Genomic DNA, 72,089 nt, shown 5'->3' with positions numbered 1-72,089 from the left:
AAACTTGTATTATTATTATTATTAGATAATTAAGCTTACTACTACAAGAGGTCGATTTATTATTAGATGACCACCAGTTCATCAACAAGTTTTGACAAACACACTCACTCTGATCTCAGAACATAAACCCTAATTAAATAGATTTCTCCTCAAAGTAATCGAACACATCAGCTGAGCAGAATTTTTTGTAAGATCGATTTTCCTACAATGGGAACAAATAAAAATCCCACTAAATACGTAAGAGCATGCTCAGCGGTGGGTATACTCTTTTCAGAATCTTAACAATAAAATATTAATAGTTTTAATATTATTTGTTTACATATTTAAATTTAAACTCTTAAAACAAAATTAGCTATTTAGACAATGGCAAGTGTCTTAGAAAATTTCACTTGCCTAAAGCTAAGTGCATGTTTATTGCATGTCTCTTAGGTTGAGTCTTTTAACGTAATATAAGATACAGTCTATTAGCTTTTAACTAAAAAAACTAAGATACGTCTCTCTTATATCTCTTATTTAAGAGACGTCTCTTAGCTTTTTTAGTTAAAAGCTAAGAGACCGTATTTTATATTAGTTTAAGAGATCCAACCTAAGAGACCTAGCATAATCATGCACTAAGAGCATCAACAACCCTAGATTCTTAGGGAGTTTTTTAACAAAATGGATCCCACAAAAATTTTAAAAACCGCTACCAACGAACACCAAATAAGGATCGGTAATTAGGGGGTTTTGGGACTGTTTGCGGGCCCCACCGACACGTGGCGGCTCGCAATTGGCCCATTTTTAATTTTTTTTTTTTTACGAAAAAAAAAAAAAAAAACCCTAAGGATCGCTTATGCGATAATCATGGTCTAATGTTTCTAAAGGTTTGCCTCTTTCCTACTTTTTGCATTTTTTATCATTTTATTTATTTAGAACCTTTGTTCTCGTACTAACGTTGGAGTTGGCCTCAGAGCATGATTCATGGGAGAGATCCATTTGGGCTTCTTAAAGACGTCTCTTATAAGACAGGTGTTCCCCTTCCGCAACTTCTCTCCTTCTTCAGCGATGGCGATGTTGCTCTCTTGGGTTTGAAGGCGGAGCTTGGCTCTCTCGATTGGGGCCACGATCGTGTGGACGACGCCTCCCATCACCGCTCCGGCGAGTAGGTCTCTGTGGAAATGTTTGAGGGTCTGTGGAAGAGATGATTGGTTCCTTCTGTTTCTTCGATCTTCTTCGTCGCCGCCATTGGCGAGCATAAAGATTGAAACTTTGGTGGAATTTCGAAGTGGGTCGGTTTCTATTTTGATCTTTGTGTCTCATGTTTTCTTCTTACTCTTCTTCTTCTTCAAATCTCGCGTGTCTGTCTCGTCTCAATCACAAATCATCCTCGAGACTACAGACCAAGCTTCTCCGTTCCGACCAAAACCATGAACACTTGTAAAGCCAAACCATGGAAGAATCTCGGTCTTGTCATCAACTCTAGAAGGTACGTCTTTCAATCTTGTATCAGATGGGTTCCACTTGAATTCAATTATACAGGTCCTGCTATAGATAATGTGACTTAAAGTTCTCTGCTTTGCCTGAAAAAACTAAAGAAAATTATTGTTTAGGACCAGTTTGATGTTTTTTCGGATATGTCTTGTTCCATGACTTGATTATATGTTAATGATTGATAGGCAAGAACAATGTGTGTTTATGTATCCATATAGTGGAAAGTTGGAGATTTGGTCATTCTCATTAACGTATGGGATGCTTTTGAAGCATATGAGTTTTGATTATGTCAAGCTTCGGGTTGTGTGTGTTGCGATTGATACATAGCTTTTCTTTGGGAGCAGCATTCAGTTCTCCGACGTTTCCCATGATCAGTTCTCCGATGTCTCCGACATAACCATGTCATTGCCAAGTTAGCTACTGATCAGAGTGGATTACAACGTTGTAAGGTCTCCATCTTCTTTAATCAATTTGCAGCAAAAGAAACACAGACAAACGAAATGACTTAAAGCAAATCATGGTTTTGGGGTTTGTTGCAGATATCTCTAGTTGATGCCATGGGAACAAGATTTACAAAGGATGTGAAAATTGTGGGTCTTGATCCAGACAATGATCTTGCTGTTCTGAAGGTAATCTTACAGCAATATGATGTTCAACATATTTTCAGACCATTTGTGTCATATACTTGTATGTATTGAACATTAACTAGTTTTATACTGTTATCCTCCAGTGATCTATGCGTAGGCCAGAGTTGCTTAACTTGCTTGTTGAGCTTGAAGCTCTGGAGAATCATCTCAAGGCTCATGACGGTCACTACAAAAGTTGGTCTGTCCTCGAGAGCTTGCCTCATGTTCATGGCTACATGAACGCTTTGTTCTGTCTTGACTCCTTTGAGAAAACAAAGACCGAGGAGAGGTATGTGATCGCAGGATGGGCTCACAAGGTTAACCCCTATAACTACTACTAGTTCCATCTGTTGTGTGTGATGATGATGTGGTTCAATGTCTATCTTCTCTATCAGTAGAATAATGTTGCTGGACCTGTTATGTTTGTTATTGTATCTGCCCCAAGTGAAAAGAAAGACTTTTAGTCATACGTTTGTTTGCCTGATTACTATGAGATATTAAAAAACTGTTTGTATGGTAAAACTGATCACCTTGAATGCTTTTGAGAAGTTCTTCCTCCGAAACATAAATCTTCTCCAAAGTCTTACCGATCTTTCTCTCCCACGAACTAATCTTTGTTTTTATTTTTTATGTTTTTATTTTAAAATCAATGTTTATAATATTATCTTGAATCAATGTTTATAATATTATCTTGTACTATGTTTTAAGAAAAAAAAATTAAATTCAATAAGAAAAATAAAAAATATAGTGTTTAATTAAATTTTTTTTTTTTTTAAGAACCCTTGAATAAGAGACTTGCAATGAAACATGTAAATTTTCGGGTCTCTTAATCCAGTATTTTAATTCACTTTTACAATTAAAAAGTATTAAAAAAAAATAAGAGACTCATTTAGGGTCTCTAGGATAATTGTGCTCTTAATGCGGGTCTCTTAAGATAGAATTATTAGCATAATATAAAATACGTCTCTTAGCTTTTAACTAAGAAAAATAAGAAATATTTTTTAAATAAGAGATATAAGAGACGTATTAGTTTTTCTTAGTTAAAAGTTAAGAGACGTATCTTATATTATGCTAAAAAACTGACTTTAAAAAACTCGCATTAATCATGCTTTAAATCTCTTATTTAGGAGACGTTTCTTAGTGTTTCTTAGTTACGAGACGTATCTTATATTACGCTAATAACCCATCTTTTGAAAATAAATTGATCATGGTGTAACAAACTCTCGTTACTATTTTCTTGATGATTCTACTTTCCATTGCTCTCTCTTTTATATACTGTCACGTGAATCCTTCTGTTGCTCCTTCTCTCAGCTGATGTGTCATGATGACATGACATTAGTGAGTGCATTTCCTGTATCATTCTCGCTAATTATTTTTCTCTCTTTATCATCTCTAACCCGATTCTCTTTTTTATCCTGTTAGATTGGTATTATACAATTGAACCACATGACTTACTTTCACAATTTTAGATGGTGCAACCATAACTAGATGTAGCAGTGAGAGAGAAAACAAACCAGTCAAGGTATGTAAGCATTTATGTCATTGAAACTGAAAATAAATTTTTCTAAAAAAAAAAAAACTAAAAACAAGTGTGTATGGGAGAGCCAGGTAGCTAAAATGATGTAGAACAGGACCATGATCAATAAAGAGGATTGGTAGAATCAAACAATTGGTTGCATACTCTCCTTTATCAGATGATGAATTTTATGCGGACTGAGATTAAGCTTAATCAACTTACTATGTAACTCTCTTTGATTAGGCGGGTAGATGAGATGAATAGTTAACCAAATGATGATTGTATAATAACACCATAAAACTTAATAGAAAAGGATTTGATAAGTTAAGAATTTTAAAAGCCTCGAAACATGCACAACTCTTAGAATTCAAATACATATGTTTAACATGGGATATTTATTGATCGAAAGGTATCTACAATGAGATGAACTAAACTTTTTTTTTAATGATAAGAGATTATATTAAACACTCACCAACGATAATACATATTTTGAACAACCATAGCCGTCGAGTTTTCAAAGAACCCCATAGCCAATAGCCAACGGACATTGATAGTCCTTGGAGCCAAAGCTAAAGACACACATTAACCCGAGACTAAACAAAGTAGCTTAACCGATAAAGCATACAGTCTAAAAATCATACCAAAGAGAGTTACGCAACCAATTATTTGATTCTTGAGAATATAAGGATTAAACATTATATAAAAAATAATAATGAGTTATAAAATTGTTATTAAACATTTATAAAATTTTATAAGATGTTTAAGAATATAAAGATTAAACCTTTTATTTGAATCAACCATCACCTCTACCCTGGCTTAACATATTCCACGTCCTCTTCTTTCAATGCTGGTGCTCGTACGTGTTCCCTCTCGTTACAACATTCAAAAGTTTCATGATATCCATAATGGTACATCAATTATTATTTTATTTGCATCATGTCTCGTTGATCTTGATTGCTCAAATACATTTTATTTATCCTTCTTTCTGAAATAAGATCATTTTGTCTTTGTTTGCATGGTTATTCTCGTTTGATGTGTTTTGATTAAGTTATTGGTTGTTATATGGGCAACTGATTCAACGATCACATATTATTTATCCTTTTTTCTTGAACACAGAATATTTAAATGTATAGAGTTTAGTGCTTTGGAGCTTTGTTTAAAGATTTAAAGTTTATGTATGGCCTACTTGGGGCCAGGCCTAGTGATAAATCCGTTTTTTTTTAATTTAAATCAACCGATGAAGCTCATAATCTTGACAAAATATTCCTTTTTGATTAAATCAACTGATGATGATCATAAATATATATGTTTCCTCTTTCCTTTTTTTTTATTGAATAAGTTACCAATAACCTAATCATGATACTTTTTCATATTTGATCAGTTTAACCAATGGATTTAAGATGTTAGTGCCTAGTGTTTATTTCATGTTTTTCATTTATTGATAGATCGCTGAATGCTTAATGGTTTATACAAATTCTCAAAGACATGTCTTTCCATATCAATTCTTTTGTAAGTATTAGAGCGACTATCTTATGTGTACATTGCTTGTACATACCATGATGGCTATGCACAATTTTATATGTTATATATATGTTGTAGAATGCAACATAATTTATATGTTTTTAATAGCCTATATCAAAATCTTGGCTTAGTCGGTTTGATTTTGAGATCACATCTGAGACATGATGATCTAATTCTCTCCATAAGTTAATCGACTGGTTTCTCTTGTTATACTTGTACTAGTTTAAATTTTTTTTTTCTTGTTATAATCGTCACAGATAATTATTGGATGGTTTATCCATTAATATATTTTCGTTTGTATCTAAAAAAAATTGTTAATACAAATAGTTTACAGTTCTTTTTTGAATATTAATACCAAGTCTATTTTGTGAACAAAGCAACATCCCGATGGTGAACAACTGAACAACATAAATCGTTTCTTTAAAGGAGATTATCAGTGATTCAGTTAATCACATCGAGTTAATTATTAAAGTATTTAATTGTAATGACTTATTGTCCATTGTACTCTCGAGATTTTTGGATGCTTCTTTCTTTGTGGCATGCATAATTGATATGTGTATAGTAATTCAGTCATAACTTTTAGAATACATCTCCAAATGATTTGACACCACTTCTAATGGAAAGCTATTTATCTCATTTTTATGTTATGATGAAACTTAATTCCCAAATTCTAAATGGTTAATATGTATAGATGATTTTGTTTTTAAATTGATTAAAACTATGTATTTGCTTAGTTTATAATTTATAATTGTATCAGACTTGTGAATTTCAAGATATTAAAAATTATAATTTTGAGAAATATTCCTTATACAACTAGTATAAAAAGGCTTTGTATACTGAGATTGGTGTATGTTTTTTTTCTAAATATTTGTACGTTTATAGTTATCAAATGCATGGCTGGATTTGGATAATGATGATGAAAACGCATGTAGTCGACTCTCGACTGTATTCACAAACGTACGAGTCATACTCATAACCCTACCCATTCACATGCAATGGAAGTGAAGCTCCCGACTTTGCAAGCAACCGTCTATAATAAAAGAAGCAAAACTCTGGACAATTCATATTAAATTTGGAAAGTGGTATTACAAATTTTATAATATAAGGCCAAGAGAGTAGGAATATTTATAATTCACGTAAAAACAAAAGAGGACACGCTCATATATTATATATACGTGTGCGTATGTATTAACAGCATATGCTGCAGAATTTTGTAACGCTACTTGAGTAGCATAGTCCTTGTGCTATGGACAAGTCAGAAGTGAATTCATGAAGCATCACTTTCTCTGATGGATATTTGAAATCAGTTTTAACCAATACTTCATTACTGGTAAGTGGTGACCAGTGGATTTATAACAGAATAAATGTGAAAAAATCGACATATATATCCAGAGTTTTTGGTATTATTATTTGTGCTGACATCGGACATCCAATGAAAATTTTATTTTATATATAATTATTTAACTAACAAAAGCAGTTGGACCGAAAACATTGACAAACTGAATTCCAAACAATTAATTGTAAATAATTGTATATGAATCTGTTATTCTAAAAAAAATGATACACTTTTCGTACACATAATAGTTAGGCGACTCTCCGTTGTTTAATGTTAGTTAGCTATACCCCTTCTTCCGACGATAGGCGTTACGCGTGCGACACACCCATGCCTAGCAATTTATTAGAAAAGCAGGAAAACTCGCAAAATACGTGTAATATCTTATTTATATGTATAATACGTGTTTATATATAAAATATCCTTGATATTAAAATTATAAATTTATAAATAAAAGAAACATAGAAACAAATCGGTTAAAAATCCACTTCGAACCCACGTCTTGGCGGATAAGTAGAAGTTTTTTATCAGCCAAGACGTGGGTTCGAAGTCTGTCAAACTCAAAATTTAAATTTTGTGATATTTACAAAACTTTGTCGTTTTAACGAGCTATCCAGTCACCCAAATAAACGGTTGACTAATCACTGTTATAGTCAATGTATATATATGCACGTTTGTGAAAGTTTGTATCACTACAAGAAAACAGGGGGATTCTGATAGCCGAAATCGTCAAAATTCGTCGTAATAGACCGATTCCGACGAATTTCTGACGAACCTATCCATCGGTATCGTTTTGTCGGAAAAAAAAAATTCGTCGGAATTTCGTCAGAACTTCCGACGACTTTCTGACGAATACCAAGAAACGTCATTCTGACAAACTTCCGACGATATTACGATGCGGACACACGAGACCAGAGTTCATCGGAAAAACTATATACCGACGGAGAACGTTCCTAGGACAATTCCGTCGGTATATTCCGACGTCCAGAATTCGTCGAAATATACCAATTTTAAAAACGAATTAATTTTGCATTTTTATATATATTTTTATATTAAAAATTAATTAATAAATTAAAAAAAATTGAAATTTAAAACTAATAATATTATAGAATTTAAATTCATACAAACCGAAATAGAAAAAAAAACATTCAGAAAGTTTAAAATTCATCATACAAACCGAAATAGAAAAAAAAACATTCAGAAAGTTTAAAAAAGCCGAAAAACTAAGAAGAACTCGAAGACATCAAATGATCTAGCTTCTGCATTATCTCGGTGTTGAACTTCTTCTGGGATGCCAACTCAGCAAGGATAGTGGCATTCTCCGAACGGATAGTGGCATTCTCAGAAATGATAGTGGTGTTCTGCTCCTCCAATGCCCCAATCCGTTCATCTTTGTCATGTAGCTCCTCGAGAATCATGGGATCGGCATACGGAGCTTGCGAAGAAGATGCCGGATACGAAGAAGCACGGCGGGCCAACCCAACTAAACGGCCTCCTTTCCTTTTAGGAACCGCCTACAAAAATATTTAAAGTTAGTAAATAGGGACAAGTTAGTAATCGACATTATAAAAAAAATATATTAATAAAAAAAATTACCTTTTCAACCATCTCATTTATTTGCAATAGAGACAAGTTGGTTGAAGCTCCCGTAGAATCGCCGTCATCAGAGAGAGGCTGAGATTGAGATACTATTTCAGCTTCCACCAAATCAACGACACCTTTGATCACGGGGTCCTGAATTTGACCCGTCGTCTTGTTAGTGTGAGCCACCTTAATGAGTTGGAGACGATCAACGACATTACCGTCATTTGTTTCGATCTAAAAAAACCGCCATTATTAGCCAAAGAATATATAAAATATTTATTTAAAAAATATAAAGATAAATAATAATAAAAAACTTACAAGTTCATCCTCCTTAGTAGACATAGAGCAAGCGCCGAGGTTGTGCACATACATACCTTTCCCGCCACGATCACTCTTCCGGTTCTTGGAGTTCCTAGAAGACGTCTCTACAGTTTCTTCCTTCTCCCAATGAGCTATCAACTGCTCCCACACCGTCCCGTTGATGAACCGTGGCCTCTTGTTCTTCTACCAAACTGTCTTCCACGCGTTTATCTGCTTCGTATAAGAGTCCATGGCCTTTTCATTGAATTTCTTACGGACTGTTTCCGTGAGATCGGATTGCCAGTTGAACTCTTGATACAAAACAAACATAATTTAATAAGTAAATATATTTAAAAAAATGTAAAAACTTTAAAAAAATGAAGAGTTACTATACCGCAAACTGACGGAACCACAACTCTCGTTCGTCGGAAGGGATCACACTCCACTTTGAATATCCAAAATGGAGCATGGAGTACATCATCATCTGGTTGATGCTCCTGCTAATGCCATTTTTCGACTTGGTGAACCTTTAAAAAAAATACAAGTTAGCAAGTTAATTAATGGAAAAAAACATAATGCTACAAATAAAAAAAAAATACTAACCAAGTACTATGTCCTCGTCGTGGGTTGGGTTGGAGAACCGGGAGATGCTCTCGACCTTGTTGTTGAACCAATAGTTCAACTGGCATGACCCCCGGATCCTGTTGAGCAGCAGCGCGAGGGGCAGTGGGAGCTGGAGCAGGAATATATGCGGGAACCGAGTTTTGTTCATGAGACGATCCCGATGCACGGGAACTGCTCACCGAACTACGTCGAAGACGGGCTGCGGGGCGGGGTTCATCTTCGGCCCTAAAAAAAATTAATACATCAAAAATCTTTTCAAATCATTTCTATTTTTAATGTTTTTATTTATATATTTACAAAAGGTTTTATAAACGTTTTAAAAAAAACTAAAAATTTTAAATTTTTTTATTATACATATTTTATTACTGGAAACTTATAAAAAATAATAAAACTTTTAAAATTTTTTATTATACATGATTTATATATATATATGTATACACAATTATAAAAAATTTATAAATGTAGAAAAATGTTGTTAAATATTTTAAAATTTTTTTAAAAATGTTTTATTATACATAGTTTATTACTGGAAACTTATAAAAAATTATAAAAAATTTTAAATTTTTTATTATACATGATATATATATATATATATATATATATATATATGTATACAAAATTATAAAAAATTAATAAATATAGAAAAATATTGTTAAATATTTTTTAAAAATTTTAAAAACGTTTTATTATACATATTTTATTATTGGAAACCTGAAAAATGTTTTTAAAAATCAAAAAACGTTTTTAAAAATCAAAAAACGTTTTAAAAACGTTTTATTAATTCCAAAAAAAACTAAAACAACAATCCAAATAACAATCCTAACTTATATATCCTAAACTATCCATTCAATCCTAAAATTTTCAACCAAACAACCTAAAATCCGAGATCTAACTTCCAAAACCCTAAACAATTGAGATAAAACAAGGTTTGGGATGATTCTTACATGATTTGGGGTTTGGGGAAGAGATATAAGGGTGAGAAGAGGATTCGCCGGTGAAGGGAGGTGGATAAGGGCCGGAGGGAGAAATCGCCGTGAGAGAGAGGATGTTTGAGAGAGAGAGGCGGAAATAACGAAGAAGGAAGAAGAAGGGTTATTATATCTAAAGTTTCCGACGGACACGGGTTCGTCAGTATTCCGTCGGTATAATTAAAAATATACCAATTGGCGATTCGCGAAAATTTTCACGCGGTTTGGTTCTCCCGAGCAAATTGGATTTCCGACGAAATGTGTCCGTCAGTATATTCCGACGGAATGTGTCCGTCAGTATATTCCGACGGAATTCCGACGACTTAGTGTTTAGGGTGTTGATTACAAGTTTCTAAATGCAAAATCCAAATCTTTGATAATATATATAGTATTTGCATAAAGATTTAACAATAAAAATATTTTTATAACACGATTTTACACAACAACATTTTTTGTATTGTAAGATTATATGAATATGATTGTATAAGTATATGAATGTTAAGATGAGATGTTATGAAAACAATGATATGCATACATAAATATTTTAATGAGTTGTTATATTTGAACGGTTGCGATCTAATACTATACTAAACACTTATTATGTGTTACTTTCATAGTTTTGGCATCTAAATTTATAGATTTTTATGATTGAATTTTTTTAGAAACACATGTCGTCGGTATATTCCGAGGGATTTCCGACGGACGAATATAAAAAAAAAAAAAACTAATCAGAATCTTCTGAATCTTCATCAAACTCCCCAACCTCGGCTTCTGGCTCCGAATGTACAACAACATCATGTCCAAACACAGTCAAATTCTCAAGGAGTTGAACATTTTTCAAATCTTCAACTGCCTAGGCGTTGCTGGTAGACTCTGGTTGCAATGGTTCATCATCATCAGAAGTTCCATCCACTCGTCCTCTTGGGTTGATTTGCGTTACAGTAACCCATGGATCGTCTCTATACGTCACCCGAGGGTAACTGATGTAGCACACCTATACATATCAATTATACAAGTATTAGTAAAATATATAACATTAATTAATTATATTGGTAAAAAATTATGAATAGATTGACATGCCTGATCAGCTTGCGAACCAAGAATGAAGGGATCATAATATTGAAGTTTCCGCCGCGAATGAACTGATGTAACACCAAACGCATCAATCTTCACTCCTCTATCTAGGGTGGTGTCATACCAATCACAATAGAATACTACACAACGCAGTCCAACCATTCCAGGAAATTGGATTTCCAATATTTCTTTTATGTTGCCGTAATAGACATCGTCACCGGAAGAAGATGAAACACCAGCATCATATGTTGTCTTAGAATGACCTTTCCTTGTGAATGCATATCCTCGCGTACAAAATTTAGGATATGATTTGACCACATAGTTTGGTTCCTGCACAAATTCGCGTATCCAATCATCGAACACAAGACCTCTGGCCAAACCATCATTCACCTATAAATTAAAAACATATATGATTGAAAAGTTAATTAGTTTATATTAAATTTAAACTAATCATTTGCATAGGGTAATATGATATATGACTCACATAACTACGAAGCCACGCAGCAAATCTGTTATCTCTAAGTTGCCGAAGCTCATCTTCTGTTGCATGCCTGTGAGTCATACGCAACTCCGCCATATATACACTATATACAAAAATATTATCAATATGAAATAAATTTATTGAATATTAATCTAACAATAAATGAATAAATATTTTTACCTCTCATATTGTAGAACATCTTCACAGTTGGTGAGCAAATATATTTGCAAATGAGCGTGCTCAGTGTCCGTAAGTCTCCGCTTCGTGAATTTTCCACTAAGTCATCCTATTTCCTTGAACATGCTTGGGACAGTAACATGATATGTTGCTCTCTCCCCTCTATCATCATGCCGAGCAGGTCTTCGGTGTTTTGTATGCACTTCTGGTGGAAAATAATTTTCAGCAAAGATTGCAGTTTCTTCATTGATCACCTGTGCCACTATAGATCCTTCCACCCTGCTTTGATTTTTGACCATCTTCTTCAGATGATGCATATAACGCTCAAAAATATACATCAATCTGTACTGCACAGGACCACCAAGTTCCAATTCTCTTGCGAGATGAATAGCAAGATGTTCCATTACATCAAAGAATGATGGAGGAAATATCTTCTCAAGGTTGCACATGCTGACTGGTGTGTTTGTCTTCAAATTATTAATACCCTCTTCAGTCACTACTCTGCTGCATAAGTCGCGGAAGAAAACACTAATCCCTACATAGATAAAAGACATAATTTTCGTAAGTATTAAATTTTTATAAGCATAATTGTTAAATATAAAAATAAATTAAATTGTAAAAATATAAGATACCTGCAATTGCTTCATGAACATTACGTGGCAATAATGCTGAAAAAGCAAACGGAAGGAGGCGCTGCATAATTACATGACAATCATGACTCTTCAAGCCAGTAAACTTTCCTTCGCTTCTATCAACGCAATTCCCCAAATTTGGTGCATATCCGTCAGGAAATTTCACTTTATCTGTAATCCAATCAAAGAACTCTTCTTTTCTAGCACCATCCAGCCGATAAATGGGAAAAGGGGCCGTACCGTTCTCATCAACGTGAAGTTCAAAATGATCACAGATATCGACTAAATCCAACCTTGACTTCAAATTATCCTTCGTTTTACCTTGGATGTTAAGGACTGTGTTCATCAGATTGTCGAAGAAGTTTTTCTCAATATGCATGACATCTAAATTATGCCGCAATAGATGACTCTCCCAATATGGCAGATCCCAGAAAATACTCTTTTTGTGCCAGTTATGTAGCTCTCCAACCGCACTGACTCGAATGTTTTCATGTCCACCTACATCTGGCGTCCTTTCTGCATCAAAATACCTAAACTGCTTCAACAAATCTTTCCCACTAACTTCCTCAGGTGAACCATCAAACACCTGCTTGTTCTTCGTAAACGAAGTCTTACTCCTGCGGTATGGATGATCAGGTGGTAGAAATCGTCTGTGACAGTCAAACCAATACGTTTTCCTTCCGTTCTTTAGTTGGAAAACATCTCTGTCATCTTGACAATATGGACATGATAGCCTCCCATGTGTTGTCCATCCAGATAACATACCATATGCTGGAAAGTCACTTATTGTCCACATAAGTACTGCCCGCATCTGAAAGTTTTCTTTGCACGAAACATCGTATGTCTCAAAACCATGAGCCCATAGTTGTTGCAACTCATATATCAGTGGTTGAAGAAACACATCTAGTGATCTTTTAGGATGATCTGGCCCGGGGACGAGAATTGAGAGAAACAAAAACTCTCATCGCATGCACAAGCTCGGCCGTAAGTTGTACGGTGTCACAATAACTGGCCATAGAGAATACTGTCTTCCATGCTTTCCAAATGGGCTGAAACGATCAGTAGATAATCCAAGATAAACATTTCTTCTCTCTTCCGTAAATTCTGGATATGTTGACTAGAAATGTTTCCAAGCCTTCGCATATGAAGGATGTCTAATCTCACCATTTGTGGAATGCTCTGCATGCCATCTCATTGCTTTTGCTGTGCGCTCACACTGATACAACCTCTTCAATCTTTCCGTCAAAGGCAGATACCACATTCTTTTGAATGGGATCGGAACTCTTCCCCTCGTCTCCTGATAACGAGGTTTCCCACAAAATTTGCATACATTCTGTGTCTCATCCGCTCTCCAGTAGATCATGCAGTTGTCAATACATACATCTATCACTTCATACGGTAGTTGAAGACCGGCAACAAGTTTCTGAACCTCGTAGTATGAACCCGGTGCAAGGTTATCCTCAGGTAGAATACCTTTGACAAAATCAGTAATCGCATCCATACATTCTTCAGCAAAATTATAGTCTGTCTTAATACCCATTAATCTAGTTGCAGATGATAAGACTGAATGACCATCTCTACAATTTTGATACAAATGTTGTTTTCCTGCATCCAACATGTCAAAAAATCTCCTAGATTCGGGATTTGGTTCTTCCCCTCTATAATGATCATGTACCATCTGCTCAGTACCTACACCATAATCTATATCCGTTCTAGATTCTTCTAACCTAATATCAAGCTGAAGTTCACTAACAGGCTGAGGTTCGCTAGTACTACCATATTCATAACCAGTTTCCCCATGAAGGTACCAAACTTTATAATTACGTGAAAACCCTTTCATATACAAATGAGTCCAAACATCAAATTCTTTTATAACCTTATTATTGCAAGTAGAGCAGGGACATCTTAACATACCACTTTTTGCATCCGGTTGCTGTTGAACAAGCCTCATGAATTCTCCAATCCCTTGAACGTATTCTTCCGTAAGCAAATTGGTGTTCGGATCCAAATGAGGTTTATCCATCCACGAACGATAATAAACTTCTGAAGACATTATTTTCACGGAATTGTTATGACTAAAGAGAATGAAGAGAGAATGAAGTGTGAATGAGTTGAATGAGGAGGGGTTGTATTTATAGGAAATTACTTACGGCCCTCCGACGACTTTCCGATGAAATTCCGACGGATGTAAAGCAGTCCGTCGGAATTCCGTCGGTATTTTCCAATCTCAAACGGCTATACAACGGTCATATATATTTGTCGGCAACGGTCACATGGTTCGTCGGAAATTCGTCGGAATATTCTGACGGAATACCGACGACTGTACTGTTAATCGGAATGTCGTCGGAAGTTCGTCGGTATATTCCGACGAATTTCCGACGACTACAACGGTTACATTTTTTATCGGAATGTCGTCGAAAAGTCGTCGTAAAATTCCGACGACCCCTGTTTCGTCGGAATTCCGTCGGAAATGGCCGACGGAATTCCGACGACTTCAAATTTTTGGTTTTCGTCGGAAATTGGTTGGTAATCCGTCACAAACGTCCGACGACATTGATGTCCGTCGGAACCTCCGTCGGAATTCGGCGTGTTTTCTTGTAGTGTATAGACTTTTTAAAATTTGTTGAGTTTCTGACAAACTATATATTATACTAAAGTTCATGATGGAATTGACACGACCCCGGAAAATTGAGTTTGAAATAAGTAATTTTCCTAATGACGCCTCCCAAATGAAAATCAATTTGAATATTTAATATCAAATTCTGAAACGGTTTAGATTAACACTATTTTCTTAATTAGGAACTTTGAATCGGTTTTGTTGGTCTGAAAACAACCTGCACTAATACCAAAAACTTTGTATACAATATTTCTTTCACCAAGATTCAAAATTAAGTACACAACTTGATCGACTAACCTACATCATTCGGTGACATTATTAGTAGCTTATGTTCTATGGTAATTACAGTATTATATATATTTTAATGACTATGAGGTTCTCGGTCCGTATATCTCCCTTGAGCGAAGCATACACCAGTTTAAATTTACTCTACTTCGAAGAAAAGTAGCAAATGGCTTTTAACGGAACTTAAACCTATAACCTTTTAGACGCATACTAGATAATTTAAGAGTTTTAACCATTAGACCAATTCTTCGTTGGTCATAATAACATTACTAGATTTTGATCCGCGCTTTTGAAGCGCGGGATCGATTTCATCAGTCCAAAATTATTTGTAAGCAATTTCTAATTTTGTATATAATTAATAGATTTTAAAATTTCATGTACGTCATTTTCTTAAGTTATATTTTAGGTGAGTAATATTGTGGACCGTGAGAAGAATTCTTAATATGCACCATGTTTTTTTTTTGGACAACAATATGCACCATGTTAAAGGAGGGCATTTGGATACATGTTTCGGTCTATTTGGAATTTGGGTTATTGATTTAGAGATTTAATTTTCATTCGGGTATTTATAAACTTTGATTCATATTTGATTTAGATATTCGTGTACAAATATCCGTTTAGATTAAGTAAACAAAATAAAAAATCTAAATATAATTTAAAATCCTTAAAATCCAAAATAAAAATAGTATATGACATAGAAATTAGAATATTTAAAATCCTTAACATGAAATTGGTTCACTTTGGATATTGGATGGGGAACCAATAGGTATTTAGTGTATTTTCTGTGTTTTAAATATTTTTACTATTTTAGATATTTATTTTCTACTGTTTTTGACATTTTCAAGTACTTTTAAAAAAATTTGAATATTTTTGAGTATTTTAGATATTTTGAATACTAAATAAAAATAATTCACTTGTGAAATCTGCATTTTCTATTGAGTCGGCCACTCTTCTGACCTGAACCGGTTATGAATCAAAGTTTGTTGTTTAAAATATATATATATATATATATATATATTTAAACATATAAATGTGATTTGAATATTTTTGAGCACTCGAAATATTTTGGTCTGAACCAAATTTGGTCCTAGCCCTTCATATACCAAAGTTTTGAACCCGTTTGAATATTTTACCAGCTTCGATTAAGAATTGGTATAACTTTTTATTCAGTTCAGTCTTTCGGGTTTGAATATTTTTCTCAGCCTAGACCATGTTGTTTTCTTAAATTAAATATTAGAAATTTAGATGAGAGAAAATATTAGGGATGTCATTTTTAATTTTATCACACCAGTAATTTTTAATATATTCTGGGAAGAAAAAATTACTTTTTTTGGGAATATATTACATTTGTTCATAATATTGTAAATATAATTTTTTTTACTTTTCATAAAGTAGTCACTTTAGGTTTAATATATTGTGTTGATTCATAATTTTTTTTTACGTAATAATATGTGTCCATATAAAATATTATATTTTTAATATTCTATATTTAAATTAATATTCATATAAAATAATCTATTATTAAGATACAAATTCTATTTTGAAATAATATCTGTAGTGTTATAAGTGAATATCGATACTATTATAAGAGAATAATTTTAAAAAATCTACTTACAAAATATGTCGATAAGCTGTTGGAAGTACTATGAGAACCATGCAACCAAGTAATGAGATATTTATAATGTAGCACTAAACATGATGGATACGAAGAGGTATTATCTTTTTGTTCAAATAAGTATTGGATGAGATCTATGAGATTCAAATATTAGTATTCATTGATATAAGATAGACCACATAAATGTTAATAATGCACTACGAATAATAAGTCAAGTGGCGTCAATCACATTCCAAAAATGTAAGAGAGTATACGTATTGAATAATGTAATTATAAACTTTGGTTGTATTAATAGGTTGGACTAAAAAAATGAAAAAGTCCAGATAACTTTTATAGGTAAATTTTTTAGGATTTCTTCTCTTTTAATAGTATTGATTATTACATGCTTATTTGATGCAAAACAGTAATGACCAAAACTGAAAGAGATATGTTTTGTTTCATGACTTGAGTTGAAATGAAAATTGTACAAAAGTTCAAACTGTTATTCAATTAATTCTAACTATATTTATAACTGGATGAGAAAAAAAAATAATCTTAGTGGATGTCAAGCTGATAGCCACTTAGCCAGATTCAGTATCAAAATTAGTAAGTATATAACACATTTCAGTTATCAAATGATTCCTATAAGTTCATACAACAAAAAATCGACCAATAAAGTCATCATGTACACTATTCATCTATTATTATTTTTCAGAAACCAACATGTATTATTATTACATGCGGATTTGAATATGGACATCAAAGACATTAGTGCAAATCATTAAATTATGTATATATCTACTTAGGTTAGTTTTAGATGTTGATCCACGTTCGATCTCTTTTATAATTTATAATCTACCCATATGTTTGTATAAATATGTTTTACATAATTAATCATGCGAAAGTTTTAAACGGAAGACATAAAAATGATTTTTATATACACATAAAGATAAGGATGCCGAATAAAAGATATATAAATGGTTTCTATATAAATAGTTTTTTCCATGTGAAAACTATTATTGCTCTCTCAACAAACCAAAAGAACAAACGAAAGCTCACAAGAGTCACTTCAAAAAAAAAAAAAAAAAAAAAAAGCTTCATTCATCATCAAATGCAAAAGAAGTTCACACAATGTCTCTTCTCTGTGATCTTCAAATCAATCTTAATCAAGACTTTACTTTCTTCGTCAACAAGGTAATAACTCTCTAATCTAAACCTAACTTCCACTATTTCTATTATCTGACTTAAATTTTGTCTCACTGGTATCTTTTTTGGTTAGGGTTTGATCTCAGAGTACTCAGGGTTCTTGAAGAAGATGATAAGACAGAACAACAACAAGAACAATATAATCATTCTCGAAGACTTTCCAGGTGGATCAAATGGGTTCGACTTGGTTTCAAGGTTCTGTTACACTAATGGCGGGGGGATCTCAATCAATGTCTCAAATGTCTCCATCTTGTATTGTTCTTCTGTGTTTCTTGAGATGACAGAGAATCTCTGTTCCTCGAATCTCTCCCTTCAAACAGTGAAGTTTCTTGAAGGAATGTTCTACTGGTCATGGAACGACATCGTTTCATGCCTCAAGAGCCGTGAGCACGTGTTCTTACACGCAGATTCGTACGGTCTTGTCGATAAGCTAGTTTTCGGGGTTTTAGCAAAAATCTCTCAGGGTTCGGACATGAGTCAAGTCTTTGCCTCATTATTAACATCTTCCTCTGCTTCAACCTCTTTAATGTCACCGGAGACGTCAAAGACTAGGTCAACTTCGAGATCTTTTTCTTGCAAACAAGCAACGAGTGGTGGTTCGACGATTTGTCAAGTCTCGGGCCAAAGATCGTCGAGAAGCTGGTAAAGAACCTTGGAGCTTACGATCAGAACAATGACAGTTTAGTCCTAACAAGATTTCTTCTCCATTACCTCAAGACAAAGGTTCATTACAAATCAAACAACAAGCTCGAGTATGCAGGTTTAGCTGATACAGCGGTTCAGGGAGTGATCTTTATTGCGAAAACCGCGTTTTGCTGCAGGAAACTCCTCTGGATTCTTCGGGTTTTATCGGGTTTTAGCATCAGCAAGGAATCAAGAAATGGTTTAGAGAGAGTCATAGGAGAAATGTTAGATCATGCAACACTTGATGATCTTCTGATACCGACAAGAGAGAAGAGAGAAAAAGGGGTTTATGATGTTGATTTAGTGATAAGGTTACTCAAAGTGTTCGTGAGTAGTTGCAACACAGAAGGAGATGAGGATTTGAAATTTAGAAGAATGGGAAAGTTGACTGATAAGTATCTGAGAGAGATATCTCCAGACCAGAATCTTGAAGTGTCAAAGTTTCTTGAAGTTGCTGAGAGTTTGCCAGGTTCAGCTAGAGATTGGTTTGATGGACTATTCAGAGCCATTGACATCTATCTGGAGGTCAGATTTTTATCCAGTATGATTTTTTTTTTCTTTGTCTTTTTTATCAAAATAATTGAATGTTCGTATGGGAAATTAGAAAAAAAAAATTTGCACAAAAATGAAAAAAAAAAACTAAGTAGAGTGAAATAGAAGGTGACAAAGAAGCAAATAACTTCCAATATATATATTTTTAATAACTTCTAATATAGTTTGGCTTTTTTACAGTTCTCAAGATATGAAAATGCCTTAAGTTTTCTTTCTGTCTTTCTTTTACATTTAAATTTATGTTACCTAGTTAAGATGTTAATTATTATGCCTATATTTTAAAATAACCAACTAATATTTTTTTTCTATATATCAAACATTAAGTTAAAAATTGTAAAAACTCAAACGATAATTTTGTTTCAATTTCTTTTCACGTTTAGATTTTTTTTAGAAATATTTGATAGAAACTTAAAACCTTATATGGTTTTGTCAAATAAAAAGAGTAATTGCAACAATCTAATATGTAAAAATAGGATCAATTGCAATGTGTAATAATTTAATATATTGTCCTTACTCCACATTCATGTCAGAATCTGACGATCTTAGCTGTCTTTTGTTTGACTAGTTACTATTACTTCACCAGTTTCTGAATAGTAAGAACAAGATTAGTAATATCACGTGAAAATTGTTTATTACTATATAATCTCTGTGATGAGTCAATATATATATTAACTATTTTTTTTGTGATACCATGATGTTGCAGTCTCATCCAAATCTATCATCCGAAGATAGAACAAAACTATGTCGATGTTTAAACTACAAGAAACTAACACTGGAGATATGCAAACAACTTGCAAAAAATCTCAAGATCCCTCCAAGTATTGCAGTTCAAGCACTCAAGTCACAACAACTATCGAACGAACTACCAGACTCAAGAGAAGACAAGATTAAACTAAACAAGACCAGGAATTCGCGCAAGTACTTACAAGAGAAACCGATACTGGTGCGTCTGAAAGGATTTGGGATATCAGAGAGATTAGTTGATGGGTTTGAAGATGATCTAAGGGTGGATTTAGAGAGGAGGCATTGGCATAAAGTGATGGATCATTCTGAAAAGATTTGTAAGGAAAAGAAGAGTGAAATAGTGTCAAGATTGGCGAGTCATGGACATTTTCGTTCGAGTTCTAATTTTCCAAGACTTTGTTAATCAACTACATTCCTAAATTTGTGTTGTTTCTCTTTATATATATTTAAATCGAGATCATCATATAATCATCACCCACATGCACTACCCAGGTATATTACAAGTAGTTTCATGCGTCAAAAAAATTGTAGTTTTGAGAATGCATGTAATTCTGATACTTTGGATGCAAATAAAAGGAGTAGCTGTAAAACTTATGAAAAGGCTAATGAAACAAACTATTAAATCAACATATATATTGGCCTTTGAAAAATCATGCGTTTAGAATTATGTATAAAACAATTCAAGGATCTTGCTAAAATGTACTTTTACAGAATCTTTGTTTTACGAAAATAAACGTTTTATCACGTAGACCCGAACTGCAGTAAAAGTTATGACAGATCTATTGTTTAGATGACATAAAAAATGGTTGGATTGATATTTCAATAATGTTGTGACTTGTGAAACACAAATCTCAAATTCACGCCACAAACAAATCTATTTGCCAAATCACAAGTTTATCAAAGAGAAAATTACTTTAGGAGACACATTCTAAGTTGTCAATTACCGTAAGAGACACATTGAACCTATAAAACACTTTCCCTTAATAAATTTACCAAGATAACCTCTAACTAAAGGATCTCTCTTCTTGTTAGACTATCTAACTAGACATCCATCCCTAACAAATATGATTAATGTAAAACAAATAAAATAAATTAAAAATCAAAGCGATAAGGTGTCCATCGCGTCGGTTCCTCTTTCAAACCAAATCCCTAATTTGAGAAAAGTATGCAACTAAACCTAACCCCTTTCTCCCGTGCGACATCTCATCCATCTAGATCTCAGTCGTTGTGTTTGATTCCATTCTACATCTTCTTGTTTGTCTCTCTAGACATCTTACCCATTTCCACCGTTCGATTTCAGTCTCTCTCTCGTTCCGCCACCCTGGTGTCTTGTTCGCTCTCGCTGAATCCATGTTTCTGTTTCTCTAATTTTGTTCCAGGCAATTTTTTTGTGTTCTCTTCCGCCGCTTGTTCTTCTCCGCCGATTTGTTTCACAGACAACTACCTACATGGAAGTTAGATTCTGATTTTAAAATCAACTACTTAAGTCTAGTTTATCTTCTCGTTCAAAATTAACCACCGACCTGGGGTGATACTGATATCTTGCATATTTCCATTGTTTTATCCATTCACCCATGTGCATTTTGATCATATAGACTAGGATTTAGCCATGTTTAGGTTGTATTTTGCATACATGAGTCTTTATCAGGTATTCACTACAAGAAAAACTTGAAATAGCTACAAATTTTTTCGTGGCTATTAACTTATTTTTGTAGCTATTTCACCCATTGCTACAGATAGCAACAAATAATTTTCGTTGACTATAGGCTTGTGGCTATCGATAAAATGTTGTTATTTGTGGCTGTCTCTCTACAACTTAGCCGCAAACGATATCTGTAGCTAAAATCCACAAACAGCTACAAACCATATTTGTAGTTATTTTAGCCACAAAAAGTCACATTATAAATTGTGGCTAATTCATACTTATTTCAAAAAATATAAATCACGAATTACAAAATACATATATATATATATAATTATTTTACAGGAAAAAAATGTTTTAGCAATAAAATTTTTGTTTTATAAACTAATTTGGTTTACAAATAGTCAAATATTGATTTATAATTGAATTTCATTTCAGATTAAATTTGATTACCAAACTACAATTTGGTTTACAAATTAAACTAGTTTATAAATCTGGTTTACAAAACCTAAACCTTAACAACTAAATCAAAATAATAACCAAAATCTAATGAAAAAACCCTAATTCTAAACCGGTTTGCTCTCTTGCGCCGTCAAGGGTCGTCTTGCTCCTGGTGCTTTGGCCATCACAAGCAAGAAGCTGAGAGCGACGTTTCTACAGCTTGAGCAGACACGACTTTACCGGAGGCAGAGACGACACGACTTGGAATGAAACTGAAGAGGCATTTTCTAGAGCTTGAGCAGAGAAGGAGATCTGGAGATGCTGGTGGAGCCGCAGAGCAGACTGACTTCCAACAAAACGGAAGGTGCAGAGTTGAAGAATGACGAAGACAGTGATTCTGATGAAACCGTAGCCCTTGAGTAAACCAAGATGGTGATTTCGAAGCCGCAGAGCCGTGTAGGAGATGGATTCGAGCAGATATTCTTGCTGCGTTGTTTACAGATCCCTAGGTGTAGGTTCGAAGTGAGAGGCTAGATGGATTGGAGTGTGATTGAAATCTGAAAGTGGATATTGGAGGAAGAGAATAGAGATGATACATAAGAGGAAGAAGGTGAAAAAAAAATGATTGAGATCTGAGACGTAAAAGAAGAAACACATATGAGAAGTGAAAATAAATGGAAAGGATGAAAAACATATGGACCATTGGATTAATATAGATCAATGGTATAAGATTGCAATCCATGTCTTTCTCTTTTAGCCAATGAAAAATTAGAAGAGATTAAATTCAATATTTTTTTTATTGCAATCCACGTCTTACTCTTTTAGCCAATGAAAAATTAGAAGATTAACTCAATTTTTTACTTTTTTATTAATTGGATGGCCCAATATGTTTTCCACCCTTTTCGTTTATTGTGTCCTCTTTTCATAGTGTTTTTTTTCTTTACGTTTCAGATCTCAAACATATATGGACCAATATTAAACACTATATTTTAGTTTATTGTTTATATTTTATAATCATCTTTTCTAATCAAAAATTATTATTTATAATTTAATTCAGTAACTACAAGTTTTTAAGTTTAATCGTTGGATTTATGGTCTAGTTAGAAATTATACTATTTGTAATTTTTTATTTAAAGTAGTATAACATTAGGTTTAAGTTTAGAATATGATTTAGGATTTTCGATTCATGATATGGTGTGGGTTAAATTTAGAGTTTGGATTTATTATTTAAACATTTTTATAAATTTATAATTTTTTATAAAAGTTAGATTTTAGTTTTTAGCTATATTATATATAGTAGTTTAATATATTGTACAAACACATGTGATTTAATTATTACGTGTGTTTTAATAACATACTCAACAAAAACAAAAAGTAAATTTTGTTGTTTATTTTATGAATATGATTTAAGATTTAAGGTTTACCATTAAAGATTAAAAGTTTAGGGTTTAGAATATATTTAGAGTTTGAGATCATTTGTTTAGAATTTAAAGTTTGAGAGGAATTTATTATAAGTGATTGATTTTATATGACACATTATAAGTTATTTTATTTGAAAAGTTTGTGATTTAAGATTTAGATTTTATGATCGGAGATTAAAAATTTAGGGTTTAGGGTAAGTTTAGGGATTAATTTTTCTTTTAATAGCCACAAACTACGTTGTGGCTATCTATTTCTACAACTGTTTTCGTGGCTAATCGTGGATTCCTATTTCTACAATCTATTTTGTGGTTTATCGTGACTATTTTTCCTCGAATAGCCACAAGATAAAATTTGCAGCTATTTAGCTACGAAAATCCACAAGATATCCACAAATTATAGGTTTTGTAAAATCGTGGCCGTTCCGTAAATAATTGTGGCAAAAAGACAGCCACAAAAACAAAAATTGTAGCTAATTTGTAGCTAAACAAAGTTTTTTTTGTAGTGATTGGAGTACCACATGGAGTTCTTGGAGACATTTGGGTGCATTTGGAGCTCAAAAGAGGTGATCTAGGTGATCATTGGACGAGCAGAGCATGGGAGCGACATCACGGAACGACGCCATGAGGTAGCTCCAAACTACCTCTCAGAGCGACCTCGCTGGAGCGACCCCGAGAAGTCGCTCGCCATTTCATCCCGGTGGAAGCCGAAAACTGACCCGGAGCGACCTATCAGAGCGACCACTCCAGGTCGCTCCCGAAGCCCAGAGCGACTTGGCCAGAGTGACACCCCGAGGTCGCTCGCTTTTCTATCGCGTGACGACAACACAATGGAGCCGGAGCGACCTCTCAGAGCGACCCACTGAGGTCGCTCCCGAAGCCCGGAGCGACTTGTCGGAGCGACGTGCCGAGGTCGCTCCGCGTCTATTTGTTTGGCCGAATTCATGTTTTCTCAAGGGCCTTTTGGTCATTTCATTATGCACATTTTTTACTTTTCAAAACCTATGTTTTAATTACCTTTGGCAGCCACGAGGGAGTTATCTTTTTTCTGGGGAACAACTAGTAAAACTTCTTTTGATTCAGATTTCATTGCTTTCTTCTTGTGTTCTTGTTGATTTTTTATCTATTTCTCTACATGATTAATCTGAAATCCAATATGGGTTTAAGAGGAATCATGGAGATTAGTGAGTAATCACCTTTAGAATTCATGGGTTAGGGAGATCAAGGGTGATTAGGTTAGTTCTAGGATGTTTTAGTGTAGATCATTCTTGTTCCTTGCTAGTAGAGTATTCATAATGCATCTTCTGAGTCGGCCACTCAAAAGTTGATCAATAGGCATTTCCCACCCAAAAGGTGTTTGATGAAATGCCTGAAACAACTCTCCTAGGTTTTTAGTATACTTTGCCAAAGACATTTATTGTTAAAGGTGCTAAGATAGCTAATAGACTTGTTAGTAATGATTGCTTTCACATTATTCAACCAAAGACATTTGATGTTTGAGATATGTTAGCAAATGAGCATTCATCTAGACATAGAGCTTGTTTAGAACTGTGTCTAGGCTTAAGGTCGATAGTTTGATTGATCATTTGCCATCCTTAGTTCGATACTTGATCACCCAAGGTCTAATCCCTATGCCCATGAGTTCTCTTTTCCCTTAGTCAACAAAGTTTCATTCTGTAATTGCTTTCTAGTATTAGTAGTAATTTAAAACCCATCTAAATCATTGGTTGCACTTAGATTAAGTGAGTACTTGCATTCTCGGTGCTTTGATATCCCTCAGAACTGGTTCGACAATCATTTATACTACAACATTTTTCTTAGGAGCCTTGAAAACTCCTAACATCAAATTGGCGCCGTTGCCAAATTCTGAGTAGATTGAAACATTGAGATTTAGTCACTTGCTGGAGACTAGGTCATTTTAAATTTTGTTTTGTTACTGATTCTTCTTCTTCACCTACCTTTAACTTTTAGGTGTATGAGCTTGAGGAGCAGGGGTCCATCAAACCTAGTTCCAATAGTAGCAGACGTCAGAGCTTTAGAGAGAGTGTTTGCTAGAGCTAGAAGAGAAGAAGAGCAACAAGCCCACTTGCAGGAATTGGACGTTGATATGGCAGATCCACAACAAGGGGCAGAACACTAACCGCGGGTAGCTCGACCCATTGGTACTTATGACCGCCCAAACATTCATGGTCACAGATTGGGAATCCGAGCACCAGCTGTACCAGCCAACAACTTTGATATCAAATCAGGACTCCTCAACGTGATCGAGAACAACAAGTATCATGGCTTGGCTCTAGAGGACTCATTTGATCACTTGGACAGGTTTGACAGCTACTGTGGGTTGTCAAAGATCAATGGTGTGTCCGAAGATGCCTTAAAGCTCAAGCTATTCCCTTTCTCTTTGGGGGATAAGGCACGTCAGTGGGAGAAGTCTCTATCCAGCGACTCTATAACCACATGGGATGACTGCAAGAGAGCATTTTTGGAGAATTTCTTCTCTACTTCAACAACTGCTAAGCTGAGAAATGAGATTTCCAGCTTTCAACAGAAGAACTTGGAAGGATTCAGTGAAGCCTGGGAGAGATTCAAGGGCTACTAAGCTCAATGCCCACACCATGGTTTCTCTAAGGAGAGCTTGATGAGCACATTCTACCGTGGTGATCTTCCTAAGTACAGAACCAGACTGGATACAGCTAGCAATGGGTTCTTCTTGGGGAGAACTGAGGAAGATGCAGAGGAGCTGGTTGACAACATGGTAAAGAGTGATGCAGTCTACAGTGGAGACCACGACAGAGGCAGTCGAACAGATGATAAGCAGACGAGGAAGGAGTTGAAAGCTCTACAGGATAAGATAGACACCCAAGAGCAGCTGCACTTTTTTGGTAACCCAAGCCAAGAGACACCACCTGTTGTCCATGAGGTTGAGCGTTTGGAAGGTCAGAAAGAGCTGTGTTTTATCAACAACAATGGTAGCTGGTACAAAAAAGAGCCCAACTTTCAGTACAACAACTACCAACAGAAATCCTATCCCAACAACCAACAGAGTGGTTATCCGCCTAGAAACAACCAGCAAGGCAGCTATCAGCCTCAGCAAAACCCCTCGTTTGGTTCCTCTGCTCCTCAAGAGAGCAGCACTGATACCTTACTGAAACAAATCTTGGAGTCTCAGACTAGAAGTGAGAAGCATGTTGGTTATGAATTGAAGAACCTTCATTCCAAGATTGATGGGAGCTACAATAAGCTCAACAACAAATTCTCACATCTTGCTTCTACAGTCAAGAATTTAGAAAATCAGTTTGCTTCCATGAACACTCACCAGAATCGCCAGCAAGGATCTCTACCTGGAAAATCTGACCAAAACCTCAAGGAGGCAAAAGCTATCACCCTTAGGAGTGGTAAGCAGTTACCTCCTACAATCCTCACCAGGGATGCTGATAAACTAGGTGAGGAGGTGGCCATCAACTTAGATGATGATGTGGTAATTGTTGATGAGAAGACCAATGATGAGATTTTGGAGAAGATTATGGAAGCTAAAGGTAAAGGAAAGGTTGGAGAAGAGAAGAAAACAATACAAGATGGTGAAGCTGCTGTTCCAGCAAGTGAGAATTCTTATGTTACTCCCCCCTATGAACCCAAACTTCCATTTCCTGGTAGATTTAACAAGCAACTGCTAGAGAAGTACAAGGCTCTGTTTGAGAAGCAAATGAGTGAAGCTCAAGTTGCAATGCCCATCATCGATGCTTTCATGTTGATTCCTCAATACAGCAAGTTCCTGAAAGATGTTGTAGCTGCAAAGAAGAAGGAGATGGAAGGCATGATGATTCTTACCCATGAGTGCAGTGCCATCATCCAGAGGCTTGATGTTCGAGAGAAGTTAGAGGATCCATGATGCTTCACATTACCTTGTGCTCTTGGACCTATGGTATTTGATAGATGTCTCTGTGATTTGGGAGCTAGTGTCAGCTTGACGCCTTTATCTGTTGCTAAGAAGCTTGGTTTCACTCAGTACAAGAAGTGTAGACTGTCTCTGGTATTGGCTGACCGTTCAGTGAAGTACCCTGTGGGTATCTTGGAGGACCTCCCCGTTATGGTTGGAAAATATGAAATCCCTACAGACTTTGTGGTGCTTGAGATGGGTGAGGAAGCTGCAGATCTTTTAATCCTTGGAAGGCCTTTCTTAGCTACGGCAGGAGCAATTGTTAATGTGAAATAGGGCAAGATTGATCTCCACTTGGGTAAAGGGCATGTTCTTCACTTTGACATCAAGGAGGTAATGAAGAAACCAACAGTTCAAGGGCAAGTTTTCTACATTGAAGAGATGGGCGAGGTTCAGAGCCAACAATGGTATCGAGACTACAGCTCAGCACATAAGAGCTACTACACCACGTTCCCACTGGACGACGACGATGCTGGGGCCTCTGCCCCTACTCACTTTCCTTGAAGGTACTTCACTATTTCCCCTTGTATATACCATCTCATTTTTGCATATTAGCTTTTTCTTGTGGGTATCTCCCTCTACTTGACAACATAGAGACTGTGTAACTTAAGTTTGGAGGAGGTACCAAGTATTTGATCATATTTGCTTTGATGAATTTGCATTGAGTCTTGCACACATACCTTTTTGCATAAAAAAAAAAGAGAGAGAACGTATAGATTGCATGACTTTCATTTCTAGGAGAGTCTAGAGCATATATGTTGCATTCAATTGCATTGGGAGCAATGATTTTAAATGTCTTGTAAAGAACACTACTTTGCACCTGAGTAGCTTATGCACCTCTCGAAAAGACTTGTATGCTTCTAGCCTTGAAAACTCTTCCTGAATCTCATTAGTTGCTGAAACTCAATCTTTGAAGCCAACTACAACCTTGTTTGAACTGAACGAACTTAATGCTTCTTGCTTATGGTCCCTTGTGTACTGAGTCATGGATATACACACTTGAGTTGTCACATCCTTTACGCCAATCTTTTTGACAAACTCGAGTGGTACACCATTCCCAAAACCCTTCCCTCATTTTGAGATTTCATTATTTGATGAGTGAGGCATTTTTCGGAAAGCCTTACATGTGCATAATGTTGAGAGTATCGGGAACGATAATGCTTGATCTTCATTCTTGCTAGATTAGGCACTCTATTGTCTAGCTATAGGTGGGGGTGAGTGTTGTGACTATGATTTGGAAGTATGAAAAGTTCGAAGGAAAAGAATAGAATTTTTGTGTTTAAATGGATAATCTTATTGGAATTAGTAATGCTGAATTTAGATGTTGATTTGAGTGCTTTGTGTGTTTCTTTTGGCTATGAACTCCCACCTTCAAACCTCTCTCCGTATGAGTTCTAGAAAATTCACTTGTGGACAAGTAAAAGAACAAGCTTGAGGAAGTTGATATCTTGCATATTTCCATTGTTTTATCCATTCACCCATGTGCATTTTGATCATATAGACTAGGATTTAGCCATGTTTAGGTTGCATTTTGCATACATGAGTCTTTATCAGGTATTGGAGTACCACATGGAGTTCTTGGAGACATTTGGGTGTATTTGGAGCTCAAAAGAGGTGATCTAGGTGATCATTGGACGAGCAGAGCATGGGAGCGACATCACGGAGCGACGCCATGAGGTCGCTCCAAACTACCTCTCAGAGCGACCTCGCTGGAGCGACCCCGAGAAGTCACTCGCCATTTCATCCCGGTGGAAGCCGAAAACTGACCCGGAACGACCTATCAGAGCGACCACTCCAGGTCACTCCCGAAGCCCAGAGCGACTTGGCCAGAGTGACACCCCGAGGTCGCTCGCTTTTCTATCGCGTGACGACAACACAATGGAGCCGGAACGACCTCTCAGAGCGACCCACTGAGGTCGCTCCCGAAGCCCGGAGCGACGTGCCGAGGTCGCTCCGCATCTATTTGTTTGGCCGAATTCATGTTTTCTCAAGGGCCTTTTGGTCATTTCATTATGCACATTTTTTACTTTTCAAAACCTATGTTTTAATTACCTTTGGTAGCCACCATGGAGTTATCTTTTTTCTGAGGAACAACTAGTAAAACTTCTTTTGATTCAGATTTCATTGCTTTCATCTTGTGTTCTTGTTGATTTGTTATCTATTTCTCTACATGATTAATCTGAAATCCAATATGGGTTTAAGAGGAATCATGGATATTAGTGAGTAATCACCTTTTTAATTCATGGGTTAGGGAGATCAAGGGTGATTAGGTTAGTTCTAGGATGTTTTAGTGTAGATAATTCTTGTTCCTTGCTAGTAGAGTATTCATAATGCATCTTCTGAGTCGGCCACTCAAAAGTTGATCAATAGACATTTCCCACCCAAAAGGTGTTTGATGAAATGCCTGAGACAACTCTCCTAGGCTTTTAGTATACTTTGTCAAAGACATTTGTTGTTAAAGGTGCTAAGATAGCTAATAGACTTGTTAGTAATGATTGCTTTCACATTATTCAACCAAAGACATTTGATGTTTGAGATATGTTAGCAAATGAGCATTCATCTAGACATAGAGCTTGTTTAGAACCGTGTCTAGGCTTAAGGTCGATAGTTTGATTGATCATTTGCCATCCTTAGTTCGATACTTGATCACCCAAGGTCTAATCCATATGCCCATGAGTTCTCTTTTCTCTTAGTCAACAAAGTTTCATTCTGTAATTGCTTTCTAGTATTAGTAGTAGTTTAAAACCCATCTAAATCATTGGTTGCACTTAGATTAAGTGAGTACTTGCATTTTCGGTGCTTTGATATCCCTCAGAACTGGTTCGACAATCATTTATACTACAACATTTGTCTTAGGAGCCTTGAAAACTCCTAACATCAGATACTCCAGATTTTAGAAGGATTAGAGAGTCATCCTTCGGGAAGCTTTTTGATCTCCAGACCCGACAATGCTCGTATTATTTAGCTAATACAATGTCTTTTGACCCAGCAGTTTCTTTGTAAACTAGACTACACGCTGTGTTTGGAGCCGATCCCCTTAGGTTAGGCCTTGAAGAGTTCGAGACTATAATTGGCCTTAATTGTGGAGATCTCCTGACCACAAATCTTCTGACCACAAATCTCTTGACCAAGACTACCCTGACCACGACTCGACTGACCACCACTCACCTGTTCACAACTCTCCTAACCAAGTCTACGCTGACCGCTCACCACGACTCGCCTAACCACAACTCTTCTAGCCACAAGTCACCTGACCACAACTCACCTGACCACAACTCACCTGTCACGACAACATCTCATCCCTAGGTTTTTTTGTGTGGGAGGCACCTTTTGTTGTACTACTAATGTGCCCTTTTGTCTACGTCTTCTCATGTATTCAAATGCCACCAATTTAGACTGAGTTGTTCTTTTGGTAGTTAACTAATCTATTGCTTTCTGTTTGTTTACTTTGCTCTACTTTTTGATATCCATCAGAGCTTATCTTTACCCTCTTAATTCGTAAATTCAATCTACACCGAAAACTTAATATCACTCACAATAACTAAACCAAAAATCAGCAAGAAAAACCTTAGGGTCTTTTGTGGATGAGCCTTTATGTTAGTCTAACCACGAGATCATATCCACATGAATCCAGCAATAACAAAAAATATTATCCATCCACCGCTACACTTCCACGAACACACATTTTATTTTTGACCTCGAAAAGAGCATCCCCACCTATTAATAAATAAATAAATTTTTCTTCATCTTCTTCGTTAAGAAGAATAGCAGCCTTCTTAACTGCACAATCTACCAAATACTATCAACAGTCGTTAGATCTTATGCCTATAAACAGATCCAACGTCCCAAAACAATTAACTTTTTTTATATACCTACCTTTTAATTTAAATATTTATCATTAATTGCAACTGAACACAAACTTGATTACAACTCAATTACCTTACGGTTATCTTCTTAAAGGAAACAAACTTTTCATTACAAAAAAGCAGGGTCAATAATGTCTAGAAAAAAACAACCGGTAAAAAAAAGTGTGTCAAGTTGACAAAGTGTCTCTCATCCAAAACTAAAGAAAGAATGTGTCCTTCTATGTAACTCTTTTTTTATCAAATAGTTATTTGGAAATTTAAATATTCTCAAATAACTATGTTATTACGACATAATTAGCACACTTTTTGGATTTGTATCTTCTTCTTCATCGGTTTACTATAATAAAACTCAAAATAAGATTTAGAAGTGAATGTAAAGTAGCTAAGCTTTCTTCAAGCTCATTGATATGAAAAAGGTTTTCACGAATCTGGAATTCACAATTTTAGTCACTGATTTGGGCTTGGTTTTTGCAAAAATATAATCAAAGTTATACAAAATAAGAAAACACTCGACAATAAGTCTTGCAGTTAATGATAGCTGTGAGATTTGAGCCACGATCAAAACACCAAAATCAAACCCTAAACAAACCTAAATCGTTTCTCAAATCATAAAGCATTTACCACAAAGTGTTCAAAAGAACCCACGAAAACTCCAAAGAAACATCAAAGGGGGTCGGTTTTGAGTGGAAGCATCTCATAAGATAGTGCAATAACCTGAACACAAGCTCTGAACAAAACCTCCTCATTCAGACACTTTCACCACCGAAAGCACAAAGACCATCCCAGAAAGATCTCAGACAAATGACTGGGTCAACATGAAAACAAAATTAAAATGACCAATATTTAAAAGTTGAAGATTTAAATTACTCATATACCACTTCAAGTTTTTTGGGGCTTTTTTTTGAAAGTTTGAGGTTATTTTGGTGGTTTTCCTAAATACAAGTCAAACATCAGAAAAGTTTTACGTTCGAAATGATTAGATCATAGTTGAGAATACCTCATCATATATATATGGACTGATTGTGCTATACATTGATACACATGTTTTGTGCTTATATCATTCACTACTTGGTCTTGTATAGTCGTTTCGCATTTGTGTAAACTTAGATAGGGTTTACGTTTTACACCGCTACATGTGTGTATATAAACACATTCATGTACAAAGATATAATCAATAAGAAAAGCATATATTTGGACGGATGAGAATGAAAGATGAGAAGTTGAATGTACACAACTTGTCACGTGCTCTGCACACATATATTTGATAAGGTTCTATAGATAATTCATCCGACTCTGATACCATGCATGAAAGTGGTGTGAGAAAGGTTGAAGACCAAAGGATTTATCTACTGAGATTTTTCATCTTTACTCGGTCATCGAAGCAACGACTTTCTGTATGATGCTCTTAAGCTCAGGTGCGCTAACAACCCACTTGTTGTCACCCTCAAAGCACGACTTACCTTGTTCAGCTGCTTTGCAAAGCTGTGGATCCAAAGGAAAGGAACACTCCCAAGAAATGGTACTCCCATCTCCCTACACATTCTCTCTGCACCGCCTCCCCTTCGCTGAAGGACAAGACATTGACAAGCTCTAGTGCGTTCTCTCTTAAGCAAGATATTACATCTTGTGTCACGTCAACAGAGGAGCTAGTTTCTGTATGCAACAGCTTCATGAACTTGACGTCCGCTAACGGTTGACACAAAACGCTCATGTTCTCTACTTAACATGTATCAAAAAATGTAAAAGTCTTTTGGAAGAAAGGAATCTTCAATTCAATCTAACAGATTGAAACAACTCAACGGCGGAAAGAATCGACGGCTACGCCACGGCGAGAGACTCGATTACGAGATAAGACTCGTTATAGCTCCTCCTCTCTGTTGATCGCGAGATGAGACTACACCTAGGTTATTCTCGTATTTATTCGCTGCAACTTAACGATATATATATATATATATATATATATATATATATATATATATATATTATATATATTTTTTATTATGTGTTTGTTTTTTATTTTTTAACCGGCTCAGTTTCATTTAAATATCCAAGAGTCGAGCCTTGTTTCAAAAAAGAAGAAAAAAAAGAGTCAAGCCTCGGCGGCTCTCGACGCAAGTCCATTCATGGGTACAATATAATTTTACCTAATGTTTTATATATGTCTGTTGGCAATTAATATGTTTTCTTTCACAGAGTATATCAACAGGTTGGAGGAAATGGGTTAATTGAAAGGAATGTCATTGGACATGGGGTTTCAACTATGACCATGGGAGAGTCAACAGGTCTCAACGATGAGCTTTACAGAAAGAGGATTTACAGAAAATTTGAAAGGTAATTTTTTTTTAAAAAAAGTTCTTACGATTTTATTATTATTTTAATGAAAACTAAACTCTTTTTTAAAACAGATTTGTCAGCTTGGCTGTGGTCCACTACAGGACGATCAATGGAGAAGAAGTCTAAAAATAATATAGGACATGGTTTTTTCTTTTACTAAACTCTTTCGCCAAATAACTTCGATTATAACTAGTTATGGAGCTAGATCATTCTATTTCTTGTGACATGGTTCATAATGGATAAGAACTTTAATTTTAATAGTCAATAAAAACTATTAAAATTTGAGTTGTCAACAATATTTGATTAGCATTCCATGAATTCTGATGACAGTTTTTCATTCATTTAAAAAAAAAATTAAACTTCACTGATTTTTTTTTGTAATCTTGTGGCAAATATTCTTTCAGAACTGTTACTTCAAAAACAAATCATGCGAAATATATCAAATAAGCACTACCATAAAAAAATATAGTCTATATAAATTAGTGCCAAATGTTAAAGTAAAAAGGACGAAACACTAGAAACATTTTTCAGAAGAAAAATGAAATAAAGAAAAGAGAAGGTTATACCAAAAAAAATTCTTAGACCAAAAAGAAAAAAAAAGAGAAGAGAAGGTGCATAAGATTTCAGAGAAAATGTTGGTGAAGGAAAAAAGGAGCGTTGACAGCTAGGTAAAATAAAACTAATAGACATTATTTATTTCTTTTTTTATTTGGGTATTGAAACTACCAACGAATGAAAACACTTTAGGGAATGAACTCGGGTAAGTGTTATAAAGCCCTTTCCAAGTACAAGTTAAGTACGGCTACGGCTCTGACTACACACACGCTTCAATAAAAGCCAATAGATTTTTTTTTTTTTTTTCACTCATAAAAGCCAATAGATAGATAGAGAGATTAACTCTACGCTTTTTGATTTTCAGTGGTGTCTTATACAAGGGAATTAAGGTTAGCTTCATTGACCTGGTCTTAACATTTCTGGTCTAACATTTATTACCTGCTAAAACAGAGATTTTACTTTCTTTTTTTTTGCCAAATATGTGAAATCCATTGAAATGGGAAGGGTTTGTAAGTTATTACAATCGGTTGTTTCATACTATGGTTTACCTTGGCAAAAAGAATAAAACAAGGTAAAGCATAAGAGAGGAAGAACAAAGATTTTACTCCCTAGAAAGCCAGTGTTGCATTAGTCCACAGTTCTGCTTTTGATTTCTCTTGGACAGAATTGCGTCTCTAATGAAACGGTCAAGAAGCTTGAAGATGGTTGCTGGGGCGAGGGAGATGTTATCATGGTAGCGCTTGTTTCGTTCAGACCAAATAGAGTAGATTGTTGCTGAAGCCACTAGACGTTTAAGTAGCTTAGGAACAACCGTATCACGCAGGCTCAGCCATTCAGAGAAAGCTAACCACGTGTGGAACCCGGCAAAAGCGTATCCCATTCTTTTCAGACAGATGTTCCAAAGATCGGCACTCCATTCGCAGCGAAAGAAGAGATGATTCGCAGCGAAAGAAGAGATTTTACTTTTTACCTAGTAGAAACTGATTTTGTTAAATTGCTTGATTTTGCGAAAAAATACAATCAAGAGTACACAAAATATGAAGACAGTGAACCGTTTTGAGTGTTAAACATTTATAAAACACGGTCATTCAGATAAGATCAGCTACATTCATTGCCATCTTATAAAAAAGAAAATAAAACCCTAAACCTAAATCACTTCTCAATTCATAAAACATTTACCACAAGTGTTCAAACACGGTCATTTAGATAAGATCAGCTACATTCATTGGCATCTCGTCAATCTGAGTACTGTAGTACTGCTCAATGTCCCGGAGGATCTTAATGTCGTCGCTTTTAACAAAGTTGATCGCAACACCCTACAATGATGACCGAAAAGTTGTTAAATATATATATCAGAGCATAAAAGAATTGAATTTTAGGATCAGACCTACTCTCTAGACGAAGTGTAAACTGTTTGCATTTCTCAAGGATACGTTGATGCACAGAGTAAATGGATGGATAGGCAGATGACTCTCAAAAGGAGGGAATGAAGTTTTGATAAAATCTATTATGCTAGCTCTTCCGACTTATGGCATATCTACTTTCCTGCTCCCTTTGGAGATATGTGAAAACCTAGCTAGTGCCATCGCACAATTCTGGTGGAGTTCAGATCCACCAAAAAGAGGAATACACTGGGCGAAATGGGAAAAAGTATGTCTACCAAGAAAGGAGGGTGAGATTGGGTTTCGTATGATCCATGAGGTCAATCTGGCATTGTTGGCAAAACAACTATGGAGGCTAGTTCAATTTCCGAACTCATTGGTTGCCCGGGTCTTAAGGGGAAGATACTACAGATTAAGTTCGCCACTAAGAGTAAATTCTGCTAGTAGACCATCCTATGTGTGGACTAGTATTTCTGCTGCAAGGAAGTTGCTTCTACTGGGAATCAGACAGAAGATACACTCAGGTTATGAAGTTAAGGTGGGGGAGGATCCATGGATCCCAACGACCCCAGCGAGGCCAGCTATCCCTGTTGCGCCAGTTATGCATCCCAATATGAGAGTCATCGATCTCATTAATCATGCAGCGAAGGATTGGGATGTTGGACTTTTGGAAAACTATGTCAATCTTGATGACATACCGCTCATAAGAAGTTTGACCATAAGCTCAACTCATCGTCATGATACCTATTGCTGGAGCTACACAAGGAATGACCAATATACGGTTAAATCTGGATATTGGGTGGCCCAGAATTTATTAAAGACAGAGAAAGAGAAGGAGGTCTTGGAGCCGAGTATCACCAAGTTTCAAGCCTTTGCTTGGAAGTTATTGGCGCATACTAAGATATGTCATCTTATATGGCAGTTGTTAACTGGTCATGTGGTAGTAACAAGGAACTTAGAAAGACGCAATATGAGATGTGATAATTACTGCCCAAGATGCGGAGATTTAGAAGAATCTGTAACCCATGATATTTTTGAATGCCCGCTAGCTCTACAAGTTTGGTCCTTATCAGCAACTCCAACAAGCCCAGATGTATTTCCAGTACCAGGTGTCTACACAAATATGGACTACCTATTCTGGAGGAAAAACAATATTATTGAGCCGGAACAAGACATGAACCCTTTTCTCTGGATAACCTGGTATATCTGGAAGGGTAGAAATGATAAACTGTTCAGGGGAATAGACAGAGATCATTTGGAGTTAGTTCGATATACAGAAAGTGAATGTCAGGCCTACTTTGATGCGAACGAAGTGGTACAACCAGTGGTACAAGATAACAATATGGAGAATCCCCAAGTCATAATCTTGGGAAATATATGCTTGTTAGATCGATCTTGGACCGCCTCTGTCAATTATAGTGGATGTGGGTGAGTTTGAATGGACAGCAGTGGGAAGACTCAGCTCATGGGGATAAGAAATCTCACTCGGCGTGAATCAACCTTACATTCGGAAGTAGAAGCACTGCGGTGGACGATGGAGAATATGCTTCAGCACTCAACATGTCAGAGATTTGGGACCGACTGTAAGGAGCTAATTGCAATGGTAAATGAACCTCATGCTTGGCCAAGCTTTGCGACGGAATTGGAGAGGATAAAGACGCTACATATATGCTTTCTGGATTTCAACATCACTCATTCCACGAGCGCGCAACCAAATTTCAGATTTTTTAGCTAAGACTGCTAGATCCTTCCATTGGGAGTTACTTTTTATTGGTTGTTTTATTCCGGTCTGGTTATCCAGACCACTTCAAGTTTGAGTTTAGAATAGTCGTTTGACGTAAAAAAAACAGTGTGCGGATGAGAAAGACGCAAATGTGAAGTGGGAAGAATTAGGATTCGGGTTTTATCGTACGGACAACATGTATGTTGCCAAGTGCAAGCATGGAGAGAGTTTCCAAGAGGGAAGTATTGTTCCTTACGCTGATTTTCAGATCAGCCCTTGCTCTGCAGTTCTTAATTATGGCCAGGTTTCTACTGATCACTAGAAATCAATTAACTAATCAGAACATATAACCACATCAAACATAGAATTAATATTGTTATAGCATTCCATGTATATTTTAACAATTAGTTGGACTTAACTTCTTTTTTTTAAGAGATCATATACATAGCCTATAAAAATCAAACGAATTCGTTTGAAAGTGTTGATACGATGATGATATTGCTATTAATCTGACTAGTAATTGTTTGATCAATCAGTTACTAAGTTAAAAACACATGGATTAATCTTATATGTATAGCGAAATGAATAGCTTCACTGCCCCATAAAAATGTACAAGCAAATTTTTTTAAATCTGTATGTAAAATGAAAAAGATGATGATGGATTGAGTGATGCGCAAGGAAAATAATCTGAAATATTTGTGGTTTGGGGGAATGAATAGGGTTTATATGAAGGGCTGAAGGCTTACAGGACAGAAGATGGCCGGATTATGCTATTCCGACCAGACCAAAACGCCCTTCGTCTTCAATCAGGAGCCCACAGAATTTGTATGCCATATCCCTCCGTCGATCAATTCGTCTCCGCTGTTAAACAAGTTGTTCTTGCCAATAAGAAATGGGTATGTATAAAGCTTGAGTAAAAAAAGGTTCTAAAAACAAATAAACTTTGTTCTATATATATATTCTAAATTTCGAAAATTTGGGTCATGTTATGCATAACTCTAGTAAAAAAACTTGTTTTAACATGCCTTAATGTGTTCAAAGACTGTTGGCACACCCACAAACCAGGCGTGTATCTTTTAACTATGCAAAATTCTAATGCATGTGCATTTTTGAAATATGTAATGACTTCTTTTAGTTTTGTATATAAATAGAACTAGGGTAAACCCGCCCGTAGGGCGGGTGAGTAAAAAACAAACAGTATAAAACTATTTTAAATGTTTAATTTACTTTTAACTAAAATAGTACTAATGTTCATGATTTTTTACAAAAAATTGAACTATTCATTTTAGAAAGTATATTCTTGTTTGTAGCATAAAAAAATATATACTTGTCTAATTATTATAAAACTGTAAAACTAAAATTAATTTTTCTTTTTTATATACATTTTTAAAAAACTAATGACTTCACGATGTAAGAGAAATAACTTATAATTTATAACTAAAAATATTTTCAGACACATAAATAGATAATATGAAACTATCATTACTATACATGTTTTTTTTTTTGAGAAAGGGTATAAAAATACATTTTTTTTTAGAATCTTATATGTATTATCATATATTAAAACAGAGTTAGCCATGTTATCAGAATAGTTGAATAGAATTTTTGAAATAAATATCATTGGCTAACTTATAAAATATAATTCATTTGTTTGTTAGATATTTGTATATTTTAATTTTTATACAAATTTAAATTATAATGATTTAGCATATATATAGGGGAATTTGCCAAATATGACTCAAAACTTGATTATAGTTGCAAAAGTATACGCAAACCTGAATCAAATGCAAAATTAACCCAAAAACCTTGTGAAATTACAGACAACCCCTTGTGGCCAAACAAAAAAAATAGAATTCATTTTTACGAATATAGCACCGCTAAGTCTTCTGAGATGATGTACGTCGTCTAGACGACGTCCATGGAAGTCGTCTGGTATATTTGATCTTAAAAATAATTTATAAATTTTGTAAAAAATATTTTGACAAGTGAAAAATTAAAATCATGTAATTATAAACATTTTTAAGTGATATAAATTATGATATAATAAAATGAATTGTTTTCAACATAGATGAGTGAAAGTAGTGAATCATGATATTCTTTGGTCTAGGGTTTGACAACATATGTTGTAGTATTGTATGTATTCTTAGGGTTAGATTTTGGAAAGCTTAAATGTTTTTTTTTGAAAAATTAAATTTTTATCTACATGTGATTATTTCTGTGTATAGTAAAACTCTTTAAGTTTAATTTGTTTTATGAAGTGTTTAATTAGTTAATTTAGTTTAGGGTCTAGACGACTTCCATGTAAGTCGTCTGGTGAATAATTTAAACTAGACGACTTACAGGAAAGTTGTCTGTTGAATAATTAATATTCCCGCTAAGATTTTTAATTTTCCCGCTACAAAATTTAAAAATTTTATTTTTCCGTTTAATATTCCCCTGGTAAGTCGTCTGAGTGTTTTGAGATATTGTAAGTCGTCTAGACGATTTCCATGTAAGTCATCTGGTGTTGTGTTGTTAATCTTAAGAATAATTTATAAATTAAAAAAAAATATCTTGACAAGTGAAAAATTAAAATCATGTAATTATAAACAGTTTAAAGTGATGTAAATTAAGATATAATAAAATTGAATAGTTTTCAACATAGATGACTGAAAGTAGTAAGTCATGATATTATTTGGTTTAGGCTTTGACAACATATGTTGTGTTATTGTATGTATTCTTAGGGTTAGATTTTGGAAAGATTAATATTTTTTTTTTTAAATTAAAATTTGACCTATATCTATTTAGTTTTGTGTATATACAACCATTTTTAAGTTAAATTTGATTTTATTAAGTGTTTAGTTAGTTATTTAAGTTTAGAGATTATAATTAGGTTATGGACGACTTTCAAAAAGTATGTTTTTTAAAAATAAGTCATCTAGAAGACTTCAATAAAATTTTCTAGTGTTTTTTATACGAGAAGACTTCGTGGAAGTCTTCTAAACTGTATTTAATATTCCCGACTAAAATTTTAAGAAAATTTTATTTTCCGGCTTCAATATTATTTTGTTCAGAAAAATAATTTTTTTTAAAAAACTTTACATAATAATAACTTTTTACTAAACTAAAACTGAAAATCTAAAAAAGAAAAATTATTAATCCTAGTTCTTAAAAAAAACCCTAGTTCTCACAACGTGTTCTCTCTCAGCCGTCAAAAAATTGCTCATATCTGCCGCCAGGCCAAATATTTGGGTTTCGATTTGTATCTGATTTATCTGTTTCTTTGTGTAATGGTTCTTTGTATCTGATTAATCTTGTATATGGTTCTTTGTGTAATGGTTTCGATTTGTGGTTTTTTAGGCGATGCCTGATGTTTCTTAAATTTGGGTTGAGTACAGGAATAGATGGGCAGGGCTTGAGGTTGGAAGAAGAAGATGTTTGAGATCCTTATGTGTATAGGTTTGCTTGTCTTTTTCTCAAATCTTTTTGGCTCTTTGGGGTTCGATCTATAGCCACCACAACAATCACCACGAAGTATTTATGAACTTCATGCACAGAGATGAGGTAAGTCTAATTAGTACCTCTAAAGTTATGGTTGATGGTTCTTTTTTATAATAAAATGATGCGTTTAATCCTGTAAACCAATGTTTCTTTCGTATTAGTTTGTTGCTGTGCAATCCAGAAAACAAATTGTGGCAGGTGGGATGAATCTCTTTTATATATAGACTAGGATAATACATGCGCAAGTTTATTTCTATATATTATCGATAATTTTTTTTATATATTTGATAATTTTATTTTTATATATACAATATTTTTGTTGTTATTATATAATTTATTTCTGATGGATCAAATCAATTTTAATTAAAAATGATGGAACAAAACTATAATTAATACATCATGGGTTGATCGAATTGGACATTAAACAAATTATGAACCTTAATTTTTCCATCGAACACATTTTTGAAAAAAGTGAACAGTGTTGTTTTCACAATTATTTTGACTTTTATCTTCCATATGGTTTTGAAAGCTTTCAAATCAACCATCGAATTGATACATGTCATTTTAATGTTTTTAGTCGTATACTTAAGGAAAACTTACATTTTTGTAATTTAAAGTCGTTTTAAAAAGTTCAAAATATAACATATAAGAAAAAGTCTAACATATAAGACAAATATAACATATAATATGTCCTCATTTTTGTATTTTAAAGTCGTTTTAAAAAAATATAACATATAAGGTTTCCTCATTTTTGTAATTTAATGTCATTTAAAAAAATTCTAAATATAACATATAAGAAAAAATCTAATTTTTTTATTATATGGTTAATGTGATTGTTTATTTTTTTAATAATATAAAATTAAACAAAATGAAGAAGGATGCAAAAATTGTTATCAAATCTTTATTATTCATAATTATTAATTGTCATATATATGTAAATCATATTAGGTAATTTCGTAGCTTTTATTTAGGAAAAAAATACACACTTCTTATATTTTAGGTTAATATAATGTTCTCTAGTGAACATTAAACAAATTATGACATAAAAACCTTATTTTTTTCCTCGAACACATTCTCGAAAAAGTGAACAGTGTTATTTTCACAGTTGAATTTTTTTGACTTTTATTTTACATATGGTTTTGAAAGCTTTCAAATCAGCCATCGAACAGATACATGTCATTTTAATGTTTTTAGTCGTATATTTAGAGAAAACTTACATTTTTGTAATTTAAACTCGTCTTAAAAAATTCAAAATATAACATATAAGAAAAAATCTAACATATAAAAAAAATATAACATATAAGGTGTCCTCATTTTTGTATTTTAAAGTCGTTTAAAAAAAAATAACATATAAGGTTTCCTCATTCTTTTAATTTAATGTCATTTTAAAAAATTCCAAATATAACATATAAGAAAAAAATCTAATTTTTTTATTATATGGTTAATGTGATTGTTTATTTTTTTTAATAATATAAAATTAAACAAAATGAAGAAGGATGCAAAAATTGTTATCAAATTTTTATTATTCATAATCATTAATTGCCATATATATGTAAATCATATTAAGTAATTCCGTAGCTTTTATTTAAGGAAAGAATACACATTTCTTATATTTTAGGTTCATATAATGTTCTCTAGTGTTATATAATTATGGAATAATGTGACACCATTAGATTAAACTATATTTTATATTATATGCTATAGAATTATTTGAAATGGAATTTAGAAGACATTTAGAGTGCCACCTAGGATTTGGATTTTTTTTAATTAATACAAAATTAAGGTTCTAATTTTTCAAATGCTTCTCAATTAATATATAGGAGATACGTTACCTTACATGTCTGTTTTTTTTAACATAAGTAATGATGTTGTTTGATTGGAGTATTGTATTTGATTGTTTGCTGGATCTTGACTGGAGAGATGTTTAGCTATGCAGTCTCTTATATCTCTGTTCTCAGAAGAGGCAAGTGTTAAATACTTCGTGTGTTTTATTCTTCTTAGACTGGCTCGTTTCTTACTAGTCTTTTAACTCCTCGTCAGAGCATCTCCAATGTATTATTTCATATTTTACTCCAAAATGGTGCAACACCAAAATGGAGTAAGGTTTTATTCCAATGTATTACTCCATTTTCTACTCTAAAAATAATATATTTTATTAATAATTGTTAATAATACCTTATACTTATAAAAATTTACTTATTAACCCCGACTATTTTATGTTTACAAAAATTCTTTAAAATATAATTTATTTAAATTAAACATTTATTATTAAAAAGTACAAGAAATCATAAAAATAAAATAAAAGACAATATATAAGTTGGTTTAATATTGGCATTAGAATAATTTTCTCACAAATGATCAACTAATGAATTTCATAATGAAACATAAGCTTCTTTATCTTTGATATTCCTAAATCGAACAATTTTTGAAATCGGACATTTTCATCTTCTACAATTTCGGTATCTGGAGGTAGAGCTTCTCTTCCAAGTTCAGTTGGTGCTTCTCTTATCATGTTATGTAAGACTATACATGTATTCATGATGTCATGTAACACATTTTTTTCCAAAACCGAACATGTCCTTTCACAATAGCAAAACACGACTGTAGATTCCTTTATGTTATCTTTATTTTATATTATTATTACTTTTTTAATCATAGTATATACTTTTATGTAAAATTATTAAATAATGGAAAATCTTATTAATTTATGTTATTGTATCATTTTAAAATATTTTTTAAGTAAGAAATAAAAACATTAAAGATTTAAAGGACCAATTCACAAATAAAAAAAGGTCAACTCCAAAATGGAGTAATGGCTAGGGAGTAAAAATGGAGTAATGGCTAGGGTTACTCCCTAGCCATTACTCCATTTTGGAATTGAAAATGGAGTGGAGTTTGAGAAGATTTTACTCCAAAATGATGTTTGGAGTAGAAAATAGAGTAGGGTTGGAGATGCTCTTAGGTATTGGATGTTATCACAGCTAGCACAGCTCATTTGTTGTGGTTGAAGGATGGTTCTATGTTTGTTACTGAAGCAGTAACTGCCATTTGTGGGAGTCAAGCTCAAATGTTAATAAGAGTGGTTCTATGACCAGCAAGTAAGCAAGCAAGAGTAGAATAAGAGTATGGTTATATGTTTGTAAAATTAGTAATAATGTTTCTCAATATGTAATATATGTGTTATCAATGTGTTTTACACCTTTACAAATCAATGAAATAATAAATTTCAATAGCTTCTTCTCATCTTTGGATCTACCATATGCAAAAATAGAAGTGTGAAATTATAAACAATTTTCCTCTCATTAACTTACAACATTTAGCTAAGATAGAAAACATCTTAAGAAAATTTAATCAAATTCACAAATATCAAATATTACATAAGTTCAAACATATAACACTTTCTGATACACTAAAATTGTGTCTTTACTACTGCAAGCTAACATTGTAGATGTAGTATTTGAGATTCAATTCCAGAGAACCAGTTTACATTTTATCTTTATGAGTTCAATATTAAGCTAAAACAATATGGGGGGGGGGGGGGGGGGGGGGGGGGGGGTTGAGTTTAAGGTATCATAAGAAGCAAGTAACAAGTTGATTTTAAGGTTTTCAGATTAAAGAGAATGCTAGCCTAGGGTGGTTGATCGGGTGTTAAACAGATGTGAGCCAAACAATTATTCAAGTTTAATTTAGCATTAGTCTAAAACTCGGATCACTTAAGATAGATCAGCCCACTGTCGTGGTGCTTCACCTTTCAACGTCAGCCTCAATACCTAAGCTCTAGCTTGGATCAATGTGTGATGATGAATATTAATATCAAGTCCGATAGGTTCACAGAACACCCTAATATCTAATTTCGCTGATTAGGGATGCAATGCTCATTCATAACAGATCTAACAACCTATTACCCGGTTAATGAACAAGTTACACCTAAGATCTAACATTAAGCGGTCATTTTAATGCAAGCATTAAGAGCAATTATGAATGAACACAATCAATGGATTCACTTATCCATGTTTAACTCACGGAATTAAAACCCTAACACCCTAGACTAAGCAAGCTGACTACTCAGCCATGAAGCAAAAAAACACAGAGACAGAGACTGAATAAAACATGTGTAGATAAAATAGAATAAGGGTTAATGGGGTTCTTCTCTATGGTGAGAGAGATGGAGCATTCTCCCTTTAGAAAGTATCAAATCACAAACCTCTCAAAGCTCAAGAGTTGTTTCTCTCTGAAAAAAGAAGAAGCACAGTATGTCTAAAAGAATAAGAAAAGATATATTTGCAGGTCTCTAACGGCCAAGGAGAAAAATGGTGAAGCCCTAGGTAAAATCTCGAAATATTTTGAAACTTCCTTGCAAATCTCTGCCGCTGGAACATGCACGTGTTCCGCGCGATCGGGAACAACCATCAAGACTGTTCTGCATGAAAATCACCTAATTGCACTCTTTTCTGCCTCTTTTGTTCCAGCTGGTCCATCTCCCATCCAATGCAACTCCAGACCTGTAATGCCTCGAAAAGGACTAGGAAGACTCGATAAAGACTTAAAAACTAATTGAAAAGCATATATACAAGATGTCTAACTTTCACTAAAAGTATCATTGATGCATATAACAATAATGATACTTAGGTCATTGATACAACATTTTAAGAAACAAATATTTTACCCACTCATAGCAATAATCATCATTGGTAAATACTTAAGAGATGAAAACAAATAATAGTAACTAGTCAAAACATATCACAATTTTTACAAGTTTGTGTTGAAAAACTTAATCAAATTTAGTAAAACTAAGGCATAAAACATATTTTGAAAATATGAGTTTTGCATATCTTGAAGTTACTTAATACTCTTAAAAATACAAGTTATTCAAAAACTAGCGTAGAAGACTTCCACAGAAGTCTTTTCGGATCAGCTAGAAACTTTAATAAACATGAATGTTGGTAACCTCATAAATATCACAAATAAATTAAAGTTATAAATTTCATTCAGTAGCTAAAATATTGATTAATAGACATGAATTAACAAGAAAATGTTAAAAATTCTTTATAGTTTTAGATAAAATGAAAGTTTATTAAACATTGACGCAGGCAACTTCCACGGAGGTCATCTGGCTGACTTCTAGGAAGTCGTCCATTTAGGTTAGTTTTGCAATTGATTTTTAACCTAAACTATTTACATGGAAGTCGTACAACTTTGTTTGTTAAAAAAAAAACTCGAGACGACGTACAAGTCGTCTATGGAAAACATGTTAGTTTTGCATTTGATCGGATTGTGTCAGAAATTTGACCTTTTCTGGACATCATACACGTAAGTCGTCCAATAGAAAATTAAAAAAAAAATCAATATTTTGTTATACCTAGACGACTTCCATGTAAGTCGTGTCAGGTTAGTTTTGCAATTGAAAAATTAAAAAAAAAATTATTTTTTTCTAGACGACTTACACGGAAGTCGTCCGTCCAACGACTTACACGGAAGTCGTCCAAGATAAACAAGGTTTGACCAGAATCTCGAAATAAAATCTTGGATGACTTCAATGTAAGTCGTCGGACGGACGACTTTCGTGTAAGTCTAAAACAAAAAAATTATTTTTTTTGTTTTATTTTTCAGTTGCTAAACTAACCTGAGACGACTTCCATGTAAATCGTCTAGGTATAACAAAATATTGATTTTTTAATTTTCTACTGGACAACTTACGTGTAAGTCGTCCAGAAAAAGTCAAATTTCTGACACAATCCCGTCAAATGCAAAACTATCCAATTTACGCTAGACGACTTACCAGCGGAATTTCGAAGAATTTTATTTTAGATTTGTAAAGTTATTATAAATGTATAATTGGATAATTAAAATATCCAAATAAAACATATATAAGTTTCTAATATGAAATTAGTTCACATATAAAGGCTTTATAAAGTTTTTCATATAACAAAATAATTCATATACGTATCAACGTATTCGTAACATCCTCCAATAACGCTTATACTTATGCAAACATATTATGGTAATATAAGACTAGATTTTGATTTTGTATAATATATTGTGTAAAACAATTAAATATTTCAGTTAAACCTCTTGTAAATCATTTACATACTATCAAAGATTTGTACGTGCTCATAAGATTGTTGTTTTCAAACCCCCAAATTCATATTTCTTGGATCCGTCGGAATTTCGTCGAAAGTACCAACTAAATTCCGATGAAATTCCGACGGACTCTACCCCCGACCAATCAAAGGACATGCATAAATTCAAAGATTTCTCGAGGCTTCCTTTGTCGATATTCGCGTTTATTCCGACGGAATTTCGACGGAAATGAAGTTACGGGCAAGTTTTGTCGGAATTTCGTCGGAATATTTCACTTTACCCGGGAAGAATATTCGCGAAATCATTTCGTTAACCGACTAAAAATAAACCGACGGAAGTTATCCGTCGGTTTATTTTTAATATATAAACCAACCCTTCTTCTCCCTCATTCCGTTCTCTTCTTCCTCATTTTCTCTGCGGCTCTCCCTCCTCTCTCTGTCACAAACCGCCCATTCCGACTCCAACTCCTCCAAATCTCTTCCCCAATCATGTAAGTCTTTGAATCCCTCTTTAGATTATATGTTTTTAGGTTTGGAATGTTAGATTTGTGGATTATAGGTTTTGAATCTAAAGATTTAGGATAGAATTGATAGTTTTAGGAGTTATATATTGTTAGATTTGGTTTTAGCTTGTGGTTTATATGTAGATTGAAAATTTTAGATTTGTAGATTTTAGGGTTTATATGTTAAATATTTTTATAAAACGTTTTTATAATTTTTCATATATATAAAGCGTTTTAATTTTTTGAAAAGTTATAATTCGATTTTTGGAATTATAATTATATATATTTTTGATATACATAAACGTTTTCTATATGTTAAATATTTTGATAAAACGTTTTTATAATTATTAATATATATATATATAAAACGTTTTAATTTTTGGTAAAATTTATAATTAGATTTTTTTAATTATAATTATTTATATATAATTTTTATTTACATAAAACGTTTTGTATATGTGAAATATATTTATAAAACGTTTTTATTATTTTTAATACATATAAAACGTTTTAATTATATATATTTTTTTAATGTACATAAATGTTTTGACAAAGTTATAAACATTTTTATAAAACTTATTATTTTTTTGGGATTATAAACATTTAAATGATATAAAGCATTTTACTAGTAATAATATATATGTATATATGAACTTGTTACAAAATTAGAAACATTTTTTTAAGTTATATTAAGATTTTAAGAATTATAAACATTTATAATATAAGACATTTTATATATATGACTAATTTTGACGGATTTTATTTTGTAGGTCTGACGGTTCTGATAGACCACCAGCAGCACAGCGCCGTCCCGTACCTCGGAAGCGAGTTCATTCAGGGAGTAGTTCCCATGTATCGGAATCATCACAGGAGCAAAATTCGATTCCTCCTCCTACAGCTCCACCTCAGGATCCATCTACTCGATATGAGCCCAGTGGCATGCGAGTTGATATGTTGGTTCGACAACCAGGTCGAGATCATCTCAAGGTGCTCCGTCCCCAACCACGGAGATATACTACGTGGTAACTTTTCTCTTTTTTATTTTTAACATAATCTCTATTTTTTTCGTTTTTTAACTTAATCTTTGATTTTTTTTTAAGGTTCAACAAGTCACACAACGGCATTACCGCCTGCATTAATGCAATGATGTATTCCATGCTCCGCAAAGGATACAAGACCTAGAGCGTGATGCCTTCCGAAGAAAAGGAGATATGGTTCCGTAATTTTGCGGTAATCTTTTAATTTTCTAATTTTTTTTTACTTTTAATATTTTTTTTATTTACAAATTTTGGTTTCTTTGTAGCAACAATTCAATTGGGAGTCTGGGCATACCGAAACTGTTTGTCAGGCCTTCCACGAGAAGGTCGCGGAGTCTTATACGAACCAGATCTATGAGTGGAAGTAACTATGGCTCAAGGGCATGATATCGAAGAATATCAACACCAAAGTTTGGGAGGACTTGCAGGTGCATTGGGGGAAGCAGGAGACTAAGGAAAAGTCCACAAAAAACTCAGCCAACCGCAACAGTGATCGTGGCGGGAAAGGTGTTTTTGTCCACAACTTCGGGGCTTGCAGTATGTTTTCTAAGGAGGATCAGCTTGTAAGTTCTATTTATTTAAAATATATATATTTAAATATTTTTACATATTTATTGATTAATTTTGTGTTTAGGTTGAAGCAAATGGCGGTAATCCCGTTGATCATGTTGATGTCATGAGGGAAGCATATACTAACAAGAAGACATGCGGAATTCAGGATCCCCTCATCAGAGATGTCATAGAGTTGGTGCAAACCAAAAAAGCAGAACTCCTAGCTTCTCAGCCGATGAACTCTAAGGACGATTCTACGGCAGCTTCCAGCAACCTTTGCCGACTTCAAATCAACGAATTGGAGGAACAAGTAACTTTTTAATTTTCCTTTCATTATTATTTTAATTTGATTACTAATATTTAATTTTTTTCTATATAGACGGTTCCAAAGAAGAAAGGACGCTTGGTCGGTTTGGCTCGTCGTGCGTCTTCGTGTCCTTCTTCTTCACAAACTCCATACACAGATCCCATAATCGTGGAGCAGCTGCAGAACAAGGATGAGCGGATTGAAGCGTTAGAGACGCAGAACGCTACAATTCTTGCGGAATTGGCGGATCAGAAGAAGATCAACAACGAGATCATTGAGAAGATGAAGTGTTTATTCCCAAATGAATTTTAGTTTTTTGTTTAAAAACTTGAAAATGTTTTTTTCAATTTATGTATGTTTAAAAAATTGAATTTTTTTTAATTTATGTAAAACATTGTTGTTTAATATTATTTTTAATTTCATTTTTTATTGATTTATAAAAAAAAATTCTAAACTACACATCTATTAAAAATAAATAAATTAAATTATTTGAAATAGTAAAAAATAAATATTCCGACGAAACTTGTTCCGTCGGAAATTCCGACGGCATATAGTGTCGGAAAATTCCGACGAACGTGTTTCGTCGGAAATTTCAGACGAACATGATGCGTCGGATATTTCCGAAGAACATGATGCGTCGGATATTTCCGACGAACATGATGCGTTGGATATTTCCGACGAAATAGCCCGTCGGAGTTTTCCTACGGACTCCGACGGATCCGGGCTCCCGGAAATTCCGACGGATTCAGCTGTCGTCGGTTCATCGTCGGAAATTTGTCGGACATTTTTCCGACGACGGCTTCTGTCGGAAATATATTCCGACCAATTACCGACGAAACACTTCCGATGAAACATGTTGTCGGAATATCCGTCGGTACTTGTCGGACTGTCGTCGGAATTTGTGACGAATTTCCGACGAACTTTTTTTTCCAACCAGGTATTTCCGACGACGGTTTTCGTCGGAATTTCGTCGGAATATGGCCATTCCAACGAAATTCTGACGAATATGGCTGTCGGATTTCGCGTGTTTTTGTAGTGTATATCACTTTCACTAAAAGTATCATTGATGCATATAACAATAATGATACTTAGGTCATTGATTCAACATTTTAAGAAACAAGTATTTTACCCACTCATAGCAATAATCATCATTGGTGCATACTTAAGATATGGAAACAAATAATAGTAACTAGTCAAAACATATCACAATTTTTACAAGTTTGTGTTGAAAAACTTAATCAAATTTAGTAAAACTAATGCAGAAAACATATTTTGAAAATATGAGTTTTGCATATCTTGAAGTTACTTAATATTCTTAAAAATACAAGTTATTCAAAAACTAGCATAGAAGACTTCCACAGAAGAATAGTTTTGTCCGACGTAACTCTTTCTTCTCAATTTTGCATATTTGCATATCTTTCTTCTCAATTCTTATAAAATCGATTTACACTCTTTCTTCTCAATTTTGATAAACTAACCTCATAAATATCTTGAAGTTACTTAATTTGATTTCTTCTCAATAGTTTTGAAAATGTCATCATGTAACTCTTTCTTCTCAATTTTTAACCTAGACGACTTAATGCAAGTCGTCTCACGTTAGTTTTGCAATTGAAAAAAAAAAAATCATTATTTTTTTCTAGACGACTTACACGATGATAGTTTTTTCTAGATGACTTATAAAATCGATTTACACTCTTTCTTCTCAATTCTTATATCTTTCTTCTCAATTTTGCATATTTGCATATCTTTCTTATGAATTCTTATAAAATCGATTTACACTCTTTCTTCTCAATTCTTATAAACTAACCTCATAAATATCTTGAAGTTACTTAATTTGATTTCTTCTCAATATTTTTCAAAATGTCATCACGTAACTCTTTCTTCTAAATTTTTAACCTAGACGACTTAATGTAAGTCGTCTCAGGTTAGTTTTGCAATTGAAAAATAAAACAAAGACAAAATATTTTTCTAGACGACTTACACATAAGTTGTCCGTCCGATGACTTACATGGAAGTCGTCCAAGATAAACTAGGTTTGACCAGAATCTCGAAAAAAAAATCATGGATGACTTCAATGTAAGTTGTCGGGCGGACGACTTTCGTGTAAGTCGTCTAGAAAAAAATAATTTTTTTTGTTTTATTTTTCAATTGCAAAACTAACCTGAGACGACTTCCATGTAAGTCATCTAGGTATAACAAAATATTGATTTTTTAATTTTCTACTAGACAACTTACGTGTAAGTCGTCCAGAAAAAGTCAAATTTGTGACACAATCCGGTCAAATGCAAAACTATCCCGCTTACGCTAGATGACTTACATGAAAGTCGTCTCGAATTTTTTTTTTAACAAACAAAGATGGACTACTTCCATGTAAGTCGTCTATAAAGACACATTTAAAAGTCAATTGCAAAACTAACTTCTGCATTGACCAGAAGACTTTCAGGTAAGTCGTCTGGATGAACATATCTGGGAAAAAAACTGATTTCATAGTTTCAACCAGTGAGATAACTTTTTTAGCACACATAAGTCTTCTCCAAGCACCCAGAATGTCAAACAAAAGTTACCCACCAAGAATCGTAAGCTTCAATGGCTCTATGAACCATAAAAATTTTAGGATCAAAATCTTGGGTTTTGTTTTATAAATATGGAGAGAAAGTGAAAGAGATGTTGTTTTTAGTTTATAAGAATTGAGAAAAAATAGTGTAATCGATTTTTAGGTGCATTAAGAGCTTCAAATTGGTTGTTCATGGTGGTTGATGTATTGATGGCAATGGCAATATTGTGAATACTTGAGGAAAATGAGGGTGATAGAGTAAAATATGCATTTTCGAAAAAAAAAAGAAAAAAAATTGATGACATTTTCGTGGATAATCTGAACTTTGGGGATGAAAAAGGCAAGCCAAAGTTTCAATAAAAGCATGAGTTAGTTTTGTGTTTGACTTCAAGTTTTGAGTCATATTTGCAAAAACCCCTACATATAGATGTAAATGATGAATACGTTTCTTTATTAAATTTATTATTTGTTTAGTTTTTTTATAAAAACTGTTTTTATTTATTAAAAATATCCATTTAAATGTTCAATAAACAAAAACATATAATTAGTTTCTAAAGATAATTTTTGAAAAATGAAAAATGTTTTTAATATTTATAAGCTTATGTAAGGAAACTTGTATTTAAAGTTCAGAAATAGAAAAATTTTCTGAAAATAAGAAAAAAAAATTAATAACTGAATAATTTTAATAATAGATATTGGAGAATGAAGGGAAATGGAAATTATTTTAAAAATTATTGGTTCAAGTAGATCTTAGCAAATTTAAAGGGGTTAATAAACTAATTAGTGTATACCATTTAACCAAATCTTTTTTAAACTACAAAGAAACTTTAGTTTCCAAAAGGGAAATTGCATGGTATAATACCAAAAAAATTCAAAATTCACTCACTAACCAAAATAACACTCTCTCACCTCTTTTTTCTTCCTATCTTTCTCTACCTTCTTTCTACAAAACCAATTTTCCTTTCTTTTTTGGCTATTTCACAAATAAACCATACCCCCACCCCCCTCCTTTGATGTTGTTTAGATGGCATTCCTCGGTGGTTGTGGATATTGATAACACACCTGTACATCCGCCACTGGTCGCATCAATCCCATTTGTGAGCTGATCAATCTCTCTTTTGGTTTCAGAACTTATTTATTCTTTTGAGTAAAGATATACCTTTTTGGGTGGTTTTGGTTTGACAGGAAGAGTCGAACAGGACGTTCCTATCCAAACTGGAAAGAGGTTGAGACTTGGACTAAGGACGTGGAGAGCATTCCACCAGATGGAATGGAGCTTAAGAAATATAAGTATTGGTCTATTTAAATCCTCTTTGCTGGTCTGTGAAAAGTTTTGACAAATCTTTAAACTTTTTTTTCGCTTGAGTTTGTCTCTTTATTTCTGCATTGTGGTCTGAGAAAACGAATCTTATATTGTATTATAAAACTTCTCAAGTTTTGGGTTTTGTACTTTGTTAAGGTGTTATTATTTGGGTTTGTGAATCATGTGTGAACATTTATGTTCCACACACCGTTTGTAGTACCTTTTTGATTGTACGCTCCAATTCTGGTTTAACATATCTACAAATTATTAGACCTTTCAAAACCTGTGATCAGTCTAAAAATTACCTGTTTGGCTTTGTAAGCAGTAACGTCATTTGAGTGAAAGTAAAAGCTAATATGCACATTCCAAAACATCTCTTTCTTGTTTTGTTTCTCCCAGTGTGTTAAGGACGATGTATTAGATTTGTTTTTTACTTGGTGCACATATTCTGAGGGATCTTCTGCTACAATGTAGCTTCAATTTTGAGTTTCATTGAATTTATTATTTTTATAATTATATATTAAACAAAGTGAAAAAAATATTTTTTACCGCGACGAAAAGTATCTTGAGCTGGTTAGACATTATGAAAATCTAATATTAAACTTTACTATTTAGAAATATAAAAATTATTTTATTTTAGATGTACTTCCATAGCCAAACGTTCTTCTTCTGGTCATCCACGGACACATAGTGCAACAGCCCACTGTCAAAAGAGTTTTAGATTGTTAGTATGAACAGATGAACACATGAGTAATTTAAGCAATCATGAAGACACTCGTAGATCTTTGAATGACAGACAATTTATAATTTCTACTTACAAATATGGATTCTTCATCTTTCTCAAATGTTCAAGTCCTTGATGGCTGTTCTAGTGTACTTGTTTTATATATTATTACTTTATTATCAGAATGTTTTGTCACCACATAATGCTCATCTAATTGGAGATGGTAATCACTGATTAGCTAAACTATTGGTAATTATGATATATAGGAGAATACATCCTTTTCTGCAGTTGCTTTCAAGCTTTATCTTTTTGGAGTTCCCTTTTTTTGTTTGTTTAACCCCATAGCATTTCGTTATCATCTATTACATCAATAATATGGTTTTGTTCATTGCCTAATTAATGTGTTCATCAAGGTTCTTAATCAAAACTTGTGGCCTTTTTCTATCAGTAGGTGGATTCTGAGATCTTTGGACTGCGAAAACCGAGGCTTCTTTTCTCCCACTTTCTTTTCTTTATTTATAGACCCAAACTAACTATAGTTAACATCGCCTTTTGCTTATAATAATACATGCATACTCTTGCTTATCCTTCACTCTTTTGTTGAAGTTTTTTGTTTTTTTTTTTTAAGTACTTCATTCGTTTCAACCAACATCCATACATGATTACAGCACAAATTCTCAGTCCCTAAGGATATGGAAAATAGCTTCCTAGCTTCAATCATGAATAAACCGAAGCTCTAGAATAAAGAAATCCAAGTGGTAAGAAAGGAAACAGGAGTAGAACGCGCCAGTTACCGTGGAGAGAGAATGTCAAGTTTTGCTCGAAGCGGTCGAGAGATGTTTTCAATTAGAGCACTTGCCGTTGAGAAGTATAGTTATGAAGTATAGCATTCCTCTCTTTCCAGATAAAATATATTGCAGCTTGGAATGCTGAGTACTGTAAGTGCAATCAAAGAACAAATGCTGTCTTTGTGAGATTTGGAAATTAGACAAAGAAAAAGTCTAATATATAAAGAAATATCAAATTCTATTAGTACGAGACTTTTTGGGAACCCAAAATTAAATCTATGTGGGCCAGCCAATTAGGCCCAAAGTGGACAATATCGTACTAATCGGATAATATAGAGTTGGACACGAAATTTCACAATCCCAACAATTGGTATCAGAGCACCAGGTTTGACGAAGATCTGCAAGAAGACCAAAATACCCTTTAAGTAAGAATGGGATCCTTTAAAGAAGAAAAATGAAGTTTGGTAGAGATTAGTCAGAAGATCATGAAACCTGTGATGCAGTGGGAGAAACATTCTCAAATGAAGCCCTGCGATTACTGGTAAAAGGTGGTACCGAAGATAATTCGCCGAAGGAAACATACGAGATGAATGTGGTCCTTAGCTTGAGGAGGAGAATGTGAGATAACAAGTTAAGTCCCACATTGGAAATTAGACAAAGAAAAAATCTAATATATAAAGAGATATCCAACTCTATTAGTACGAGGTCTTTTGGGAAGGAGCCCAAAATTAAATCCATGCGGGCCAGCCAATTAGGCTCAAAGTGGACAATATCGTACTAATCGGATAATATAGAGTTGGACACGGGATTTCACAATACCAACAGTCTTGTCTCCTCGGCCTTAGCACACAGAAGACACTGATCCAGAACCGAGATTTCCTTCATTATAATCATTTACCGGGCATCGTAGCTGAGGTTTTGGCCCAGCATTTTCCAGATCTACAACCATGTTTATGCTTCTTCTGATGAATTTTGTTGCTGAGTTTTCTCTGTGAAGGAACGCAACACCTCTGTTTTTTTCCTTTTTTGGAGAGTTTCTACTACATACACCAGCTAATAGCCGAAAGAAAAACAAAAAGCTTTTCAAGACATAAAGAAATAACAATGATAAGACAACCACACCAAATATATATATATATATATATATATATATATATCTATATATAAAAAAATGTTCGCTTCACTCCTGTTGCGCCACGTCATAAACTCGGTTCCTGACAGGCCGACACGTGTCCGGGTTGGATGATACTCACCGTTTCACTTAATCACAATTATTAATGGGCTTTTCTCTTTTTGTTAATAAATATTTCAGATCAGTGTTTTGGGCTTAACATAATTGGGTTTCTGGGCTCTATGGTAACACATGAGGGGGTCCACATGAGACGGCTTCTTCTCCAAAAATAATGTCGACGAACGAAAGACAGATCTGCTGCGTTTTAACAACTCCGGTTCAAACCTACGGCCAATGAAGATTTGCTGCACCGGCCATGCTGAATTCCGATCAAGGTCAGTTGGAAGGCGTCGTATTTGGCTGTTCGATTCCACTTCTTCTACCCTTGGTTGAATTTTGGAACCGTTATGGAAGTCGGTTGGATTCATGCATCCTCATTGATTATCACATTAAATCATTCAATGAACCCTCTCATTAAAACATTTTAACTCAAATATAACTAATCTTAACATAAATAATCCTTCGACACCCTAAAATTCTCAAAACCATAAACATTATTATATACTTCTCTTAACAAAATTTTACAAAACATACATACAAACAGAATATACAATTACATCACAAAAAAAAAAAGCATGAATTACTTTAGAAATGACTTCAAGTTTTGAGTCATATTCGCAAAAACAAAAACCTTAAATAAGTTAGTTTAATTAAGAATATTATAAAACAAAACATTTGAATTAAAATAAATATTAAAAATATAATGTTATTTATCAGAGAACAGTGAAATTTACTGTCATTATAATTCAAAACAAAAATAATAATTATAATGATCTCATAAGTTTTTCATTATTTTTTCGTTTATAATATTTTTTAATCTATCATAATTTTAAATTACTTCATAAATTATTATAAAATCACTTTTATTATAACTTTCCGCCCGTAGGGCGGGCCGGCCCTAATATATATATATGTTCTTGTCTGATCAAATGCAAGAGATTCGATCTTTTATCTTTTTTTATAAAAAAAAGAGAAGTCATCTGTAAGAACGTTATGTATACATAAGAGAATGCATCAACATTCATAACAATGGGATGTTGATCTATGTATATCTTCAAGACCTTCATAGAAGAGAAGAGGACAAACTTAATTGGTCATAGATTCTTAAATGTTTTTTTTGTAAATTTTAATTTTGCAGATGACATCAAACCCTTATAAGATGTACAGCATTTGAGATTTGAAACATGAAGGTCAAAAAAATCTTCAATACAATATCAGCTCTGATCATTTCTTAGCAGAGCCGCGAATATACCTCAACCCCACTAAAAAGAAAAGCCAATAAATTTTAAATTTGTGAACAAAGCAGGAGAAAAATGAGAGAGGAAGAAGAGGATCTTTGAAAAATCCTCAATTCTGTTATTCTTTCTTTCCTCTGCCTATCGACTCTGTTTGTTTTACTTTTGCGTGTCAATAAGAAGTTCAAATTATATCCCACGCCTCACCCTATGCGAAACCAGTAAAAGGAGACTTAGTCCAATTATTCTGGTTCTCAGCATCAGCCACAACATCACATGTAAATCACCAACCCAAACCAAATCAACGAACAATAAAATGTGTGAGGAAACATATAAAACGTTTAGAAGGATTAAATGCAAAAAGCTAACCTGCGGTCGTAAACATCACCAAGCCTTCGACTTGTGAAATTATGTTGGTATCAAGATAAATTTTCAATCGCCAGCGCATCATTAATTTTCAGATCCATGACTTATTATCGGATTCTGATTTACAATCGTCAAACACAGATGCCAAAAAAAGATTGAGCAAATGTAAATTCCATGTGCACATGAAGAACGAAAAGGAAAAGTTCACTTACTGATTGCCACTAATAAGAATCTAGGATGATGATGATTGATGAAAGCTGAAACTCTCCGCCATGAAAACCCATAACCTAGCCGCCCCTTTTTACATTCTCGATCTCCCAAAACCTCGTCCGTGTACAACAACCGGCTTTGGATTTTTTAAGGAGGAGAGAGGCGTATTCTATTCTACTCACAGAAAGTTTTAAAGATTATTATGATTGTGAGGATTGAAATGATGAAGTTTATTGGATCAAGACTAACCTATTTACAGCTGCAAATTCACGGAATGGAAGAAGAAGAGGTGCATTGAATGATAAATCGTGGAAGGAGTGGAGAGAAGGAGTAAAGAAGGACGTTAAAGACGACGATTGAATACAGTCCGTAATGGTTTCAGTTTCCCTTTGTTGGTGAGAAGAACTCCAACAGAATCGGCACCAACGGCGAATTTCACCAGAGATTAGTTGTAAATATTTGTCTCCTATCACCTTCCCAAAAATCCATGGTCGGTCTAAGAAATCAGAAGTTGAAATACCAAGAACCCTAGAAACAGAAGCTTGCAATTTTTTAAGACGACAACTGTTACTATCGGGCTTCGAATAACAATTTCATCAGCCCACTTAAGGAAAAGCTAAAACCCATGTTAAAGTCCAAAATAAAAACCAAACGATAAGCAAATAAAATAAAATTAGTGAATTAGAGACGTGTCGTGCTTAGAAAAGAGGAATTAGTGATGTGGCAGCCTCTAAGGAGAGAATTCTTTGCTTTATATTAATAGAGATTCATCCTCCAGGGAGTTTTGTAAAGGGTGATCATAGTTGAGAATCTGTGAAAGCCTCCTTGGTCCAGTGGTTGACCAAGGAGGCTTTCACAGATTCTCATCTATGATAACCGTTAACTTTTGCCATTACTTAAAACTCTGCAGGAGAATTAACAAGTTACGTTGATTTGATTATGTTTTCATGTAATTTGGACAGATCAAGAAGATATAAAAGAAATTCAGAGTGATGAAGGAGAAGCTAAACTCTCACGAATTTGCTCAAAATCTAAAGGCGCTTTCGTTGCAGTAGTGGCTGAAGCAGTCATCATGAATCTCTTTTCAAAATATTTATTTGCTTAATTTAGTTTAGGTCGAAGAGTGTTTTCATTCATGAGGGAACTTTTTGTGTGTTAAAAACTTCGGATATGACAGGAACACAATAATATTCTTAAAAAAAGACGGACACATGCTGCATGCAAGAAGACTGAAGAGATAAGTAGATCTGTATCTTTTAACGTCTATCTAGCCTTTTCTTGATGAATCCTATAGTCATTATGGTCATGTTACAAAGAGAACAACAAAACATTGATGTGTCTCGTATTTAGCTGTTGCGTACAAACATTTATCTTAGGTAATAAGACTAGTTTCGATTTAGTCAAAGATTCAGACCTGAACCCTTTTGTTGCATCTCGCGATCTAGTTGTTCCAGTATCCAAAATCGCATATACGGAAACAGATGAAAGCAGATACTAGAGTGTAAAGGATCCATGGGAAAGCCAATAGTCTTGTCTAAAAGATATTTCAAAAAAAAAAAACAAATGAGAAGAGATGGAAAAAAAAAAACAAATAAAACATTATCATCATAGTTAGTGATGATCTCCTTCGTTTGCTTCCTCTTTGACAAATTCGTTGTTGATATGCACTAAACTTGGAACATAGGAGCAAGAGCACACGAGTGGGCAATAGTCTTCCATGGGGATGGAGTCTAAGTGATTGTCAGCTTCTCCCAGACCTACTTTTTCAAAGTATCCATTCTCCCCAATGAGGTAAGCTGTGTCATAGCAGGTCATTTCAGATTCGTCAATTTGAAAAACTACAGCGACTTTCTTCTCCTCGTCAATGAAGAAACTGGCACCATAATGGTGAAACTGGAATTCAAAACCTGTTAATGGTTCCAAGTCAATTTTTAAAAAGGGAACCCATGACACTGCATTGGGCTCAATCTTAGTTGTCACCCAAACCTCCACGTTACACATACTTGAGGACTGATATAAGGCTGCCAGTTTCTCGTCTCTAAGAGAAGAGAGTGTTCCGGTATCTTCAATATAGTGCTCAACCGGCAGAGGTAGAGGTGGTCCAAATCTCTCTTTAGTAAAATCAAAAGAAAGTAAGATAGCATGGGGCTCGGCTATAGATTCCGGTCCTCCAGCTTCCAATACAATTTTTTCTTTAGCAAAAAAATAAGTATTTCCCTTCAAAGACACACCACGATGATAAAACATTATGCCCCAGTCCTGAGTGATATCAAGAACTCTCCATGAATCAGAACAAATATCGTAGATTTCGTACAGAGAAACATTGTAGGCATCCGCGAAGAACCTCAAGATTTTGTGTTTACGTTTATTGATGTCGTATCCGAGAGCATAAACGTCTAGCCTGTAGTAATAATTTTTGGGTTGGATCCACCTGGTTTGTCCTAAATATGGGTTCCAGACCACGAGGCTAGTTTTGTTCTCCTCTTTGTCCTTGGTAACGCATAACAATAAGCCATCACAATGAAATACTTTGGTTACCTTGACATGATTAAGTGAATCACCGGTGATCTCCTTTATCGATGGATCCACGAATTGTTTTCCTTGGAGGATTCCATGGAGATCTAATCTCATTGAACAAAGCTTATAGTTCTTCAACATGAAGCGTAGAAACTGATGCCTCTTTGCTTCTGCTTTACACAAAACCCTAACTTTGGATAAACGGTTCCATTGTTTGCAAGTGGATCTCACAGCTCCTATAGAAAATATGGGAACCCTAGCGAGTATCTTCTCTACCAAATCCCACGAAAGGTCGGAGATAATAGTCATTGTTTGTGTTTCTTGAGAGAAATTGGGGTTTCTAACTTACCAATGTTATATAATATAGACATATATTAGTTAGGTTACAAATATACAAAATAATTATTTTCTACGGCGGTTTCGAAGTTTATGGTTATCTTTTTCCTTGTTGACAAAAAAAAAGGTTTTCTTTTTCTATTTTTATATATCTATTTCAAGTTTTTTTTTTACATGGGATAACACATTACATCATCATATAATCTTTAACTCTATTACATATGACGATCAACTACCTGCAACATTTTCGATATTGATGAGCAGCTCCATGCTTAAGAATTCCACGATGAAACTCTCCCCGAACACTTGAATCGATGGACGGTTCTGCATGTACGACATCAACGAACGGCTCTGCCGACAGTACTTTGGAACATTCGATAAGCTTCGCATCCTATAATTATGCAAGAAATTGAAATTGCATAATCTATTTCAAGTTTCAACAAGATAAATATGGGCAACAAGATAAATATAAGAAAATTGCATCATGTGACGTCGAAACAAATTATAATTAGTTCAATCACCAATTGTCCTATTATACCAATATATCTTACGTCTTTTATGTAATAACTAAGGTAAGCAAATGAAAAATAATTAAAAATATATGTGTCTAAGAATATTCAATTTACTCTAAAATAATATAATATTAATCTTTGATATTTATTTTTGTAGAAAAGACCTGATAAATTATTAAGAAAATAATTTTTAATTAATGTAAATATTTTACATTTTTTATGTTTGCTACACCTTCATTAAAAAGTAAGTAAATTACTTGTAAATTACAGTTGAATTCAGTATATTAATCATCAATTATTTTTTCATTTATATATATATATATATATGTTTGAATCTGTTGGTACTTTTCTTTTTTTTATACTTTTTTAAACTTATTCATGATTTAGATAATGTGAAAAATGAGTCGAGTTAAAATTTGTTTTTAAATTAGTTAAATAAAATAACAATTGAAAATTGATTAAGTAAATTACTTGTAATTACTGTTGAATTCAGTATATAAATCATCAATTATTTTTCTTTCATATATATATATATGTGTGTGTGTGTGTGTGTGTGTGTGTTTTTAATCTGTTGGTACTTTTCTTTTCTTTTATTCGTTTTTAAACCTATTCATGATTTAGATAAAGTGAAAAATGAATCAATTTAATTTTTTTTAACATTAGTTACATAAAATGACAATTGAAAATTGATTAATTAAATTAATTGTAATTACAGTTGAATTCAGTATATAAATCATCAATTATTTTTCGTTCATATATATATGTTTTAATCTGTTGGTACTTTTCTTTTCTTTTATACATTTTATTATTACTTTTATAAAACTAACCATATCATCCAAACTGATTAAGATTATTAAACAAATATTTTTTTTTAGTTTTTAGAGTATAATTGGTTATTTCATTTTTATTGGATTACCTTTTGAATATATCTTCCACATTGGTTTTATATATATAAGATTACTTTATTATTTCCTTAAAAAATTTACCATAATTTTTATTAGTAAACTTTTTTTTAATTAAATTTTGTTGTTTTATTTTCATAATATTATATTTCAATAGATATATTGCGTACTACATTTTTAGATTAAGTAACACTGACTCACTGCACACCTATGGTAAACAGGATTTTGTAAAAGTATATTATTATGAAATTAATTATCTATTATAGTCTATTAGTATAATATAATGTTATAAAAGTAGATTGAAACCAACAATTATTTTAAATCATAATATGCAGATTTTGATGCTACAAAAGATGATGTATCTTAACGTTAGTGGGATTTAAACTAATATATTTTTTGGTTAAGTTCATAAAGAACTTTTTTTTTTTTATGGAATATTAAATTTATTGATCATGATGAAAAAAAATTATATGTACAAAGAATGAGTTCAAAAAGAATCTACTTCAACTAAGCTTTAAGGACTATCAATGAGCACTAAACCATCTCTGCATCAACCCAAGCAGGCGGGGCTTGAGGTAGTACTTCGTAGAAGATATCCTGTTTCTTATTGTCTTATCAATCAGCCTAGCCATCTGCTCTGTCAACTTTGCACTCCCAGCGTGCCTCCGATCATTGCGCTCGCGCCAAATAAAGTAGATGGTGGTCTGCAAGACCAGTCGCAGTAGAATAAATGTGAGGCGATCAAAAGAACCCGAGATCATGTGCTGCAATGTAGCTTCCCAGTCTGGATCAGGGTCGGAGCCCGTGAGGTTGCCTACCACTCGCAACCAAAGTGTGAACGTATAGGGACACGCGAAAAACAAATGGTCTCTTGTCTCATCCGGTTCACCACAGAAGACACAAATCTGCGTCTGGCCCCATTGTCGAGTACGGTGGCCTGTCGCAAGCCTATCCTTGATTGCCAGCCAGGTGATAAACGCATATCTAGGAATGCCTTGAGGGAACCATATCAGTTTGCTCCACGGGACTTCTTCCTTACGACCACAAAGTTGTTGCCAAGTTCAGTCGCTACGAACCCTGCTTTATACTCATCATCTCCCCACTTCCATATCGCAGCATCAGAGGACGCTGGAGCCAAAGAGAGAAGGAAAGCAGTGATAGCCTGCACTATACCTCTGATACGTTGGTCTCTGCAGTTACGAAACCTCCACGCCCCATCCCGAAAGACATCACAGACCCTTGCTTCCCTTGCAATACCAAGCTTCTGCGTGCCAATCTCACCAGTCAGCTCAATGAGACGCCCCTCCGGGTGCCATATGTCAGTCCAAACCCGCACACTGCGCCCATCATTAATCGTCATTCGTATAAACCTTTTCGCTAGAGGCTTTAACTGTAACAACTTCCTCCAGACCCAAGAACCCAACCCTGTATCCCTTGCATCCCAAAAAGTCTCTCCCCGAAGCAGATAGTGCCTAGCCCAGTCACCCCACAGAGATGTGGAGCAGGAGAACAACCTCCAAATAAGCTTCAGCATGAAAACCATACTCACTTCTCTAACTCGCCTGATACACAAACCTCCCTCTGCATAAGGCTGACACACATCCTCCAAAGCAACTTTTGCTTTAGATGTATCATGTGGTGATCCACTCCATAGAAATACAGAGCACATGCTCTCAATTTCATCGATACAGGCTTGTGGCAAGCAGAAATCAGCACACCAAAAGTTAGTCATGCTCGCAATCACTGATTTTATGAGCTGAAGCCGACCGGCGTAGGAAAGAGCTTTGCTGGTCCAAGAGAGCAAACGGTTTCTGATCTTCGAGACCAAAGGCTCATAATCCGTTTTCGACATGATTTTGGAGGTAAGAGGCAAACCGAGATATTTGATTGGCAAGGTAGAGACTGATAGGCCCACTGCTGCTGCTTCCGTTTCCAATAACTGCTTGCCTCTGCCCGCTGCAAGCACCGTGGATTTTGCGATATTTATTTGCAAACCCGAAAGACTGGCAAATTCCTCAAACACTAGCAAAATATGGCGCAATGATGCTGGAGAGCCATTGGTGAAGACTACTATGTCATCCGCAAAGCTCAGGTGAGACAAGTTGACTTCCTGACACTGAGGGTGATATCCAAAAAGGTCATTTGCAGCTGCTTTATTAAGCAACTTGGAGAGCACATTGCTGATAATGACATAGAGATAAGGGGACAGCGAGCACCCCTGCCTGATCCCCCTGCTACTCCCAAAGAAACCCTCAAGTTCCCCATTTACAGAGACCGAGAAAGCCGCAGTGTCTATACAGCGCATGATCCAGGTGACAAACAAGTCTGGGTACTTCATTGCGCGTAACGTATCCTCAATAAAAGCCCAACTGACAGTATCAAAAGCTTTGGAAATATCCAGCTTTATGGCAGCTCTAGAGGAGATTGAAGACTTGTGGTAGTCTTTGATGAGTTCAGTAGCTAGTAAAAAATTCTCTAGCAGCAAACGACCCTCTACAAACGCACACTGATTCAGTTCGATCGCTTCTGGAAAGTAGCCTTGAGACGAGTAGCCAAGATCTTCGAGATAACCTTATACATCACGTTGCAGAATGCTATTGGCCGAAAGTCAGACATCTTCTCCGCATCTGTAGTTTTTGGCACGAGAGAGAGAAGCGTGGCGGTAACACTTCGCGGCATGAAACCATATATATAGAACGACTGCACTGCTGTCACAAAATCCTTCTCGATCACCGGCCAAGCAGTTTTATAGAACTCCATAGGAAACCCATCATGCCCCGGCGCCTTATTACCAGGCATAGATAGAAGCACCTCTTTTATTTCAGCAGCCTGGATCGGTCTCATAAGCCTTCTTGCCTCCTCCGTAGAGCACTGATGGTCGATAAGCTCAGAGAGCTCCTCCTGAGAGAGACGCGCTTGACTCTGCTGGGAACCATTCAAAAATGTCTCAAAATGCAAAGCTGCCTCTTGCTTGATTTCAGGGAGAGACGTTAGAATCCTGCCATCAGCCGTGACGATCTTCCTAATAGTGTTTCTCACATTTCTGCTCTGAGTGGCTCGATGAAAAAATCTCGAGTTTCTGTCTCTAAGCCCCAGCCATTGTATCCTCGACTTTTGAAAATAGAATTGCTCCTCGATTCCAGATATATGGTGCCAGTGTTCCCATGCATCTGAGGCTGCTTTGAATGTTGTGGTATGTGGGTCCCTCATCGCTTCTGTTTGCTTGACGCAAAGATCTTCGTAAGCTGCTTTAACTCGCCCAGGAAGATCACCAAAGAGATCCCTATTCAAACTTCTCATCTCATATTTTAGAGATTTTAGCTTCTCATGAAACATACGAAGCGCAGATAGCGAATGGAAAAGAGGTGCAGTCTCGTTAATGGAAAAGAACTTTGGTAAGCATATAAACTGTTTTTAGTAAAACTTGGTTAAACTTCTCAGTACCAACTGGTTTAGAGAGATATAGAGAATCGTAAAATTTATGGTACCAACTACGCATCCATGTTGTTTGTATTTATCTTCTCATTTTTCCTCTGCTGTTACCTTTTTTTTGTTGGTAAAACTTTTGCTGTTACTTCTTGGAGAGAGCCATGTTTTTTTTTTTTTTTTTTTTTTAAAACACCTTGGAGAGAGCCATGTAAAAAAAGTAATTGTTGCATTATCATCAGCCTTTGTCTGCTTGATTGTAATTCTCGAAAGAGTATAATACTGATTAATAGATAGGATAATGTAAGCCTACCATTGCGAAAGAAACGCGTAGACAGCTTTCAGGTTGCGATCCAGACCGGAGAGAGTTAGGGTTTATTTTACTAATCAGTTTCTCTCCTTCGTCTACAGTTGAGCAAATCAAATTTTATTATGCGAGTAATTAATTGCATGTGGCAAGTCTCGCGTTTCTTACGGTGCATTCCATAACCAATCCTGGTTTTTTAATTTCTGGTCTGGCAAGATTTTCTCTCGCTTTGTTTGGTTTAATTATCGTTGCATTTAAGTTTGAATACCGGAGAATATCGTTAAAAACAGAATTAAAATGGGGATCTGGTATTGAATCTTCGTTTTTCGGTTTAATCAATCCTAAGGGGAACCTCTAATTACATCCATCTGGAATTATATTATAGTTTATTTATTACTTGAGAAAAAATAAGAAACACAGAGCATCCTTACGTAATTGAGATTTGCCTCCGTGGTCCACACTCTCTACTTTTTGCTACGAGAATTCCGTATTTATGAATTTTTTCCAGTTTCCTTCAGCGATTTTGTTCACGTTCTTCATGCATTCTAGATCAGCAGGCTCCACGAACTCATCTCCTGTTTTGCCTAAATACTCTGCCATAGTGACATTCTATATCCATACACCTGTGGATAGATAGAGAGATATCAAAACACCTCCCAGTTAATATGTTATTATTCTTCCAAGCAGATTCGAGTTTCTATACTTCTGTTTACTTTATAACCACCAGAAACACAACTTCTCTAGCATATCTCAACCTACTTTTGACGTTTTGTTATGGTATATATGATGATGATGATAGGAAGGCAAACCTGGCCACGTGGGAGTCTTCCCTTGTTAGTAGCAGATCCCATGAGTACATACTCATCATCTACTATCATCCCCTTCGCGTGCACATAGAACATAAAAAGTTGGAACTTGTAAGAATCGATACCTGAAAACGCAGTCAAAAAGATCATAAGTAATTTTTTCCACTGATTACTACTGGAAAGTGTATATATGATTCCTCTTCACTATGAATGAAGCAGTTTTCCGTAGAGAATATGAAAATACGAAATAGACACAAAAATCACCAAACTTTGCAAAATGTCTCGGTGAAAAATGTAACAAAAAGCTTATTAAAAAAAAGTTAACTTTTTAATATAAATTAAGTACGGCGGAAATGTCTAAATAATTCACCGGTGAAATAACTCTGTTTATGAACAAAAGGCGGAGTTAAATAAGAGACCCGAGAATCCAGCAGGGGCATATCAACTCCCATGAACTCTCCACCACAGCGGACATTCATGGCCTCCTAGAAACGGAGCAACCGGACTTGAACAGTGGAAGAGCGCCTGTCTGCAGATCAGAGAGGACGACCAAAAAGTTAGCCATAGCTCACAGATTTAGTTTACTGGTTAGTTTAGAATGAATGAGAGATGATTCTCAAAGTAAGAAAGCTTATTTAGTTAATTCACTCTTGAGTAGTGTTAGTCATAGAGCCGTCTCATAATCTGACCAGACAAATCCAAAAGGTCGTTGTATATTAATTCAGCATGAGACTGCGGTTGAGATTGGAGGAATAAAGAGAAAACTTTGATTTCATGGAAAGTTAATATTTAAAAATCAGAAACCATTAAAACACGATTATAGATCTATATAAGATCAAGAGCAGGTTTCCAAAGATGTTGAGGTAATTTTTAGACTGAAATCTGGAGAAATTCAAACCTGAAAACACACCGCCGAAGAGCGCTTGTTCTTTCTTCTGACGCTGAAACCACAAACCCCAAGTTGAAAGTTCGTCGCAGTCGATCGAAGAAACAAACTGCAAAAAAAAAGAAGAAGAAAGCTCACCTTTTTATAGTCGAATCTCCACCACCTTGGAAGATTGGGACTCGCATGGATTAGAGATCGTGGGTGATGGATTAATGGAGGGTTTGTAAGTTGATGATTCTGTAACTGGTATCATTTTGTATCATATATGAAGAAGAAGATGAAAGAGTAATATCGAAACCCTAATCGCCATGAGCTTTCGAGATGCGAAGATGAACACACGTCTATCGCGAAGTTGATATCTTATTGCATGGGCTCGACGAAGATAAAACACAGCCCAACACAACTAAAGCCCGAATATGTTGCAGAACAGAGTAAATGAAACGGTGAGTTTTACAAACGGGACAAGTGGCGACTTCTCAGCACTGGCACCCTAAGAGAAAAGAAAAAATCTAATTTATATTAATAGATGTCGTTTTACTCTTGTATACAACCGGTACAACTTGCAAAAAATATTTATTTATATTAATAACTATTACCTGCAATAGTAACTTGTGGTCTTTTGATGTTCATTCATTCTCTCCATGTTACTTTTTAATTTGGGCAAAGTGAATCTGTTTCTTCCTAAATTTGTGGGACTGTTGATAAAAATTACTCTATTGATGGTGAAGAGCTATGGTGAATAATAAAGCTTCGAACGATAAATTTATGTGGTGGCGATCGACGAGACTCCGGCGGTGAGAGACGTGTGAATATCATAGGTTTTCAGAATCAAATTTGGCGAGGAAGACGGTACAGTTCTTGACGGTGAGTTGAAGTCGCGAATTTCCGATTCAAATTTGACACCGCATATTACAGGAAGATAATTCACAAAGGTATATGTCGGAATCTGGTTTTGTATAGTAAGATAACCAACAAATTGAGTTTTTCTGTTTATAAAAAAAAAATGTTAATATATTCCATTTGCAAGTTAGTATAGTTGACTGAGTATATAAATGAAATAGATCCAATGAAAATAAATATGTGAACTTTTGTTGATTTTTTTGTATAATTTTGTAAATAAAATAAGTTGCCTATATAGGAAAATGGAACAGTACATATGTCTGCTGCATATTAAATAAGCCGTGCACAACGGTGTTGCGTATAAATGGAGTAGTACAAATGCTTGTCCGCATAGTATAGTAATTTTTATGTTTACAAACGCTATAGTGGTGTGGATAACGGTGTTGGTTTATTTGACATTTTCTGATTGCCTTTCTATGCTCCCATTGGTTAATTTATGCATTGAATTGCATGGTTTTCATTTTACATTGTTGTTCTACTATATTTAATATTTCTAATGTATGATGCTATATTCAAGCTAACACATTTACCTTTCTCTTCATTGTCTCAGGTTTGTAAGAGAAGATTTAGGTTTTCATTTAGTTTGTTCGAAACTAGATTTGAACCAGCTGGCCGGAAACAAGGATGATTCTTGTTATATTCTATTATAGATATATAGAATAGATATGTAGCATGATATGTATTATGTTCGTTACTGCCACCGTCCTCTCCTCCTCCCTCGCCACCCATAATCTTCTCAACTCTTTTAAATGTTGCAATTTAATATTGTTTTGTTCTATTCTATTTAATGAATGTAGAATAGAGTGTGATTTTACAATGAATAAGCACATATTTTGTTTTGAAATTGTATCATTGATATGAATATTGCTTTATGTGTTAACCATACTGACACAAGTAATTACAAACTCCCTTTTAATCATTTTGTTAACCACACAAATGATTTTAATTCACAAGTATATTCTACTTTCTATTTTATATATTATAGTTTAATATTAGAAAAAAATATTTTAGGTTTGTTTATAAATATATGTTATAATTTATATATGGATTTGGGTTAAGTGATTAAGATTTAGAGTTTAGTATGTAGGGATTGGGGTTGAGGTTTATATTTCCGTTTGGTGTCTAGGATTTAGTATTTATGGATTGGGGGTAAATTGGGATATGTTTATTATTTATGGTTGGGATGGAGTTGTTGTCCTATACTATTTTGGTAATACATAATATAACATTCCGATTCAAATCATGCGCCTGTGCATTTTTGGATTTGCTATCTCTAGTAAATAAAATATATCTTTTTAATTTAAAAACCTTCTATTTTTTTCCACTCATTTTACTACATATAGTGAATAAATATAAGGCTGGGGTAGTGTTTAGTATTTAAGAATTGTGGATACCATTTGAGTCATAAACTATTTTGGCGATATGGAATAAACTACTTGGTGCATATGTGTACAGTCAATAAATGTCTAATGTGGTATCTCTTCCTTCTTTAATATGAAATAGTCTTCAGCCAACTTCTGACCATATATTAGCCAACTTCTGACCATATATTATTTGTGATACATTATCAAATAGATCATATGTTTACGGGATAATTGTGAGTGTGAATGGTATAATGGACTCATTTTGGATGTAAATGTTAGATTTTTCATTATGTTAAAATCATTTCCATCTACCTAATTTTACTTCTATATATGTCTATTACGCAAATAAACCCATAAATAAATGCATGGTTTCTAACTATCTCTCGGTTGCTATACATCAATCTGGGTTTCGTTTTTGATAAAACTATTTTAAAGAATATTTTTAATAATAACCACTTCACCGTTCAGGTCTCCACATCATCCAACTATTTTTTTTTTTAACAACTGAATTTATTAATTAGATTGTTAAAAGATAATATAGATACAATACATCTGAAAATAAAAACCAACAAATAGTATCTGAAAAGACATCCAAGAATCTTTAATATACTAAAACACAAATGAAATGACCAATCGAATCCTGATACATGTCATGTCCGTATATTTAACCCAAAAAAAAGAAACAATGCCAATGAAAAAAAGATCTTTCTTCGATTACCAATTTTCCAGAAACCATAAAAATCTAAATCCCTAATTTTTCTCATAACAGCACGTTCAGATTTTAAAGAGCAAACGCTGTCAATCATAACTTCTCATCATGTCAAGAGTTCTAATTAACAGTGTCTGTATCTTATATAACATTCAAGCAACTAATTTATTCTCTTTTTCTTTCCATCGTTCTTCTTCATATTTTTTTGTGTGTGTTTTGAGCGTAGCTAAAATATCCGTGCAAGTTTCTGTCTAACCTTTATTCAGATTATTGATTTACTTCTCAAATTAATATTGTTTAACTCTTTTTATTATTTTTGCATGATTCATGTTGAAGATGGTTAAGTATATTTCTGCTGTAAGTTTTTTAAAAGTTAGAGTGTCCGCATTTTGGTATCAATAAATATATCTGAATCTGTTATATAAAAATGAGTATTTACGTTTGTCATGGTTTGACAGTTTTACAAAGTTGACAACTTTAATTGACTTGTATTTTAGTATATAAAGAAAGTACTTCAAAGCAAAATTAGTTATTCAAATTTTTATGGCTTCTTATTAGTATATAAAGGTACAAATTCATTCATTACCATCAACATTTTTATATAACAAAAATGAATATTTCTACAATTACGGACTATAATAAGGAAATTCAATTTGATTACAGTATCCTATTCAAGCTTTGATTGTTTTTAGACAATCACCATAAATCTAATAAAATGATAGGGGGTAATTAAGGAGGTATTAGGATGAGACCTGCGCAGGTGAAATATATATATATATATATATTACTAATTGTATGAAAACATAACTTACATTGTATTGGTTTATTTAACCGTGAGGTCAAATGAATCTTGATATCTAAATGCTACACCTAGAGAGCACTTATCCAATTGATTCGGACACGGACTGTTATTAATTATGTTAACTTAATAAATTTCCTAGAGTATATATTGTTAGACTAAAGTTTGTCCAAAGTAATTATAAGAGTGACACGTAAGCATTAAGAAGTAGTTTGGAAACGACACCAGAGCAGATTCATTTTGTAATTAATACAAAATTGATGTTACAAATTTTTAAAAAATTCTCAAATAATATATAAGAGATTATTGAATTTTGTAATTTAATGGAGTTAGATGGAATTTAAATCTAAAGTGAAATGGTTACGAAAATTATAGGAGAACAATGTGTTTTCTTTTAAACAATTTGGAACCATCACTGAAAAATAATTATTAAGAAAACATGGTTTTGGTGTTACTTTTTATTTTATTTTATATATATATATATATATATATATATATACGGGTTCTGATGTAAACTAAACTACTTAACTGCTACTAAATACAAGGAGAAAACCTCCAACATAACCTTCAACTTTAAAAAAAAAAGCCAAAAAAAACTTGAACTTGAATTTGAGCAATTTAAATCACCAATTTTTTTAATATTGGCCGATTTAATCTCACTTTTATGTTGACTAGGTATTTAAACTACTCTAAAATCAACCGTTAATTATCTTTAACCTCCGTTAAATGTAATCCCATTGTTTGATAAAATATTCTTCATCAAATCCCCAAATCGACCACACATCCTTCCACAGAAAACACAGACCGAAAAAGAATGTTGTGAAGAAGCTAGTTTATCCAGAATGAGCTGGGAAGTTTGATCGTTTCCTCGTTGAGTCTTACGTAGATTATAACAAGATGGTCAAGTGGTGTGTCCACGGACTCAAGAAAATACTGGTCGTCCTTCTGAAGAACTGAAGTGGGTGATTC

General features: G+C 34.1%; 4 protein-coding genes, 3 long non-coding RNA genes, 1 other non-coding gene and 1 pseudogene across 11 annotated transcripts in view; 6 read left to right on the top strand and 3 right to left on the bottom strand.

The window, feature by feature from the left end:
* LOC106389259 overlaps positions 1-309 on the bottom strand; it is an 888-nt gene extending 579 nt beyond the window's left edge. The window contains exon 1 of the long non-coding RNA XR_002656588.2: positions 1-309. This exon is cut by the window's left edge and continues 280 nt beyond it. This is a non-coding gene — a long non-coding RNA (uncharacterized LOC106389259).
* A 565-nt stretch (positions 310-874) lies between these two features.
* On the top strand, positions 875-2,565 carry LOC106389257. 4 transcript variants are annotated; one of them, XR_002656877.2, is made up of 4 exons: positions 875-1,465; positions 1,656-1,914; positions 2,010-2,099; positions 2,201-2,565. It is a non-coding gene; the product is annotated as an uncharacterized LOC106389257 (long non-coding RNA). The 4 variants fall into 4 exon arrangements; XR_001278005.3 differs by having other exon boundaries at positions 1,656-1,919; XR_001278003.3 differs by having other exon boundaries at positions 879-1,465; positions 1,815-1,919.
* A 15,289-nt stretch (positions 2,566-17,854) lies between these two features.
* LOC106389249 lies at positions 17,855-20,562 on the top strand (annotated as a pseudogene).
* A 5,442-nt stretch (positions 20,563-26,004) lies between these two features.
* On the bottom strand, positions 26,005-26,111 carry LOC125584642. Its single transcript, XR_007321552.1, has one exon. It is a non-coding gene; the product is annotated as a small nucleolar RNA R71 (small nucleolar RNA).
* A 9,579-nt stretch (positions 26,112-35,690) lies between these two features.
* LOC125583004 (uncharacterized mitochondrial protein AtMg00310-like) lies at positions 35,691-36,544 on the top strand. The gene is made up of 2 exons (XM_048749530.1): positions 35,691-36,273; positions 36,486-36,544. The coding sequence occupies exons 1-2, from the start codon at positions 35,691-35,693 to the stop codon at positions 36,542-36,544; spliced, it is 642 nt and encodes a 213-aa protein (XP_048605487.1).
* An 866-nt stretch (positions 36,545-37,410) lies between these two features.
* LOC125584538 (methionine aminotransferase BCAT4-like) lies at positions 37,411-38,218 on the top strand. Its single transcript, XM_048753197.1, has 2 exons — positions 37,411-37,590; positions 38,006-38,218. Exons 1-2 carry the CDS (start codon positions 37,483-37,485, stop codon positions 38,201-38,203), a joined length of 306 nt encoding a protein of 101 aa, XP_048609154.1. The 5' UTR covers positions 37,411-37,482; the 3' UTR covers positions 38,204-38,218.
* Positions 38,219-48,769: 10,551 nt separating this feature from the next.
* Positions 48,770-49,557, top strand: LOC111203627. Its single transcript, XM_022697539.1, has 3 exons — positions 48,770-48,949; positions 49,021-49,248; positions 49,318-49,557. Exons 1-3 carry the CDS (start codon positions 48,770-48,772, stop codon positions 49,555-49,557), a joined length of 648 nt encoding a protein of 215 aa, XP_022553260.1.
* Positions 49,558-52,030: 2,473 nt separating this feature from the next.
* LOC125584537 lies at positions 52,031-53,409 on the top strand. The gene is made up of 2 exons (XR_007321452.1): positions 52,031-52,896; positions 52,985-53,409. It is a non-coding gene; the product is annotated as an uncharacterized LOC125584537 (long non-coding RNA).
* Positions 53,410-56,981: 3,572 nt separating this feature from the next.
* On the bottom strand, positions 56,982-60,662 carry LOC106389260 (putative F-box protein At3g20030). Its single transcript, XM_048753196.1, has 4 exons — positions 57,906-60,662; positions 57,659-57,830; positions 57,450-57,563; positions 56,982-57,327 (listed from the first exon to the last, which is right to left on the bottom strand). Exon 1 carries the CDS (start codon positions 60,480-60,482, stop codon positions 59,268-59,270), a length of 1,215 nt encoding a protein of 404 aa, XP_048609153.1. The 5' UTR covers positions 60,483-60,662; the 3' UTR covers positions 56,982-57,327; positions 57,450-57,563; positions 57,659-57,830; positions 57,906-59,267.
* Positions 60,663-72,089: the final 11,427 nt, after the last annotated feature.

Source organism: Brassica napus, chromosome C3 (assembly GCF_020379485.1).
Source record: "Brassica napus cultivar Da-Ae chromosome C3, Da-Ae, whole genome shotgun sequence".
Lineage (NCBI taxonomy): Eukaryota > Viridiplantae > Streptophyta > Magnoliopsida > Brassicales > Brassicaceae > Brassica > Brassica napus.
The sequence above is the reverse complement of the archived record's forward strand: the minus strand, read 5'-3'. Positions and strand labels throughout refer to the sequence as shown.

Coding starts and splice junctions, on each gene's coding strand:
- LOC125583004 (XM_048749530.1), top strand. CDS start 35,691: ATGCTAGCTCTTCCGACTTATGGCATATCTACTTTCCTGCTCCCTTTG. Junction 36,274..36,485: donor TGACATACCGCTCATAAGAA/GTTTGACCATAA, acceptor CTTATATGGCAG/TTGTTAACTGGTCATGTGGT.
- LOC125584538 (XM_048753197.1), top strand. CDS start 37,483: ATGTATGTTGCCAAGTGCAAGCATGGAGAGAGTTTCCAAGAGGGAAGT. Junction 37,591..38,005: donor CAGTTCTTAATTATGGCCAG/GTTTCTACTGAT, acceptor GGGAATGAATAG/GGTTTATATGAAGGGCTGAA.
- LOC111203627 (XM_022697539.1), top strand. CDS start 48,770: ATGATATCGAAGAATATCAACACCAAAGTTTGGGAGGACTTGCAGGTG. Junction 48,950..49,020: donor TTTCTAAGGAGGATCAGCTT/GTAAGTTCTATT, acceptor TTTTGTGTTTAG/GTTGAAGCAAATGGCGGTAA. Junction 49,249..49,317: donor TCAACGAATTGGAGGAACAA/GTAACTTTTTAA, acceptor TTTTCTATATAG/ACGGTTCCAAAGAAGAAAGG.
- LOC106389260 (XM_048753196.1), bottom strand. CDS start 60,482: ATGACTATTATCTCCGACCTTTCGTGGGATTTGGTAGAGAAGATACTC.